This window comes from Tachyglossus aculeatus, chromosome 7 (genome assembly GCF_015852505.1).
Source record: "Tachyglossus aculeatus isolate mTacAcu1 chromosome 7, mTacAcu1.pri, whole genome shotgun sequence".
Lineage (NCBI taxonomy): Eukaryota > Metazoa > Chordata > Mammalia > Monotremata > Tachyglossidae > Tachyglossus > Tachyglossus aculeatus.
Window position 1 is genome coordinate 12,049,449 of NC_052072.1, and position 60,948 is coordinate 12,110,396.

Genomic DNA, 60,948 nt, shown 5'->3' on the forward strand with positions numbered 1-60,948 from the left:
TTTGCTTGTATCCACCCCAGTGCTTAGTACAGTGCCTGGCACATACAAAGAGCTTAACAAATACTATTATCACAGCGTGGCTTAGTGGAAAGAGCACGTGTTTGGGAGTCAGAGGTCATGGGTTTTAATCCCAGCTCCGTTTCTCATCAGCTGTGTGACTTTGGGCAAGTCACTTCACTTCTCTGTGCCTCAGTTACTACATCTGGAAAATAGGGATTAAGACTTTGAGCCCCACGTGGAACAACCTTGTATCTATCCCAGCACTTAGAACAGTGCTTGGCACATAGTAAGCGCTTAACAAATACTGTCATCATCATCATGATGACTGGTATTTGTCAATCACAGAGGAGGCAGCACCATGTTGAGTCGTAGTTCAACCTTTCCTACTAGGAACTGGTGATGGTCATGATGGCATTTGTTAAGCGTTTACTATGTGTCCAACACTGTTCTGAGCACTGGATGACGGCATATGTTAAGTTCTTACTATGTGCCAAGCACTGTTCTAAACGCCGGGGTAGATACAAGTTAATCAGGTTGTCCCACGTGGGGCTCACAGTCTTAATCCCCATTTTACAGATGAGGTAACAGGCACAGAGAAGTCAAGTGACTTGCTCAAAGTCACACCACTGACAAGTAGCAGTGGCAGGATTAGAACCCACGACCTCTGACTCCCAAGCCCGGGCTCTTTCCACTAGATCTGAGAGGATAGTCAGACACATCTAGCGTGGCTCAGTGGAAAGAGCCCGGGCTTTGGAGTCAGAGGTCATGGGTTCAAACCCCGGCTTCGCCAGTTGTCAGCTGTGTGACTTTGGGCAAGTCACTTCACTTCTCTGGGCCTCAGTTCCCTCATCTGTCAAATGGGGATGAAGACTGTGAGCCCCCGTGGGACAACCTGATTACCTTGTAACCTCCACAGCGCTTAGAACAGTGCTTGGCACATAGTAAACGCTTAATAAATGCCACTATTATTATTATTATTATTGTTATTATCTAGAATCCCAACAAACACCTCTTATATAAATTCCACCCCATCATGTGTTTTGTGTGTGTTTTGATCCTTAAATAGAGATAATGAAGTGGCCACATGGTGTCGCTGTGGTCTAGAAATGGCATTTTTCTCCCACAGGGATTTTAGCCATTCATTCATTCATTCATTCATTCATTCAATCGTATTTATTGAGCGCTTACTGTGTGCAGAGCACTGGACTAAGCGCTTGGGAAGTCCAAGTTGGCAACAGAGACGGTCCCTACCCAACAGTGCGCTCACAGCCTAGAAGGAGGAGACAGACAACAAAACAAAACATATTAACAAAATAAAATAAATAGAATAGTAAATATGTACAAGTAAAATAAATAAATAGAGTAATAAATCTGTACAAACATATATAAATGAGACAAAATCTCTTTGGGTATGTGAAGACCACCAAGTTGCTGTAGAGGAGCAACTCTATCTATTACTCCATTTATTTATTATTACTCTATTTATTACTCTTTATTTTACTTGTACATATCTATTCTATTTATTTTATTTTGTTACTATGTTTTGTTTTGTTCCCTGTCTCCCCTTTCTAGACTGTGAGCCCACTGTTGGGTAGAGACGGTCTCTGTATGTTGCCAACTTGTACTTCCCAAGCGCTTAGTACAGTGCTCTGCACACAGTAAGCGCTCAATAAATACGACTGATTGATTGAGGAGTCTCTTGGGCTTTTAATTTTCAATTGCTTCCTCTTCTCTAGCGTACACTAGGGTTCTGGTTATTCTATTTTTTCTGCTGCCCTTCTTTGCCCGACGCAGAGGTAACTGGGTAAAATGAATCCATTTATTCAGAATTGTGGGATGAGGATGATGAGGAGGAGGAATGGCATTTGGTAAGAAGTTTTTGCGTGCCAACCACTGTTCTAAGCACTGGTGTAGATACAGAATTTATAGGTTACCTCATCGGGAAAATAGGGATTCGGACTGTGAGGCCCATGTGGGATAGGGACTGTGTCCAACCTGATTAGCTTGTATCTACCCCGGTGCTTGGAACGGTGCTTGACACATAGTAAGCATTTAACAAATATCATCGTTATTAGCATGCGTCTACTCCAGTGCTTAGAACAGTGGTAGCCCCTTAATAAGCCCGCTGTTGGGTAGGGACTGTCTCTATATGTTGCCAACTTGTACTTCCCAAGCGCTTAGTACAGTGCTGTCTGCACACAGCAAGCGCTCAATAAATACGATTGAATGAATGAAGATAGCAAAAGAAATTTGCAATACCAGGTCATGAATAATAATAATAATGATGGCATTTATAAAGCACTTACTACATGCAAAGCACTGTTCTAAGCGCTGGGGAGCTTACAAGGTGATCAAGTTGTGAGGCCCTTCCTTCCTCTCCCCCTTGTCCCCCTCTCCATCCCCCCATCTTACGTCCTTCCCTTCCCCACAGCACCTGTATATATGTATATATCTTTGTACATATTTATTTCTCTATTTATTTATTTTACTTGCACATATCTATTCTATTTATTTTATTTTGTTTGGTTTTGTTCTCTGTCTCCCCCTTTTAGACTGTGAGCCCACTGTTGGGTAGGGACTGTCTCTGTGTGTTGCCAACTTGTACTTCCCAAGCGCTTAGTACAGTGCTCTGCACACAGTAAGCGCTCAATAAATATGATTGATAGGTGAGGACATGTGGAGGATGAAATTGACTTGAAGAAGGCGCCGCTGGGAGACAGGGTGGCAGGGGTCCGGTGGCATCTTTCCTTCAGAGCGCACCCCAGATGTTGGGACGAGGGGAGCGGCAGAAGGCTCAGGCTGCTGCTGAAGCTGGGGGGCCATGATAATAATAATAATTATGGTACTTGCTAAACGCTTTCTATATGCCAAGCACTGTTTGGAGTAGATACAAGGTAATCAGATTGAAAACAGTCCCTGTCGTACAAGGGACTCACACTACTATCCCCATTTTACAGATGAGGTAACTGAGGCTCAGAGAAGTTAAGTGACATACCCAAGGTCACACAGCAGACAGGTGGCAGAGCTGGGATTAGAACCCAGGTCCTTCTGGCTCCGAGACCCGGGCACTATTCACTACACTAAGCCATTCTGCTTCTCGATGAAAGAACAGGTTGTTGGCTGATTACTCACTAAGGGATAATTCTGTTTTTCCATTCAGGCCGGAAACAGGGCTGCAGTTAAGTGCGCGGAGCAGTCAGCAAAAGTGCTGGGGTAGATACAAGATAATCAGGCTTATTATCCTGAGATAATAAGAGAAGCAGCGTGGCTCAATGGAAAGAGCCCGGGCTTGGGAGTCAGAGGTCATGGGTTCAAATCCCGACTCCGCCACTTGTCAGCTGTGTGACTGTGGGCAAGTCACTTCATTTCTCTGTGCCTCAGTTCCCTCGTCTGTAAAATGGGGATTAAGACTGTGAGCCCCCTGTGGGACAACCTGATCACCTTGTAACCTCCCCAGCGCTTAGAACAGTGCTTTGCACATAGTAAGCGCTTAATAAATGCCATTATTATTATTATTATCAGGCTGTACAAATGACCTTGATCCACTGGAGGCTAAGTCTAAATCAGTCTGTCAGTCCATCAGATTAATTGAGTGCTTACTGTGTGCAGAGCACAGTACTAAGCACTTGGGAGAGTACACTATAACAATATAGCAGACACATTCCCTGCCCACAATAAGCTTGCAGTCAATCAATCATTCATTCATTCATTCAATCGTATTTATTGAGCGCTTACTGTGTGCAGAGCACTGTACTAAGTACTTGGGAAGTACAAGTTGGCAACATATAGAGACGGTCCCTACCCAACAGTGGGCTCACACTCTGGAAGGGGGAGACAGACAACAACACATATTAACCAAATAGAATAAGTATGTACAAGTAAAATAGAATAATAAATACGTACAAACATATATACAGGTGCTGTGGGGAGAGGAAGGAAGTAAGGCTGGGGCTCAGTCATTCATTCATTCAATCGTATTTATTGAGCGCTTACTGTGTGCAGAGCACTGGACTAAGCACTTGGGAAGTACAAGTTGGCAACATATAGAGACGGTCCCTACCCAACAGTGGGCTCACAGTCTAAAAGGGGGAGATAGAGAACAAAACCAAACATACTAACAAAATAAAATAAATAGAATAGATATGTACAAGTAAAATAAATAGAGTAATAAATATGTACAAACATATACAGTCTAGAGGGGGAGACAGACATTACTATAAATAAATTACTTATCTGTACATAAGTCCTGGGGAGCTGGGCCGGGGGCTAGGATGAATAAAGAGAGAACAGTCTAAGAGAGAAAGAGAACAGTTACAGTGTCCCATTTCACAGATGAGGTAACGGAGGCCCAGAGAGGCGAAGTGACTTGTCCAAAGCCCACAGCTGGGTGGTGACAGAACCGGGCCTAGAATCTGGGTTATCTGACTCCCTGTCTCTCTAGTAGGCTTCAATGCTTAATAAATACCATCGTATTTACCAATTTCTTCCCTTCCTCTTTTAGGGTATTTATTAAGCACTCATTATGTGTCAAACACTGTTCTAAGCACTGAGGTAGATACAAGGGAATTAGGGTGGACACAGTCCCTGTCCAGCATGGGTCTCATGGTCTAAGTAGGAGGGAGAACAAGGGAACTGAGGCATAGAGAGTTAAGTGATTTGCCCAAGGTCACACAGGAAGCATTTGGCAGAGTCAGGATTAGAACCCAGGGCCTCTAACTCAGGTCCATGCTCCTTCCATTGGGCTATGCTATTTCTCCAAGCTGTTCCTTCTGCTGAGGTTGAGCCTCCAGGCTCAGAGCTAAAACAATCTCTGTGTCTTTCTTGGGCTCAAATGTGCACAGTCAGGCTTGGAGAGAGACCCAGGACAGCTTCTGACTCCACTACAAGTCTAGGTTGAGCTCTGGGAGAGCAGTGGATTTAAGGGCTTTAGGTTAAAGGAGAGACTTCTTCTGCAATAGCACTTAATGAGTCAATCCTCTAAACAATCTGTTAACTCAGTGAAATCAGCTGTGACCTGAACCCAGCACTCCATCACAAGGTGAGACCACTGATGGGCTTGCAGTAAAGAGCCTCTGGGAAATGAACACGTATTCAATTTGTCACCAATTCCTGTCGATCTCACCTTCGCTAAAATCTGCCCTTTCCTCTCCATCCAAACTGCTACCATGTTAATGCAATCACTCATCCTTTCCTACCTAGGTTACTGTATCAGCCTTCTTACTGACCTCTCAACCTCCTGTCCTCTCCCCTTTCCAGTCCATACTTCACTCCACTGCCCGGATCATCTTTCTACAGAAACGTTCAGGACATGTCACCCCCCTCCTCAAAAATCTCCAGTGGTAGCCTATCCGTCTTCATTTTTTTTAAAAAAAACCCTCACCGTTGGCTTTAAAGCACTCCATCACCTTGCCCCTTCCTACCTCACCTCCCTTCTCTCCTTCTGCGCCACCCTGACTTATTCCCTTTTCTCAGTCCCCCCCTCCCCACCCCACAGCACTTATGTATGTATCTGTAATTTTTATTTATTTATATTGATGTCTGTTTCCCCACCTGTAGACGGTGAGCTCGTTGTAGGCAGGGATTGTCACTCTTTACTGCAGCATTGTCCCTTCCAAGCACTTAGTACAGTGCTCTGCACACAGTAAGCCCTTAATAAATACAACTGAATGAATGAATGAATTTGTGAAGCACTTACTATGTGTCAAGCACAATCCTAAGCATTGGGGTAGATGCAAGCTAATCGGGTTGGACACAGTTCCTGTCCCACATGGGGTTTCACAGTCTTAGAGAAGCAGCATAGCTCAGTGGAAAGAGCCCGGGCTTTGGAGTCAGAGGTCACGGGTTCAAATCCCAGCTCTGCCATTTGTCAACTGTGTGACTTCGGGCAAGTCACTTCTCTGTTCCTCAGTTACCTCATCTGTAAAATGGGGATTGAGACTGTGAGGCCCCCATGGGGCAACCTGATCACCTTGTAACCTCCCCAGCGCTTAGAACAGTGCTTTACACATAGTAAGTGCATAAAAATGCCATCATTATTGTTATTAATCCCCATTTTACAAATGAGGGAACTGAGGCCCAGAGAAGTAAAGTGACAGCCGAGATCACACAGCAGACAAGTAAGGGAGGGAAGGATAGAACCCAGATCCTTCTGACTCCCAGACTTGTGCTTTAACCATTAAGTCACACTGCTTGAGCCCACTGTTGGGTAGGGACTGTCTCTATATGTTGCCAATTTGTACTTCCCAAGCGCTTAGTACAGTGCTCTGCACATAGTAAGCGCTCAATAAATGCGATTGATGATGATGATGACAAGGCCATCGGGAAAGCACTTCAGTTAGAGCTTCCTGCCTCACAGGATACAAGCAACAGAATGGCCCTCCAAACGCCGGGTGAGTAACCCCAAGAATGAGAAAACTGAACCCTAAGGGACAAAGCCCAATCTGCTGGTGTTACTGTCCTTGTTTCTGCCCACTCTGGCAGAGAAGTTGAGGGGATTTCATCTTTAATTCTGGAGGCGTTGATCCCGTGACTCCTCCCTATTACTTAGAACAATTTTATTCTTCCCCTCCTGGATGATTAATGTGGCCACGGGCACCTCGCGAACCCCGGTGCGACAGGGAGAAAGCTGCTCGCTCTAGCATTACGGTAGGGCGGCCGGCTGATTGTCTAGGAGAATAAACCTGCCCTATGGTTCAGTTTGTCGGAGAGCAACCGAAGCGCGCATTTTCTGGTCTGCAGTCTGGGCTTAAGAAAGGCAGCAGACTGGTCTTGGAAGTCTCTCCGTATTCACGCTGGGCCTTGAAATTTTGCCAAGGAGAAGCACGTGTTTGGAATATTCGATAGCGGATCCACCTCATGGAGATACTGCTTGGGTTGAAAGAGGTACTTTTAGAGTAGAAGCACCATGGCCTAGTGGCTAGAGCCCGGGCCTGGGAGTCACAAGGACCTGGGTTCTAATCATGGCTCCACCGCACTACTGTGTGACCTGGGGCAAGTCAATTCACTTTTCTGGTCCTCAGTTACCTCAGCTGTAAAATGGGGATTAAGAGTGTCAACCCCATGTGGGGCATAGACTGTGTCTCCAACTTGATTAGACTGTGAGCCCACTGTTGGGTAGGGACTGTCTCTATATGTTGCCAACTTGTACTTCCCAAGCGCTTAGTACAGTGCTCTGCACACAGTAAGCACTCAATAAATACGATTGATTGATTGATTGATTAGCTTGCATCTATCCCAGCACTCAGAGCACTGCCTGGGGTGCAGTCAAGCACTTAACAGATATGATCAAAAATAAAGAACAAGGGAGTTCAATCTGGTGGAGATATCTCATGTCTGAAAGCCAGAGGACCTGTGTTCTAGTCCCAGATCTGCCAATGGGCTATGCTGTGGCCTAGGACAACCTCTCTAGCCCTCATTTTTCTTACCTGTAAAATGGGGATAATATTACCTGCCTCTTCCTACCTCATAGGGATGTGGTGAGGATAAAATGAGTTAGAAAATGCAAAGAGCACTTTGAGAAAACAAATGCATTATACAAACAAAGCAACTTTCAGCTTTGCCATAATCTAGGCCGGTTTGGAAGAATTTAGGAAGTGGTAAAATCTGGTGGGAATACTCCCAGATTGGCTATCTTGGATCCAGCTCTTTCTTACATGAATAGGCCCACTGTGATGGTGAGCAAAAAAGCCACTGCATTCCCGATACGGCTACAGGAGTAGAAAAGCACTAAAAAGTCTTGAATTTTAGCTGCTCCAAGTTCAAACACCCAGAATCCCGCAACCAACGATGCAAACCCTTAATGAATGTTTGACCTGATCTGCAACCTGCAATGGGGGAAATTCTTATAAATACCCAACTAGCATGGCCTAATAAAGTATGGACCTGAGAGTAAAAGGATATGGGTTCTAGTGTTGGCTCTGCCATTTTCCTGCAGTGTGACCTTGGGCAAGTCCCTGCATTTCTCTGTGCCTTCATTTCCTCATTGGTAAAGTAGGGATTCAGTACCTACCCATTTTCCCTCCCTCTTAGATTGTGAGTTCCATGAGGAACAGGGACTGTGTCCAACCTGATCATCTTGTATCTACCACAGTGTGTAGTACAGTACTCGGCACATAGTAAGTGCTTAACAAATACCAAGTACAAATAACAAATACCTCCTCTAGACTGTAAGCTTGCTGTGGACAGGGAATATATCTTTATTGTTAGGTTGTACTTTCCCAAGCGCTTAATACAGTGCTCTGCACATGATAAGTGCTCAATAAATACAATTGAATGAATAAATGACTGTAAACTTCTTGTGGGCAGGGAGCATACCTACCAACTGTTACATTGTACTCTCCCAAGTGCTTAGTACCATACTGTGCACACAGTAAGTGCTTAATAAATATGATTGTTACAACTATTCTTATCATTCCTATCATTAATAATAGTAATAGTCTTTTAGTCTATGTTTAGTTTAGTCACAGTCTTTTAGACTGTGAGCCCACTATTGGGTAGGGACTGTCTCTATATGTTGCCAAATTGTACTTCCCAAGCGCTTAGTACAGTGCTCTGCACACAGTAAGCACTCAATAAATACGATTATGATAATAGGAACCATTTCAGTGGCCACTCATGTAGTGGGGAGAAGGCCACAGGAGACAAGAACATACAAGCTGTGACCAGAACAGGAATTTTTCTTATAATAACAATAATTCTGTTAAGTGCTTACTATGTGCCAAGCAATGTTCTAAGCACTGGGGTAGATAGAAGGTAATCAGGTCGGACACAGTCCCTGTCCCAGCGAGGGCTCACTGTCTGAGGGGGAGAAATAATCCTCTCCAACTACAGAACTCCCCTTTTTAGAAAGAGTGCAACAGTCTCAAACCCATTTTCAAATAGTCTCCTTGCCTCGGATCATAACTTTCTCCCTTGTCTCCCTCCCTTGCTCCATTTATGTCAGTTCTGCTGCCGGAGTTTATCATGTGAAAAGCAGGAGGCAATTCTGTCTCTTAAATTAGGTTGTCTGGGGGGGCCGTATGGTGATCCGTCTGCAATTTAAATCAGTCAGCAAATTATTCAACCATATCCGCCGTGAACTCCCAGGGCTATTTGCATTCCACTTACCCCTTGGAAACAGCTGCGTGTAGCAGTTTCCACATGACACAGAGCTTGACTTTCACCTACAACAGTTGGGATCCGCAGGAGATTGGAAGGGGGAAGAGAGACAGCTGTTAGAAAATGGAAATACAAGAGAATGGCTGGAACCGCCTTGCTCTAGTGAGACGGTGCTCAGGAGTGCGGGAATGGGAACTGAGATGGATTCGTTTCCCGGGTGGGGATAAAGCCTACTATTTCAACCCAAGAAAGTGAAAGTCGGGGTGACTCCTTGCAGGGGGACAGGGAAGAGCGAGGTGGGACTTTCCTCTGGAGCTGACCCCACTGGCGGCTTGGCCTAGAGGAAAGATCATGGGCCTGGTGGGTTCTAATCCCGGCTCTGTCACTTGCTTGTTGCGTGATCTGGGATGGGTCACTTATCTCCTCGTGCCTCAGTTCCCTCACAGGATTCAGTCTCTGTTCTCCCTCCAACTTAGACTGTGAGTTCCATGGGAGATGTGATTATCTTGTATTTTCCCTGGCACATAGTACACTGCTTGATACACATTAAGGGCTTAATAAAGACCATAGTGCTTATTATCATTATTATTATTGGGGCGAGGGGAATAGTGTTTGTGCAGGGATAAGTGTGAATTGTAGAGGTGGGGAATGGACCTGGGGACAATGTGTAAACCCATGTGGCTCTTTCTGTCCAACGCTTCTCTTTCATTCATTCATTCAATTGTATTTATTGAGCGCTTACTGTGTGCAGAGAACGGTACTAAGCACTTGGGAAGTGCAAGTCGGCAACGTATAGAGACGGTCCCTACCCAACAGTGGGCTCACAGTCTAGAAGGGGAGACAGACAACAAAACAATACATATTAACAAAATAAAATAAATAGCATAAATACGTACAAGTAAAAGAAATAAATAGAGTAATAATAATAATAATAATAATGGCATTTATTAAGTGCTTGCTATGTGCAAAGCAGTGTTCTAAACGCTGGGGAGGTTGAGCCCACTGTTGGGTAGGGACTGTCTCTACATGTTGCCAACTTGTACTTCCCAAGCGCTTAGTACAGTGCTCTGCACACAGTAAGCGCTCAACAAACACGATTGATTGATTGATTGATTGATCAGGTTGTCCCACCGGGGGCTCTCTTCTTCTGCAACCCAGCCTACACACTTCACTCTGCTAGTGCTCTCCTTCCAACTGTGCCTCTTCCTCGCCTGTCTTGCCGCTGACCCCTAGCCCACGTCCTGCCTCTGGCCTGGAATGCCCTCCCTCCTCTAATCCGACAGACAACTACTCTCCCCCGCTTCAGAGCCTTATTGAAGGCACATCTCCTCCAAGAGGCCTTCTCAGACTAAGCCCCACTTTTCCTCAGCTCCCCCTCCCTTCTGCATCCCCCTGACTTGCTCCCTGTGCTCTGGCCCCTCTCAATCCCACAGCACTTAAATTCATATCTGTAATTTTATTTATCCTTTTGCTCTTCCCCCTTCCCAAACTCAAAGTATTTATGTACATATCTTTAACTTTACTTATATTGATGTCTGTCTCCCCCACTCGAGACTGCAAGCTCGTTGTGGGGAGGGAATGTCACTGTTTAGCATTGTATTGTACTCCTCCAAGTGCTTAGTACAGTGCTCTGCACACAATAAGTATTCAGTAAATACAAATGAAGGAATGAATGAGTGAACAAACGTCCCAGCTCCTCTGGAGGGAACTGAACCCAAGTGGGGCATTTCCAGCATGGCCCAGTGGAAAGAGCACAGCGTGGCTCAGTAGGAAAGAGCACGGGCTTTGGAGTCAGAGGTCATGGGTTCAAATCCCAGCCCCACCAATTGTCAGCTGTGTGACTTTGGGCAAGTCACTTAACTTCTCCGGGCCTCAGTTCCCTCATCTGTAAAATGGGGATTAAATCTGTGAGCCCCACGAGGGACAACCTGACCACCTTGTAACCTCCCCAGCGCTTAGAACAGTGCTTGCGCATAGTAAGCGCTTAATAAATGCCATTATTATTATTATTATTTGGGCAAGTCTCAACTTCTCTGGGCCTCAGTTCCCTCATCTGTAAAATGGGGATTAAGATTGTGAGCACCCCATGGGACAACCAGATCACCTTGTAACCTCCCCAGCGCTTAGAACAGTGCTTTGCATATAGTAAGCGCTTAATAAATGCCATCACTATTATTATTATTATTATTTCCTGCCAAATCTCCCAGCCCCAAGCCTGCCACCCCTCCAGACAGGGAGGGGGTACTGGTGTATCTGGGGAGAGGACTCTGCTGGGACATGTGCCAGATTCCATCTCATGACTGACAGACGTCCATCTTACGGGAGGTGGCATCACGTTGGGTCATACTGCAACACTTCCTACTAGGGATCGATAGATCTGATAGGACACCCAGATGCATTTGTAATCAATCGATCAGTGGCATTTATTGAGAGCAAACTATGGTCAGAGCACTGTACTAAACACTTGGGAGTTGAAATGAACTAATTAATGTGAGAGCGCTTTGGTAATAAAAGGGTTAGAGCAAACCAAGTGCTTGGTACAGTGCTTTGCACACAGTAAACGCTCAATAAATATGATTTAATGGATGAATGAATCCAACCAATCCAACCAAAAGCCTCTTATTTGCAAATCATATACCTTTTGCAGATCCGGTGTCTTTTCATTGCACGGTTCGGATAGAAAGTTGTTGGGAATTAAGGAACTCTCCTCCGACAATTGGGGTCTGTCTGGATAATAAGAGAAAATAATTGTGGGATTTGTTAAGCACTTGCAACGTGCCAAGCACTGCACTAAGCACTGGGGTAGATACAATGCAATCAGATCAGACGTAGTTCCTGTCCCACACAGGGCTGATCACAGTCTAAAGAGATGGGAGATATTGGTGGAAGAAACCACCATATTCATATGAGCGGTAGCCCACCTAGACCTGAGAAATACAACAGTTTCCCTTAACGGAGGATCCCTCAGAAAGATAACACGTGAATTATCGGAAAACTCTCGGAAGGTGACAAACACAGGGAGATGGTGAAAAGAATAAATCACCTTATTGCAAGAGAGTCCAGGTTTCACTCAATCAATTAATCAGTTATTTTTATTGAGCATCTACTATGTGCAGGGCACTTATACTAAGCACTAGGAAGGACACAACAGAACAAATAGACATGATCCATGCCCTTAAAAAACCTACGGTCTAGTTAGGGAGATAGACTTTAAAGTAAATTACAGGTAGGAGGAAACTCTAGAGTATAAAGGTAAGTATACAAGAGCTATGAGAGGGAAGGTTGGGGTGAGCCCCTAAGTCTTTACATGATGTAAAAATGCTGAGGGGGGACAGGGAAATAAATCCCACGTTTACTCGTTATCATTATCCACTACCCGTTACTATAAATCTTCCCAGAGGCCTTCATTCTCCTAGAGTCTGTAATTATAATACAGTGTTCACAGCATCACGTACTCAATGAAGGCACTTAATAGAAGATTATTCACTAGAGACTTTCTTAGAGAAGCTGCATGGCTCAAGTGGAAAGAGCCCGGGCTTGGGAGTCAGAGGTCATGGGTTCTAATCTCAGCTCTGCCACTTGTCAGCTGTGTGACTTTGGGCAAATTACTTAACTTCTCTGGGCCTCAGTTTCCTCATCTGTAAAATGGGGATGAAGACTGTGAGCCCCACGTGGGACAACCTTGATTACCTTGTATCCCCCCAGTGCTTAGAACGGTGCTTGCCACATAGTAAATACCAATATTATTATTATTATTATTATTATTATTATTATTGTCTTGTACACCGAACCTAAAATTCCACATCTAGCTTTGCCCTCCTGAAGCCCCACCTCCTCTATCAAGCCTTCCACGATTAATTCCCAGCCATCATACGAACCCATCAGCCAGCCCTAGTGCTTTTGAGCTCATTTACCCCCATCCCCAGCACTTTCGACTATATTTATTCAGTTATCTGACTACTTGTAGGTATTTTAATGTTAGAGTATAAGTTCCTGAAGGCAGAGAATGTGTCACCTTGTCCTGCACTTCCCAAGCATCTGGTACAGTGCATTACACCAACTATGCACTCAACAAATACCACTGCTGGAAAATACAAATGACAGTTTCAGATGGAGTTCCTCTCCTGCCAGGGACTCATAATTGCCTCAAATGTCTGCTACTGTATGTCCTCTTTTATTCTATATCTTAAGCATTTCATCATAGAGAGGCAGCGGAATGAACATGGGCTTGGGAGTCAGAGGTCATGGGTTCGAATCCCAGCTCCGCCACATGTGTGCTGTGTGACCTTGGGCAAGTCACTTAACTTCTCTGAGCCTCAGTTACCTCGTCTGTAAAATGGGGATTAAGACTGTGAGCCCCACGTGGGACAACCAGATCACCTGTATCCCCCCTCCAGTGCTTAGAACATTGCTTTGCACATTGTAAGTGCTTAACAATGCTGTTATTATTATTATTATCATATTGTTCAGCCAAGGTTGCTTCCTCAGGGAAAGGACATCAGAATGGAGCAGATTAATCATTCCACAATGGTCCTGGGGATTTACATTTTGCGATAAGTCTGCTCTCACCTGTCTCACCAGAGTGTTACGCTCTACCTGGCTAGCTGGTTCCACACCCCACCCCTCCCAACCACCCGGCCTCATCCCGGCTCTCAGAGATGGCTCCTTTATGATCTCAGAGAGGATCTCTCTCTGTCTCTCTTTGTCTCTCTCTTTCTCTCTCTTTCTCTCTTTCTCTCCCTCTCTCCTGCTGAAGCACTTGGGGTGACAATCAGCTGCACCAGCTGGATACAGATAAAGGCATTCGGTTCCACCTTTGATGGGAGAAAGGCCTTAAATTAAAATAACTATCAGATAATCTCCAATTAAGGACAAACCTTTGAAAAGCATCATTGTTTTGAAGGAACGAGGGAACAAAAACCATATTTGGACAGATGGAACTAGCTGGCCGTTCACCTTGGAACCCTGAACTGCTTCCCCCTTCACCTCGGGTCCAGTATTTCCGATCATTTCCCACCCCACAGTGACTTGGAATGGAAAAAGTGGGGAGGGATGATGATATGGTAGGATGGGATGGAATGGAAAATGGTTACCACATAAAATACCTCTTACTTTCAGTTGGTGATAAGAAGGAAAAATGGCTCCATATTTCCTTTGAAGTGGACAGCATTTATTTGTTCATCAATCATGGACTAGACAACTATTCCTACATTTGCACAAGGGAGAGCCATCAACTTCCAAGGGAGTAGCAGGTGGTAAGGACACGGGGAGTTCTGTTTGGAAGAGGGGCTGAGGAAGAGAAGTGGGAGCGGGTCAGGGCGACTGCCTCAGGGTCAGCACAGCCTGAGGAGACGGAGTCCAGCCCTTGGGACATATGGGCTCATTGGCTCTGAAGCAGGATAACATGGAGCCTCTTCTCAAGGAGGTAACATGGAGGTAACTGTGCCTCAGTTACCTCATCTGCAAAATGGGAATTGAGACTGTGAGCCCCACATGGGACAACCTGATCACCTTGTAACCTCCCCAGTGCTTAGAACAGTGCTTTGCACATAGTAAGCGCTTAATAAATGCCATTATTATTATTATTAGAGGGGGGAGACAGACATCAATGTAAATAAATACCACTGATGGATTGATTGGCCCTCATCGGAGCAGAGTCAGAAAGTGTAGGTGCGGCACAACTTTGGGGTCGGCTCTGGTGGTCCTGGGGTTGGTCTTGGGGTTGTTGTTGGGGCACCATTCATTCATTCATTCAACCATATTTATTGAGCACTTACTGTGTGCAGAGCACTGTACTAAGAGCTTGGGAAGTACAAGTCGGCAACATCTAGAGACGGTCCCTAAATAGAAGAGTAAAGCTCACGCCTGACACGACACAGAGATGCAAGACGGCGGGGTCGATCTGGCCTAAGGATAAAGCCGAGGCTCTGTACTGGACAGCGCGAGGGAAGCCTGACATGGAGACAAAAGTTCCCCCAGAGCAGTGTGGTGAGCAGAAAGAGCCATTGTGCCCACACCACGCCCTGGTCTACTTAAGGCTCAGCAGTGTGCCTAATGCATAGAGCCCAGGCCTGGGGAGTCAGAAGGACTTGGGTTGTAATCCCACTCTGTCTCCTGTATGCTCTGTGACCTTGGGCAAGTCACTTTACTTCTCTGTAGAGAAGTGGCGTGGCTTAGAGTACCAGGCTGGGAGTCAGGAGGATATGGGTTCTAATCAGCTCTGCTACGTCTCTGCTGTGTGACCTTGGGCAAGTTATTTCATGTCTCTGCACCTCAGTTCCCTCATCTGTAAAATGGGGATGAAGACAGCGAGCCCTATGTGGGCCCTCCTACCTCACCTCACCTCACTTCTCTCCTTTTTTTTTTTTTTAAATGGTATTTATTAAGCGCTTACTGTGTGCAAAGCACTGTTCTAAGCGCTCCTTCTACAACCCAGCCTGCACACTTTGCTCCTCTAATGCTGACCTTCTCACTGGGCCTCAATCTTGTCTGTCTCACCACCAACCCCTAGCCCAATTGTGCCTCTGGCCAGGAACCCCCTACCTTCTCAAATCCGACAGTTACTCTCCCCCTCTTCAAAGCCTTATTGAAGGCACGTCTCCTCCAAGAGGCCTTCCCAATCTAAGCCCCCCTTTCCCTCTTCTCCCACTCCCTTTTGCATTGCCCTGACCTGCTTCCTTTTCTCTTTCCCCCTCCCAGTCCATCAGTGGTATTTACTGATTGCTTAAAGTGTGCAGAACATTGTAAGAAGAACTTGTTGGTTTGTTTATTTTATGGTATTTGTTAAGCTGTTACTATGTGTCAAACACTATTCTAGCATATTTATTGATTTGTACATATTTATTCTATTTATTTTATTTTGTTAATATGTTTTGTTTTGTTGTCTGTCTCCCCCTTCTAGACTGTGAGCCCACTGTTGGGTAGGGAACATCTCTATATGTTGCCAACTTGTACTTCCCAAGCTCTTAGTACAGTGCTGTGCACACAGTTATCGCTCAATAAATACAATTGATTGATTGATTGACCGTCTCTATATGTTGCCAACTTGTACTTCCCAAGCGCTTAGTACAGTGCTCTGCACACAGTAAGCGCTCAATAAATATGATCGAATGAATGAATGAATGAACTGGGGTAGGTACAAGTTAATTAGGTCAAACACAGTCTCTGTCCTGCATGGGGCTAAGTGGGAGGGAGAACAGGTATTAAATCCCCATTTTACATTTGAGGAAACTGAGGCACAGACAAGTGAAATGACTTGCCCAAGGTGAGACAACTAACAAGCGGTGGAGTCAGGATTAGAACCCAGAGACTTCTGACGCCCAGGCCTATGTTTTCTCTCCACTAGGCCAATAGAGTTGGAAAACAGGATCCCTTCCCTCAAGAAACTTATAATCTAGCAGGGGGAGACAGCCACTGAAATCAATTACAGGTAGGGAAAGAAACCAGATTTAAAGTTCGGTCCAGGGCCACATTGGAACTTCATATTGACTGCCTGCCTGGGGCCTCATATCAGTTTGGAGTCCACTTTGGCCGCGAGTAAATGGCTCAATTGCAGGTGATCTAGAAGAAAGGGTTTGGGCTGGGAGACAGGGGACCCTGAATTCTGCCACGTACTTGCTGTGTGACCTTGGGTAAGTCATTTAACATCTCTGTGCTCCAGTTTCCTCATCTTTAAAATGGGGAGAAGATCGCCATCCGTCTCCCCCTTTTAGACTGTGAGCCCACTGTTGGGTAGGGACTGTCTCTATATGTTGCCAACTTGTACTTCCCAAGCGCTTAGTACGGTGCTCTGCACACAGTAAGCGCTCAATAAATACGACTGATGATGATGATGATGATGGACTGCGTGCCCCAGCTGGGACAGGGACTGTGTCTGATCTGATTGTATTGTACCTCTCCCAGCCCTTGGCACAGAGGAAGTGTTTAACAAGTATCACAGTTCTACTAGTTCCTTCAGATCTTCCTACTTCTTAAAAGTATCAGTTTTCTGTTTTGTATTTATTAAGTTCTTGCCGTGCTAACAATAAGTTTTTTTTATGGTATTTATTCAGTGCTTACTACATGCCAGACATTGTTCAAAGTGCTCTGGTAGTTACAAGATCCAGGATTGCACCTGGAGAGGTTCCAGTATTCTACCAGTCTCGACTATGGGAGAGAGAGTAGGGCAGAGGCAGCGTGGCTCAGTGGAAAGAGCCTGGGCTTTGGAGTCAGGGGTTATGGGTTCAAATTCCAACTCTGCCACTTAGCTGTGTGACTTTGGGCAAGTTACTTAACTTCTCTGTGCCTCAGTTACATCATCTGTAAAATGTGGATGAAGACTGTGAGCCCCCCGCACTTAATAGATGCCATCATTATATTATTATATTATTATTATTATTACCATCCCATTCCTAGGTTGGGCAGTGGCTAGTGACTGGAAGGCAATCTGCTACAAGTCAAAACTCACCCATCCTGGGCAGCAGTGGCAGGGGAGAGAGTCGAGGGCAAAGACTCAAGTTTACTGCAAGGAAAGAGCCAATGGTAAACCACTTCTGTATTTTTACCAAGAAAACTCTATGGATGCACTATCTGAATGATTGCAGATGGAGGCAGGGTGTTCCGGGCGAAATGTGCCTATGGAGTCACTATGGGTTGGAGATGACTCGGCAGCATAAGTTCAGATAGGTACAAGTTCATCGGGATGGGCACAGTCTGTGTTTCACAAGGGATTCTCAGTAATAATAATAATAATGATAGCATTTATTAAGCACTTACTATGTGCAAAGCACTGTTCTAAGCGCTGGGGAAGTTACAAGGTGATCACCACCTCCTCCAGGAGGCCTTCCCAGACTGAGCCCCCTCCTTCCTCTCCCCCTCCTCCCCCTCCCCATCCTCTTTGCCTTACCTCCTTCCCCTCCCCACAGCACCTACATATATATGTGTGTATATGTTTGTACATATTTATTACTCTATTTTACTTGTACGTGTTTATTCTATTCATTTTATTTTGTTAATATGTTTTGTTTTGTTGTCTGTCTCCCCCTTCTAGACTGTGAGCCCGCTGTTAGGTAGGGACCGTCTCTATATGTTGCCAACTTGTAGTTCCCAAGCGCTTAGTACAGTTCTCTGCACACAGTAAGCGCTCAATAAATACGATTGAATGAATGAATGAATTAGGTTGTCCCATGTGGGGCTCACAGTCTTCATCCCCATTTTCCAGATGAGGGAACTGAGGCACAGAAAAGTTAAGTGACTTGCCCAAAGTCACACAGCTGACATTTGGCGGAGCTGGGATTTGAACCCATGACCTCTGACTCCAAAGCCCAGGCTCTTTTCCACTGAACTATGCTGCTTCTCAGTATTAATTCCCATTTTCAGATGAGATTACTGAGGCACAGGGAAGTGAAGGGACTTATCCAAGGTCACGCAGGAGACAAGCGGCAGAGCCGGGATTAGATTCTTGTGCAGCAGGGATCACATCAACCAACTCTATTGTATTGTTCAGCGCTCTGCACACAGTAAATGCTCAATAAATACCCTTGGTAGACTGACGCAAGATGATCAGATTCATTCATTCATTCAATCGTATTTATTGAGTGTTTACTGTGTGCAGAGCACTCTACTAAGCACTTGGGAAGTACAAGTTGGCAACATGTGGAGATGGTCCCTACCCAACAACGGGCTCACAGTCTTCAGATCCAATCAGTGCCCCACGTGGACTCACAATCCAAGAAGCAGGGAGAGCATCTTCTAGATCAGGAAACTGAGGCTGTGAGGTGAAATGACTTGACCAAGGTCACACAGCAGATAAGGGGCCAATCGGGGATTAGAACCCGGGTCTCCTGGCTCCCTGTCCCAGACTCTTTCCATTAAAGCTGCACTGATTCCACAAATCCTCAGTGCCAACAGCTGCAGTCTCACTCCCATCCACACCACTGGCTCATTCTGACACTTTGTACAATCACCCAGCCAGGTGAAAAGAAAATTCAGAGCTACAGGTCGTTCATTTCATGGTTCATTTGCCCATATTGCCTACATATTTCCCCTGGAAGCTTTACAGACGAGTGGAATGGAAAGATTAATGAAATAGAACTCTGTGGTTTCTGAAAAGCCCCTGCCTTCTGGCTAGATGAACAGATATTCCTTTACCATTTCTGGGAATTCTCTGAGAGAGAAGCTGAGTCGGTGAAGGTTCAGTGGACCCTGGAGGTCAACAACTTCAAAGGCTGCTGATACTTAAAAACGCCAGGCTGTGAAGTGATGAGCCAGCTGGTTCTCCTCACCAAATAAATCAAGCTCATGGATAAAAGCTCAGAATTTGGCCCCACATCCTTGTTTGGAAGGAGAGGGTGTTTAAGGAATGGAAGAGAGGGCTCATCTATCTCACTGAGGATCTCTTGCCCAGATCCCGCCTTCGGTCTGGAACACTCTCCCTTTTCATATCCGACAGACGATCACTTTCCCCACCTACAGAACCTTATTGAAAGCACATCTCCTGTAAGAGGCCTTCCCTAAGTCCTCATTTCCTCTTCTCCCACTCCTTTCTCCGTTGCCCTCACACTAACTATACACCCTTTATTTCCCCCTCAGCCTCACAACACTTATGTACATATCCATAATTTATATTAAAGTCTGTCTCCTTCCTCTAGACTGTACGCTATCATTGTTGGTGACTGAAATATTTCCCATTTTGCATTTATCCTCAAAGTGAAGATCAAACTCCAAACCTTAATTCTTCCCACTTCCCAAGTCTTTTGGAAAGCTCTTGTTAGAGTGCTCATCAGTTCTGACACTTTGTCTATGGATTCAACCGAATGCTCATGGTGTAAGATGCATCAATCTGTGGTCTTTATCGAGAGCTTACTATGTGTGGAGCACTGTACTAAGTGTTCTGGAGAGAATACAGTTCAATAGGGTCTATAGATATGATCAGTCAACGCAGAGCTTTATCAGTCAATTGATGGTATTTACTTAAAGGTCCAGATTCTAAGGTCAAATCGTACATTCACCGATGGAAAGCAATTGTAGTGGCAAGGCTCTTTTGGACAGATTCTCAATGATAAATCCATCAGTGGTACTTTGTGCAGAGCACTATACAATACAGTGGCAGAGACAAGCTCCCTGCCCACAACAAGCTTGCAGTTTAGAGAGAATATGAATGAATGAGTCCGTGGAAAAACCAGGCACAGGATGACGAACCACTGAATTTATCCAGTTCAGTTGACAGTTAGTTCCTTTCTCTGCTATTTGCTTGGGCCAGGTTAGTAAACAACTTGTAAGTTAATAAAGTCACCCAGCAGGGATCAACCAACCAGTCAGTGGTATTTATTGAGTACTTTGGGCAGAACTTGCGAGAAGTTGCGTGGCCTAGTGGAAAGAGTCCAGGACCGGGAGTCAGAGGATCTGGGTTCTAATCCCAGTTCTTCTACTTGCTTGCTCTGTGACCTTTGAAAAGTCGGCTGACTGAAGAAGCAGCATGGTTTAGTGGAAAAAGCACGGGCTTGGGATACAGAGGTCATGGGTTCTAATCCCCGCTCTGCTACTTATCAGCTGTGTGACTTTGGGCAAGTGACTTAATTGCTCTGTGCCTCAGTTACCTCTTCTGGAAAATGGGGATTAAGACTGTGAGCCCCACGTGGTGCAACTTCATTACCTTTTCAGTGCTTAGAAAAGTGCTTGGGCACATAGTAAGCGCTTAACAAATACCATCATTATCATCATTGTTATCATTCCCTTTGCGTCCTTTTCCACATCTGTAAAATAGGGACCAGTTCTCCCTTCCTCTTAGACTATGAGTCCTATATGAGCTTCACGTGTGACAGCGACTGTGTCTGACCTGATTATGTTGTATCCACACCAGCGCTTGGTATATAATAAGTGTTTTACCTTGTAAATACTCACATATATCACGATACTGTTCATGGACAGGATTCCAGCTCACAAAGGAGCTTACAATTTAGCTATCTTTGTTCTTCAGCACTGGAAAGAAAATTAAACCTTGCCACTCGGGTCAGATGAAAAGAAAACAACACTGAGGCAGAACGTATTCATCCGCGGCTTCATGATCCAGACATGGTGCTCCTTTGACCTCCAAACGTTGAGCTGGGAATTTTTTTTTCTGGCAAGATGCTGTACCTCAGTAACCAGAAAGGTATGACATCCCTGTCTCTTGAAATTTTGTAGAAAAAGGGAACAGCTATCTTTCCCGGGTGGCTTAATTCAGCTCTTCCCAAGATAGTACGTTGGTCTAGGTGAACCAGACTGAAGCTTTAGAAAGAGAAGTCAGAGGGGCTTGCTTCTCCACCTAAGGAGGAACAGCCAGTTAAAGGATGTAGTTTGATTGTGAATTTACAGAGACTGTCAAGGCTGGGAGAAACCGAGGGACTTCCTGGTGGCTATTCCTCTGCCTCCATGCCTATGCCTTTAAAGCCATCAGGAAGACAGAAGGGCAGATTGGCATACCAATTCTGTAATGTTAGCATTTACTCATCCACGTAGCCATCTCTCCTTTCTTTCCCTCCTATCTAAAATGCATTTTGTGCCTGCCTCCCTGATGAAATGGTAAGCTCCTTGAAGGCAGGGATTTTGTCTTCTAGCTCCATTATATCATCCCAGACACTTAGTTCAGTGGTCTGCACACAGTAGGCTCTCAATGAACAGTCATGATTTATTGAATGAGACAGGACTGAACTCAATGCAGTTTTTAAGGAAACACAAAGGATTCTCTTCTTAAAATTCTTCTAGGAAAACTAAGCAGCTTTTCTTGTTGACACCCTCTCATTAGCATTGTAAACCTCCAATGTTCATTACTACTGGGTCATAATAGAGCTTATGCTTAAAGCCAGTTTTTTTAATGGCATTTGTTAAGTGCTTACTCCGTGCCAGGCACTATACTAAGCGCTGGGCATAGATACAAGCTAATTAAGTTGGACATTGTCCCTGTCCCACATGGGGCTCACAGTCTTCATCCCCATTTTACAGTGAGGTAATTGGGGTACAGAGAAGTGACCTGCTCAAGGTCACACAGCAGACAAGTGACAGGAGGTGAGATTAGAACCCAGGTCCTTCTGATTCCCAGGCCCATGCTTTATGCACTAGGCTATGCTGCTTCTCAGTTGGAATTTTCCCTTGTTTTCTGGCTCATTAGTAAAGAGAGAAGAAAAATGCACACTAATTGCTTAATTTTTGCTAGGTGTCAAGTGAAAGCAAGAGAAGAATCTTTCCCTGGGCTTGCTTGAATTTCAAGGGGAAAGGACTGCAACTTCCTCAGGGAGGTTAGCTTCACTGCTGATGGATAAACAGTCTGTCATGTTGTTGGTGGAGATTGACTGATAATAAGTGTGGTATTTGTTCAGCATTTAATATGTGTCAAGCAGTGGGCTAAGCACAGTGGACGATGGACGGTAATCATTGTACTTCCCAAGCGCTTAGTACAGTGCTCTGCACACAGTAAGCATTCAATAAATATGATTGAATGAATGAATGAATCTCAGTCACAGTCCCTGTCCCGCGCCCTCACAGTCTAAGTAGGAGAGAGACCAGGTATTAAATCCTCATTTTACAGATGAGGAAATTAAGGCATAGAGAAGTTAAGTGACTTTCTCAAGGACACTCAGCAGGCATGTGGTGGAGTTGAGATTAGAACTCAAGTCCTCTGACCATCAGATCTGTGCTCCTTCCACAAGGCCATGCTGCTTCTCTACTGCTGAAGCAGTGTGAGACAGGGGGAGAATCCCTGAAAGGGCGACTTACCTCAAACTACTGAGAGAGAACTGCCAGAGGGTGGTCATTATGATTTAGCATTTCCTCCAGATCTTTCCCTCAAGAGCCAAGAAGCCGAGGAGGAATGGGGACAATGCCCAGCCCTCGTCTCAAGTAGTTCATGATGGTAAGGAGAGCTCTCGGGACAGGCAGCGAACGACTTAGCGGGCTTTCCTCACTGCCATCTGCTGTGTATTGATTGGAAGATTTCCGCGTCAGGGAATTTTTCTGGGGATAGGAGGAGAAAGGAGCCGTTGGATTGGTGCTGATTCAAAAGAGAATGAAACCGTGAACATTACTGTAATTGTATATTTTATTATTTACGTTGAGCCCAATTCTCCCACATACATAGGTGGCATTCAATGCTTAGAACAGTGCTTTGCACATAGTAAGCACTTAACAAATACCATCATTATTATTATTATTATAAGGAGTGGGCTGAGGTGGCCTGAGAGATGATAATCCACCTGTAGGGCCTTTCATCCTTCTCCCCTCCCTCTCTCACTGTGCCCACGAGAACCTGTGCTGGATATTCTTAGAAGGGGCAGAGCTCCATAGCTCCATAGCTCTATCCAGAGCTCCATCAAGCGCTTAGTACAGTGCTCTGCATATAGTAAGCGCTCAATAAATACGATTGATGATGATGATGACATGCCTGGGGGTGGTATAGAGGGCAACCCCAGCTGGAGGGTCTGCAGCATGGATCCTGCTGCTCTACTTTTCTCCAGGATCTTTTTTTTTTTTAATGGCATTGGTTAAACAATTACTATGTGCCAGGCACTGTACTAACTGCTGGGGTAGATGAGAAGCAGCATGGCCTAGTGGATACAGCAAGGGCTTGGGAGTCAGAAGGACCTGGGTTCTAATCCCTGCTTCGCCACTCGCCTGCTGTGTGACCTTGTAAAAGTCACTTCACTTCCCCGTGGCTCAGTGGAAAGAGCACGGACTTTGGAGTCAGAGGTCATGGGTTCAAACCCCGGCTCTGCCAATTGTCAGCTGTGTGACTTTGGGCAAGTCACTTACCTTCTCTGGGCCTCAGTTCCCTCATCTGTAAAATGGGGATTAAGACTGTGAGCCCCCCGTGGGACAACCTGATCACCTTGTAACCTCCCCAGCTCTTAGAACAGTGCTTTGCACACAGTAAGCACTTAACAAATGCCATTATTATTATTATTATTCCCTGTGCCTCAATTACCTCATCTGTAAAATGGGGATTAAAACTGGGAGCCCCAAGCCCCCGATTTTTCCCTCAAAAGCCAAGAAGGCCTAGGAGGACTGTGTCCCACCTGACAAGATAGTTTCCACCTCAGTGCTTAGTACAGTGCCTGGCACATAGCAAGAGCTTAACAAATACCAAATCAGTTTGGACATAGTCCATGTCTCACATGGGGGTTTACAGTCTTAATCCCCAGTTTACAGATGAGGAAGAACTGAGGCCCAGAGAAGTTAAGTGACTTGCCCAAGGTCACACAGTAGGCAAGTGGTGGAGCCGGGATTTGAACCCATGACCTCTGACTTCCGGGCCTGAGCTTCCGGGCCAGTAGACCACACTGCTTCTAGTTTCTTCTCAGTGCTCCAGAGAGGCTCTGGTTGGGTTCTGCTTAAGCGCCACTATCTTCCCTGGAAGCACCTTCTATTTATGTTACACCATTTCCCTTCTCTGTAATTTCTTTGAATGTCTGTCTTCCCAACTAGATTGCAAGCTCCTTGAGGGCCGGAGATCGTGTCTATTAACTCTAGGATATTGTACTCTCCCAAGCACTTAGTACAGTGCTGCCCACACAGTAAGCACTTAGTAAATAACCTTGATGATTGATTGAATACAGGAAAAGGTAGGGAGAGCTTTGTTTCTCTTTTGCGGGCATGAGGTTGCATTGCTGTGCTTTCAGGGAAAGTAAGGTCACCTCCTAACTCAATAGGAGGCAGAGTGGCCTAATGGAAAGAACATGGATCTGAGGGTCAGGAGTTGTAGGTTCTAATCCCGGCTCTGCCGCTGGTCCCCTGATTCCCCTTTGGCAAGTCCCCTTCTTGCCATTAGTAATAAAATAATAATAATAAATGGCATTTATGCACTGAACAAAGCACTGGGGTGGATACAAGCAAATAGGGTTGGACCCAATCCCTGTCCCAAGTGGGGCTCACAGTCTCAATCCTCATTTTCCAGATGAGGTAACTGTGAAGTGACTTGTGACAAGTGATTTGCCCAAGGTCACCCGGCAGATGAGTGGTGGAGCTGGGATTAGAACGCATGACCTGACTCCCAGGCTGTGTTCTCTCCACTGAGCTATGCTGCTTCTCCATAATAATAATAATGATGGCATTTATTAAGCGCTTACTATGTGCAAAGCACCGTTCTAAGCGCTGCAGAGGTTACAAGGTGATCAGGTTGTCCCACGGGGGGCTCACAGTCTTCATCTCCATTTTACAGATGAGGTAACTGAGGCCCAGAGAAATTAGGTGACTTTGGGCAGAGCCGGAATTTGAAACCACGACCTCTGACTCCAAAGCCCAGGTTCTTTCCACCGAACCACGCTGCTTCTCATCAACCAGTAGTATTTCTTGAGTGCTTACTATGTGCAAAGCAGACAAAATTGGTAGACACACTCTCTGCCCTCAAGGAGCTTACAGTCTAGAGGGGATTTCCATGATTCTATGACTCCGGGGATGTTGCAGCTACTCTCCCTGGAGGGGGGTTAGGAATGGGGCGGGGGGCAACATTTTGGAACATGAGGAAGGGGTCTACTGTATACCCATCTCCCCATAAATCAATCAATCATATTTACTGAGCACTTACTGTGTGCAGAGCACTGTACTAAGCATTTGGGGTCATCATCATCCAAGATATTTGAGCATTTACTAAGTGCATATATCAGCCCTCCCAGCACATCGTCACCTGGGACCATTCTGTGAGCCAATAAGAGGTTAGAGTGGACACCCAGAGTGTCTCTGTTTATTTATATTAATGTCTGTCTCCCCCTCTAGACTGTGAGCTTGTTGTGGGCAGCAATTTGTCTGTCTTTATATTGTACTCTCCTAAGCACTTAGTGCAATGCTTTGCACACATTAAGCGTTCAATAAATATGACTGAGTGAATGAATGTCAACCCCTTTTATGTACATGTAGTTGAGCTCTTATTGGATCCCTCTTTCCTAAGGAGCTTCTCCTCCCTAGAATACAGATCAGGAAAAACTACACATTGAAGGTGAAGTGTGTGTGTGTGTGGGGAAGCGAGGTGAATATAAATTGAAATGGAATTACAGCTATGTACAATTAGTCCACCAGAAACACCATTCCTCACATTTTTACTGGGGATCGAGGCCATGTTTTATGCACTGGTTCCTCCCAGATGCGCCAAACTAATGTGGAGAGTCAGCAAACTCTCTGCTCTTTGCCAGGTGCTGCTTGTGCTACAGGAGTGAACCTTTATCTGCTTGCCCATCTGTCCTCTTCACTCTCGTCAAATGGTGTTCTGGGGTGTCATTCGATGAAGTTATGCAGCAGAACGTGGCAAGCTGTGATATAACGTGACAAGGTAGAGAAGAGTCAAACCCTCCCGGGAGAAGAGTCACCAGCCTGAGTTCCCCACGCAAACCCTTATTTGTCTTGCTCTTAAAAGGTTATTCAGACAGACAGGCTTCTTTAGTCTCAACTTGGTCCACAGCTTTAAACCAAGTCATCTATGGGACAGAACATGGAAGATATGCAGGTTCTCAAATTTCTCAAATTGACGCAATGGCTTGTGGAAATAAATCGTTCTGTGTACATCTCCCCACTCGTCACAAACCTTCATTCACCTCGGCATCTAACAGAAACTCCTTATCTATGGCTTTAAGGCACTCAATCAGCCCTCCTCCTAATAATAATAATAATAGTTGTGGGGTTTTTTAAGTGCTTATTATGTGCCAGGCACTGTACTAAGCGCTGAGGTGGATACAAATAAATCGGGTTGGACACAGTCTCTGCCCTGCAAGGGGCTCACAGTCTATTCCCCATTTTACAGATGAGGTAACTGAGGCACAGAGAAGCAGTGTGGCTCAGTGGAAAGAGCATGGGCTTGGGAGTCAGAGGTCATGGGTTATAATCCCAGCTCTGCCACTTGTCAGTTGTGTGACTTTGGGCAAGTCACTTAACTTCTCTGGGCCTCAGCTCCTTCATCTGTAAAATGGGGATTAAGACTGTGAGCCCCATGTGGGACAACCTGATTACTTTGTGCCCCCCCAGCACTTAGGATAGTGCTTGGGATACTAGTGCTGGTGTTAGCTGGTGCTAGCACTAGTACTAGTGCTGAGAATACTAAGTGCTTGGGACCAACTTGTACTTCCCAAGCGCTTAGTACAGTGCTCTGCACACAGTAAGTGCTCAATAAATACGATTGAATGAATGAATGAATGGGAAGGACAATCCCCATTGTTACTATTATTATTATCATTACTATATCTACCCCAGAGCATAGCTCAATGCTCAACAGATTCATTCATTCATTCATTCAATCGTATTTATTGAGTGCTTACTGTGTGCAGAGCACTGTACTAAGCGCTTGGGAAGTACAAGTTGGCAACATATAGAGATGGTCCCTACCCAACAGATGGTAACTGAGTGCTTACTGGGGGCCGAACACTATTATTACTGCCATTTTTCATGCCAAGTAAGTTGGGTTAAAATTAATGGTGCAAGGATACTTCTTCTGTTAGGTTCTTTCAAGTGGCACATGAGGGAGTCCAAACAACAGAACTTTAGTCAGCTGGTTATATGCTGACAGGTTACACATTCTTTCTCTTTCAGTATCCATCCACGTCTGACCTTAATGATGATCTTAGTTAGCCCTCTAAGGTTCAGTTCAGCCAACCAGAGGTATGTATTGAACACTTACCGTGTGCAGAGCACTGTGCTAAGGGCTTGGGAGAGTACAAGGCAACAGAGTTGGTAGTCACGATCCCCGCCCACAGGAGCTTACAGTCTCGAGTTCATTCCCTAGCCTTTACTCCTGCCTCCATCTCTTCTCTTCCAGTCACTCAGCAGGATTCCCATGGGCAGGGTTGCACACCTGTTCCATCCTATGGTAGGAAGTTTCCTTCCATCCTAATGAAATAATCTGGCTTGATGAACTGTGTCAGGTTAGGCTAAAAGTAATCCCTGGGTCACTTTGTTCTGAGATGGCCATGCACTTCGGAGAAGCAGCGTGGCTCAGTGGAAAAAGCAGGGGCTTGGGCGTCAGAGGCAGAAGGATCTGGGTTCTAATCCCAGCTCATCCCCTTGTCTTCTATAGTAAAGAAGCAGTGTGGCTCAGTGGAAAGAGCCCGGGCTTTGGAGTCAGAGGTCATGGGTTCAAATCCCAGCTCTGCCAATTGTCAGCTGTGTGACTTTAGGCAAGTCACTTAACTTCTCTGGGCCTCAGTTCCCTCATCTGTAAAATGGGGATGAAGACTGTGAGCCCCTCCCCCCCCCCCCGTGGGACAACCTGATCACCTTGTAACCTCCCCAGCGCTTAGAACAGTGCTTTGCACATGGTAAGTGCTTAATAAATGCCATCATTATTATGTGGGAGGGGGACTGTGTCCAACCTGATTTGCTCGTACCTACCCCAGAGCTTAGTATATTGCCTGGTACATAGTAAGTGCTTAACACAGTTATTATTCAAATTATTCTGAGTCTGCCTAGATGAGCTGTGGGTATTTCCAGGGAGAATATCCAATTTTTCCCCAATTTTACACAGGGTATAACAGCTCCCTGAAGCCAAACAAATGCCTTGGGATTTGGTCCATGGAGACCGGGGGAAGATTTGTTGAGGAACACACCACTAATTTGTCTTCAGAACCTGATTTCACCCTGCCTATTTGAGTGACAGATTGCATGCCATGCTTCCCCCTCAGGCTCAAAAGGAGAAGCAGCATTGGCCTATTGGATAGACCTTGGACCTGGGAGTCAAAAGGACCTGGGTTCTAATCCTGCCTCTGCTCCTTGTCTGCTGTGTGTTCTTGGGCAAGTCACTTCACTTCTCTGTGCCTCAGTTCCTTCACCTGTAAAATGGGAATTAAGATTGTGAGTCCCATGTGGGACCTGGAGTTTGTCTAACCAGATTAGCTGGTACCTACCCCAGTGCTAAGTGCGTGCCTGGCACAAAGTAAGTGCTTAACAGATACCAAAAAAAAGGGGAATTGTTTTATACCTCATAGGGATTAAGACTGTGAGCTCCAAGGGGGACAGGAACTATGTCCAACCTGATTAGCTCGAATCTATTCTAGCACTTTGAACAATGCTTGACACGTAGTAAGTGCGTAAGAAATGCCATCATTAATATGGACAGTGCTCAGCTCACAGTGAGCACTCAATAAATGCCATCAATTGACTGACTGATGTGTGGTTAATTGGAATTCTATAGTATGTTTAGCATCAACTTCCTTATATTTTGGGGATCCTGGTTTATCTTCTGAAACTGAAAATTCAAATGTTTTATTTCAATATTTTATTTCAGTCATTCCATAAAACGAATTTTATTCTTGTTTTAAGATAGGCATGTTTTGTCCGAAAACACAAATTTCATGGAATTACCCTGAAACAAACCTTGAGAACCATACTCAGGTGGATTCGCCGGGAAAAGAATCACTGCCCGTTGACAAATCCTTTCTGCCAACATCGGTTCCCCCGTAACTAACACTCTTCAAAGCCCAGTTAATTAAAAACTCCATCATGTTAGCAAAATTCATTCCAAAATAGGTCTTTCATTCAGTCAACAGATCCAAGGGTTCAGATTCAGTATCTGTGAAAGAAAGAATAGGAAGGTTTAGAGACAAAAGTCCCACATTTAGGTTTACGTTTGAGCTCTTGCTTTGTTCTTCCTTCTCTTCATTGAGCTCTGGTGGCTTTCTCCTACAAAAGCATCTGGCACATGCTGTTCGAGTGAATGTTCACGACATAATTTATTGAGTGCTTACTATGAGCGCTGAACACTGTACTAAGCACTTGGGAGAGTACAGTATAAAACAACAACAATAATAATAATAATAATAAAACAATAGGATCATCCCCAAAGTCCCTAGGCCCAGCTTCCCAGCCTAATCAATCAATCAATCAAATTTTTGAGTACTTACTCTGTGCAGGGCACTGTACTAAGCACTTGGGAGAGTGCAGCAGAATTAGCAGACACATTCCCTGTCCACAGTGAGCTTACAGTTTAAAGGCTGAGGGGCTGAGGGAGAGATGGATAAAGGGGGCAAATGGAAGTGCAAGGGCAACACGAAGGGAGTGGGAGGAGAGGAAATGAGGACAAACTTGGGAAGAGCCTCTTGGAGGAGATGTGCTTAAGCGCTTAGTACAGTGCTCTGCACACAGTAAGCGCTCAATAAATACGATTGATGATGATGATGCTTTTAATAAGCAGCGAGAAGCAGCGTGACTCACTGGAAAGAGCATGGGCTTGGGACTCAGAGGACATAGGTTCTAATCCTGGCCCTGCCACTTGTCTGCTGTGTGACCTTGGGCAAGCCGCTTAACTTCTCTGTACCTCAGTTACCTCATGTGTAAAATGGGGATTAAGACTGTGAGCCCCGTGTGGGCCAAACCGATTACCTTGTATCTACCCCAGTGCTTAGAACAGTGCTTGATATACAGTAAGTATTCATTCATTCATTCATTCATTCAATCGTATTTATTGAGCTCTTACTGTGTGCAGAGCACTGTACTAAGCGCTTGGGAAGTACAAGTTGGCAACATATAGAGACAGTCCCTACCCAACAGTGGGCTCACAGTCTAGAAGGGGGAGAACTTAACAAATGCCATCATTATTATTAATAAGGCTTTGAAGGTGAGGAGAGGGATCCTCTATGGGATACAAACATATTTACTATTTTACTATACTATACTATTACTATACTATTTTACTATATTTACAGTACATATTTACTATTCTATTTATTTTGTTATGATGTGCATCTAGCTATATTTCTATTTATTGTGATGACACCTGTCCACATGTTTTGTTTTGTTGTCTGTCTCCCCCTTCTAGACTGTGAGCCCATTGTTGGGTAGGGACCGTCTCTATATGTTGCCAACTTGTACTTCCCAAGGGCTTAGTACAGTGCTGTGCACACAGTAAGCGCTCAATAAATATGATTGAATGAATAAATGAATGAATGAATATGGAGAGGGAGGGAATATCAGAACAGAGGCAGGTCATGGGTGAGGGGTCAGTGGAATAATTAAATAATTACATTCTTCCCAAAAGGGAAGTTCAATTTGCCGTGTGGAATAAATTTTACATAAACGTCCTCTGAATCCCAAGCCCGTGTTCTTTCCAGTAAGCCATGGAAGGGAAGAAATCTTGGACAACTGGTTGGTGATGGTTGGGGTAGATTGATTGATCTTTTCCAGGCCTACATGATTGCTCTAGATTGTCCACTAGATTGTAAACTCTTTGAGGGCAGGGATTGTGTCTTCTTATATGGTATTCTCCTAAATGCTAGTACAGTGTCTGCACAGAGTAAGCAGGCATTAAATACCCTGGTTTGCGCATCTACATCCCTCCATTTTTTGTGGGCTGATCAGTGAGCATCTAACTTAGGCACACATTCCCCACATTCAAAGGGATTTTGGTGCACTGCTTCTAGGCATTCTTTAGACAAAAATCCCTAACTATGAGATCTACACGAGGCATATTTTATTATGAATGTGTTGTCCTACTCTCTGAATACAGTGAACTTCTTTCTCCTTCGAGGATCTCCGACTGATGTTCGCTAGGAGAGAACTGGTCCTTATAGTCGGCCTCTAAAATATAATCAAAAAACAAAGATACTTTAGGATGATAGCTCATTAATTAATTACTACAAAATAATCTACATATTGGTCGACAAATGTGCATAATAAAGGCAATAAAAATAAGAAGAATGACATTTATTAAGCGCTTACAATGTGCAAAGCACTGTTCTAAGCGCTGGGGAGGTTACAAGTTGATCAGGTTGTCCCACGGGGGGCTCACAGTCTTAATCCCCATTTTACAGATGAGGTAACTGAGGCACAGAGAAGTTAAGTGACTTGCCCAAAGTCACACAGCTGACAATTGGCAGAGCTGGGATTTGAACCCATGACCTCTGACTCCAAAGCCCGTGTGCTCTTTCCACTGAGCCATGCTGCTTCTCTAATAGTAATATTACTAATATTAGTAATATTAATAGTTTTCCCAGTGTATTTCTGAGGAGCTCAAAGCACATTATGTATATTTTCTCATTCTGGGAGTTGCAAGGATTAGGAAGAAAGGAGGTGTGAACTCCCATTTACAAGTGGGAATCAGACCTGTGTATTCCTTTTAACAAAAATAAACATACTACTTTGAATGAGAAGAGTGATTTTTTTCAACAAACATACCATCAGGTGGGAACTGTTCTTCTTCCTGGGATTCTTGAGTTTGGGGTGAAGCTGGAGGAGCTACGACTAAAGTAAAAATATGCATGAACCGAAAGGCTTAAGTAGACATCTGAACTAATCGTCTGTTTCTTCACAAGTTACAGCGCACACTTCTAAGTTTAAACCCGTTTCTCTTCCCCCATTAATGCCTGCTATGCCAATAAGATGGCACATTGTGGAAAAAGGAACGGCTAAATTTAATTTGTTGGGAGTGCAATAGAGTCAAAAAATCCAATCAACCCACCTAAATAAGTGATGGGTTTTGACAGGCTGAGAGCAACGGGGTCTTCCTTCTCCCCGTTTTTCACCCTTGCTGCTTCTTCCCATCCTGCTACTGTCACTTTCTCTCTCCTCTCCCACCTCTCACGCTCCATTCTCCTGGTCTTTGCAGATTTCTACGCTGTTCCACTTGGCCAGTGGCTTTAGGTCACCCTGAACTGGGTTGTAACCCAGCTGATATGGGAATTGGGGAGGACAGGGACATCTGTTGGGTGGGGGGGCTCCACTGGAAACCTGGTGTTCACAACTGGACATAGCGCTTAGAACAGTGCTTGGCACATAGTAAGGGCTTAATAAATATGATTATTATTATTACCTGTTCTCCCTCTCCCTTAAACTGTGAAGCCCCATGTGGGATAGGGACTGTGTCCAAACGTTATTCTTTTGCACCGACCCCAGTGCTTGGTATGGTGCTTGTACTTGCCAAGCGCTTAGTACAGTGCTCTGAACACAGTAAGCACTCAATAAATATGACTGAATGAATGAATGAATGGTTGGCACATAGTTAAGCGCTTAACAAATGCCATCATCATCATTATCAACGATGTTAGCCCTCTCTCAGCCCACTTGAGGGCTAAGAAATACCACCACTGCAGCATGGCGCAGTGGATAGACCATGGGCCTGGGAGACAGAAGGTCTTGGGTTCTAATCCCAGTTCCGCCACCGGTCTGCTGTGCGACCTTGGGCAAGTCACTTCACTTCTCTGGGCCTCATTTTCCTCATCTGTAAAATGGGGTTTGAGACCGTGAGCGGCACGTGGGAAAGGGACTTTGTCCAACTCGATTTGCTTGTATCCACCCCAGTGTCTGGCACAAAGTAAGTGCTTAACAAATACCATCATTATGATTAGGGTCAGAATAGAAGGGGCAGCAACTCCCGAGACTCTCAAAGCATGATGAGGGAAAGGAGCAAACTCAAGAGGAAGAGGCAGGAAGTGAAGGAAAGGACCCAAGGCCACCAGGAAAGACGTTTAGAAGGAGGGGAGGCTGGGGAGGTCTGCATATATCCAATGGAGTCACCAGAAGAAACAATCTTCGCAGGTGAATTTTGATTCTGTCGGCCATGAGGAGCCAAGTTCTTTCCACTGGGACTGGCTCTCAGCAGGGCTGGCTCTCTTAAGACTGTAAGCTCGTTGTGGGCAGGGACTGTGTCTGTTGCTGGGTCATGCTCTCCCAAGCGCTTAGCACAGTGCTCTGCACACAGTAAACACTCAATAAATACGATTGCATGGATGCATTCGTTCTGAGATACTGAGATGCTTTTATTTCCTGAGTAAGCTTTTGAAAAGCAGATACTGATTTTAAGGACTTTTACTGTTCATAATCTAGGAGCAATTACATTTCAAATGTTGTAAACCTTGCTGGAAGAAGAACCTGGTATTTTAAATTTTCACAGCCCGAGTGGAAGCAGCACTGCGTAGTGGAAAGAGCATGGGCCCGGGACTCAGAGGACCTGGGTTCTAATCTTGGCTTTGCTAGGTATCTGCTGTGTGACCTTGGACAAGTCATTTAACTTCTCTGGGCCTCAGTTCCCTCATCTGCAAAATGGGGTTTCAATACTGGTTCTGCCTCCTATGTGTTGGATCATTTTGGACCTGATTTGCTTGGATTTACCCCAGACTTAGTACAGTGCTTGGCACATAGTAAGTGCTTAACAAATACTACAATTACAAATGCTACATAGTTAGAGAACATCACAATATTTCAATTAAGATCTTACCTGGAGTATATGGTTGATATGTTGATGCTTCTCCAAATGCTACTAGTTTCTCCTAAAAAAATCCAAAAGGGCCGGAGTTGGTGGGAGGGGAGAGGGCTTAAATGTACCACAAGTGACGCTTTACTATTACTATTATCAACAAAACTGTACCAGAATATATTCCAAATGGAATTTCCCAGATTTTTTTTTTAATCATAGTTCAGGATAGTGACTACATGATGGGTGTTTTCTCAGATCCATTTTCAATTTTGTGTAGAGGAATACACATATGTTTTGGGGAATACAAAATATTAGAAGTGGTTGGCACTTGAGATCCAGTGCTATGAGAATTTGTCAGGAAGAAAAGTTCCCTAGTTTTGCACTTTCCATGGTCAGGATGTGGTCAAACTTCCTGAATCAACTAGTGAGAGCCTAAGACTGAGAGGTAGAGGGCCCAGGTTTTACTCTCACCATTGTCACTGGCTTGATGGGTAACCCTTGCGTGAGGCCACTTAACCTCCTTGAGCTTCAATTTCCTCATTTCTAAAATGGGGATAAGATACAGGCTCACCCTATTCTTAGATTGTGAGCCAGTGTGGGACAGGAAATTGGTCTTGTCTGATTATCGTCTATTAATCCCAATGCTTAACATGGTGCCTGGCAGGGAGTAAGCGCTTAAAAAATTCCATCACACTGGGAAATCCCAGATGTCGGGGCATTTTGCGCTTAAAATTGTTGGAGTTGACTGGTCAAAGATAAAGTATGCTTGAGTTAACATCAGGAAAGCTTAATTCTGAGTTTGCTACACTCATCAGCCCTCAAAATAGATATTACCTAACCATGGCTAGGAAGGTCGGAGCTTCACTGTATAAAGAAAGGGTGGTGATAAATGGCTTAAATTTAAAGCTTCTATAGAATGACAAACAAAATGCAATGTTGATCTCAAAGATGGAAGCTTTCAAAATGGGGCTTATCGTCTGAAACTGTAAGCTCCTTGTGGGCAGGGAATATGTCTACCAAATTCATTATAGTGTTCTGTCCCAAGCGCTTAGTGCAGTGCTCGGCACACAGTAAGCATTCCACAAAGACGTTTTATTGATTGATTGAAATGAATTCATACTCTGCCTCAGTCAGAAAATCAAAATGGACACAGCTCACCAAATCACCAAGCCAGCGACAACTTTTTCCTCTGTTGCCTGACATTGCTATATCGAACAGAGAGGAATGTCTTTCTGGATATTGAACTTTAGACAAGTGCGTCACCACATCATCTACATGTAATGCGGTTTAGGGTTCCAAGATGCCAAGCGGGAATGTCTTGCTTGGAAGACAAAGACCTACCTGGGTCTTGGTCATCAGGACCAGCTCTGAAACCCAATAGATATAGGAACTCAGAATTAAACTCTACTAAGGATAATTGGAGACTACATTTGTCCTTGCCTATACATATCCAACATCCTTGATAGTGTCACACCTGGACGTTACAAACAATATGCAGGCAATCAATTAATCTCATTTATGAAGCACTTACTCTATGCAGAGCACTGTACTAAATGCTTGGGAGAGTACAATAGAGTTAAGGAGACACAATCCTTGTGCTCAAGAACCTTACAATCAAGTGAAGGAGATGGGCACTAATAATAATAATAATAATAATAATAATGGTATTTATTAAGAGCTTGCTAGATGTCAAGCACTGTTGTAAGAGCTGGGGTAGATACATGATAACCTTACTTAGGGAAGCAGTGGGGCCTGAGAGTCAGAAGGACCTGGGTTCTAATCCCGGCTCCGCTGCTTGTCATCTGTGTGACTTTGGGCAAGTCACTTAACTTCTCTGTGCCTCAGTGATCTCATCTGTAAAATGGGGATTAAGATTGTGAGCCCCACATGGGACAACCTGATCACCTTGTATTCTCCCCAGTGCTTAGAACAGTGCTTTGCACATAGTAAGCGCTTAACAAATACCAAAATTATTATGATTATGATTATGATTATTATTAAACCTGGCTCTATCACTTGTCTGCTGTGTGACCTTGGGCATATTACTTAACTTCTCTGTGTGCCTCCATTACCTCATCTATGAAACAGGGATTAAGACTGTAAACCCCATGTGGGACAGGAACTGTGTTCAACCTAATTTACTTGCATCCACCCCAGCACTTAGTACAGTGCTGACACATAGTAAGTGTTTAACAAATACTATTATTATTATTATTATTATTAATATTATGTTGTTAAGAGTCCCTGTCCCTTATGGGGCTCACAGTCTAAGTGGGAGAGGGAACAGGCATCGAATCCCTGTTTTACAGTTGAGGAAATCAGGGCTCAGATAAGTTAACTTATTTGCCCAAGGTCACACAGCAAGTAAGTGGCAGAGCCAGGATTAGAACCCAGGTCCTCTGACTCTCAAGGCTCATGCTCTTTCCATCAGGCCAGGTTGTGGGGAAGCAACCAAGTTTAAACATACGTATATAAGAGCTGGGTGTGTAACAAGGAAGTGCAGACTCAAATGCATAGGTGATACAGTAGGGAGAGAAATAGGCTGGAGAGATTAGTCAGGGAAGGCTTCCTGGAGGAGATGTGATTTTTCATAGGACTTGATGGATGGGGAGGGTGATGCATTTGAATATCTCATTGGCTAGCTAGCTCCATTACTATGACCTCATCCTGACGTCGGAAAATACCTGGGACAGTGTTTACCTTCTTTAACAATAGGAATCCACAAGAATTTCCCCATCTTAATAATAATAATGGCACTTGTTAAGCACTTACTATGTGCCAAGCACTGTTCTAAGCTCTAGGGTGGATACAAGTTAATCAGGTTAGACACAGTACCTGTCCTAAATGGGGCTGACACTCATAATCCCTCATTTTACAGATGGTAGGCGAAGTGAGTGACTTCCCCAAGGTCACACAGCAGACATGTGATGGAGCCGGAATTAGAACCCAGGTCCATCTGATTTCCAGGCCCCTGCCCTATCCACTAAGCCATGCTGCTTCCATTTCCTCAGTGCGAAGTCTGGTCCTGAACAATAGTACTCAATAATCTCACCCCCTCCAATCTTACCTCACTGATTTCCTCCTGCAACCCAGCCCGCAAGCTTCATTCCTCCAACACCAACCTACTCCCTGTATCTTAATCTCGTCTATCTCACCGCCAACTCCTTGCCCATGTCTTCTTTCAATAATCTCACCCCCTCCAATCTTACCTCACTGATTTCCTCCTGCAACCCAGCCCACAAGCTTCATTCCTCCAACACCAACCTACTCACTGTATTTTAATCTCGTCTATCTCACCGCCAACTCCTTGCCCATGTCTTCTATCTGGCCTGGAATCCCCTCCCTTTCACATCCCACAGCCCACACTCTACCCACTTTCGAAGCCCTACTAAAAAACACATCTCCTCCACGAGGCTTTCCCCGACTAAACCCTCATTTCACCTACTCTCTTCCCCTTCTGCATTGCCTATGCACTTGGTTCAGTAACCTTTAATCACTTATATTCACCCCACCCTCTGCCCAACAGCATTTATGTATATATTTGTAATTTATTGTAATGTCTGTCTTCTCCTCTCAACTGTAAGCTTGTAGGCAGGAAAATGTCTATCAACTCTGTTGTACTGTACTATCGCTTAGTACAGTACTCGGCACACAGTAATAGCTCAAGAAATATCACTGATTGATAGCAAATGTAGAATATAAGCTTCCTGGGGGCAGGAATTGTATCTACCAACACTGCTCTATTATATTTTCCAGGGTCTTAGTACAATGCTCTGCACTCAGTAAGCACTCAATAAATATCATTGATTGACTGAAATGTAACAGTCCAGCTAGGATCCACCTTCTGTGTTTATTAAATATGTGTTTACAGTATATTTTCCACTTATAACTGCCAAGTAGATCATTCAAACTTTCCTTAAATAGCAGAAGTTTAATGAACTTATTTTTTTAGATTTGCCTTCACACTTAAACATATAATTTATCCTTATTAACCCACAGGCTATAAAAGTCATAATCGGAGTCACCTTTCCACTATATTATTTTGTGGTGTTCTTTCGCCTCTTGAAAGAACCTTAATAACTCCTATTGCCTAAAGTTGATCACTACAAATCTCTACTTTTGTTGGGCCTGCAAAAGACTTTCTGTTGACCAAATTTTTTTTTTATATTTGGTTTACTACTTATCCGCTTGTGCATTATTTCAATGTATAGAAATATTCCTTTTTAAGTCTCTTTGAATACCCCACGTAGAATACTAAGAATATTACCTTTTAATATAAAATGAGACCAATACAAGAGGTCTTTGAGGAAATCATATGAGATACTGGAGAAATATTGGGATTCCTGTATGATTGACGTTAGGGTCGTGCATTCTCTCTATTTCTGTTTTTCTTCTATCTAATGGTTTAATTTGGCAATGAACTCATCAAAACATACCTTAGAACCTGCACCTACCTGAATTAGGTCACTGACGAGAACCTTCATTGTTTCTTCTTTTATTTCAACATTTTCTAAGTCTGTGAGGACAATCCACTTCCCATTCTGGAATTTCACAGGCATAGAAAAGACGATCCCCTCAGGAATACCAAATTGGCCTGAGTGCAGGAAAAGTCCCCCCACCCCACCCACCCCCAACACAAAGAGTAATTACACACATAGTAATTCCCGGTTATCGCCTTCCTCTACTTTTTGTATGGATTTGCCATAGAAATGGACATATAGTAATAATAACTGTGATATTTGTTAAGTGTTTACTCTGTGTCAAGCGCGGTTCTAAATTCTGGGGAAGGTACAAGACAATTAGGTCAGACATGATCCCTTTCCCGCACAGGACTCACAGTTTAAGTAGGAGGGGAACAGGTGTGGAATCCCTATTTTACCGATGAGGTAACTAAGGCACAAGGAAGTTAAGTGGCTTGCCCAAGGTCACAAATCAGGCATGTAGCAGAGCTGGGATTAGAACCCAGATCCTCTCACTTCCAGACTCATTCTCTTTCCACTGGGCCATGCTGGGAAGTCGCTCCCCTCCCATGATTTAAATTCAACATTGAAACACTGTCAAAATAATGAAAACTCCATGATGACACCTCTAGAGTCATAGAGGAATTGTTGGTAATGGAATGAAGTCTCTCTCTACTTCATCATCATTAAAGCCTAGGTAATGGCATATTTGACAGCTATAAAAATGCACTTGTAGAGCATAATGCAATCTATTGTAAATTAAACTATTGACTTAAAAATATTTGGTCTCACACTTTGTAAATATGCCATCCCTAAAAACGTTACCTCGGGGAACCTAGACTTCATTATTCTGTATGCCGACGGGATTTGGAAGGCCCAGAATTATGCTTCCCTGCAAAGCACTTCTGCTTCTTTCCCTCCATTTTCTACCATCCAGATGTCCTAAAAACCCATGTTTCACAGAGAGCTTGAGTATAAAAAGGCCAAAATTATCACCTCAGCGGCACTTTCCCTTTTACTTGCTACAGCTCTAAAATATTCCTATTTAGCACTGCGCTGCTTATTCTAAAGTCAAGACACTTTATTCATTCATTCAATCGTATTTATTGAGCACCAAGGGAGGCAATTGACTCAAGGTGCACCATCAGGAAGGCGATGGTAATTGGAAATTGGTAAGCAGTTGGTCTTTGGAAGCATACAGAGACCGAGGAGGGGGACAAATCAGAGGTTCAACAGACATCTGCATGACATCATTGCATTAGAGAAGCAGCGTGGCATACTGGATAGAGCGCGGGCTTGGGAGTCAGAAGGTCATGGGTTCTAATCCCGGCTCCGTCACTTGTCTGCTGGGTAACCTTGGGCAAGTCGCTTCAGTTCCCTCATCAGGAAAATGGGGATGCAGATTGTGAGCCCCACATGGGACGGGGACTGTGTCCAACCTGATTTGCTTGTATCCACCCCGGCGCTTCGTATGTACTTAATACCACAGTTATTATTATTATTATTATTACATTGCAAACTCCTGTGGCTTAATGTAATAGTGTCATACAGAATGGGAGGAGTGGCAGTTGGAGTAGAGAAATAGTATTTGTTAAGTGCTTACTGTGTGCAGAGCACTGTATTAAGTCCTGGGAAAGAATATAGAGGAGGGATAGACACAGACTCTGTCCCTTGTAGGGCTCACGTTTATTTCCCGGGCTTGGCACAGCTAAATGTTGAAATTGGCCCCAGCTTTATCTGTGGTACTTTAACTGAGGGTACGCAGGCCTGGGACCGTGCAGATTTCAATAGCTTTGCATGTCTAGTTTGTGACGATCCTTCAGATTCTGCCAGGAAATTAGTTACACTCTAGGAGTTAGATTCAGAATTTGAAAAGTGTGCTTCAGGATACTCCTAAATGAAAGTTTAATGGCAGGAAAAAAATTAATGAGTCTCCAAGTGTGTAACGCTTCCCCAGGAATTATTAGAAGGAAAGGGCTTGTTTAATGCAACGTTTTCATGGTTGCCTTGAAATTGCTTTATTCTGCAATGACATACTGGTGGATATAGTTCAAAATGATATTAAAATGCCCTAAAGAACTGAGGAATTTAATGAGTCAGAATACACAATCTAGTCCTCCCTTTTGGACTGTGATCCCTAAGTGGGAGAAGGACTGCATTCAGTCTAGCTACCTTTCATCTACACAAGTGTTTAGCAGAGTGCTTGGCAAATAGTGAGCGCTTAATAAATGGCATAATTACTAGTATTATGATCATCTAATGAGCAGGGAGGAATGGCTTTGTGCATGCCATTTTTCAAAGATCTCACTCAATTACAGAGCCCAAAGAAAAATGTGAGGTTTTTTTTTAAACGTATTTCCCTGGGCAGATAATAATTATCTACAATCTCGAGACACTTCATGGTGAAAACACATACAAGAGGCATCTACAAAGTTCCTAGATTTTTAAAAAAACAAAGTTTTACCGTTACTTATTACCCCTAAAGACACAATCTCCCCTGGAGGTGAATCCTGGTACCAATACTTCAAAGTAGTGGCTATACTGTGAGCAGGTGAAATAGCTTTAGACTGATTTTGACTGGAATTCAGCAAATTTAGCTCAGCTTTAAATTCCTTATTTATCCATTCACTGCAAGAAGAAAAAGAAGATTTAGGACATTGTGTAGTAGTATTACTTTAAAGCAGGGAATGGGAAAAATGGCAGGAGATCACATACCATCTTTGAATTCTAGCCCTTCACAATGGATTGACTGGAATCACAAACAAATTAAATCATCCTCTGGCTCTACTTTAATGGATCTGTGGGTTAGCAATAATAATAATAGTAATGGCATTTATTAAGCGCTTACTATGTGCAAAGCACTGTTCTAAGCGCCGGGGAGGTTACAAGGTGATCAGGTTGTCCCACGGGGGGCTCACAGTCTTAATCCCCATTTTACAGATGAGGTAACTGAGGCCCAGAGAAGTTAAGTGACTTGTCCAAAGTCACACAGCTGACAATTGCTGGAGCCGGGATTTGAACCCATGACCTCTGACTCCAAAGCTCCTGCTCTTTCCACTGAGCCACGCTGTTTCTCGAGAGCAACGAGATTCCCATTCCATTTTTTGCAATTGGCAAGATTACCACACTAGCTTTCTGTACTATGGCTGATTTTGATCTAAATTTACTCCATACAGTTAGTGTAATTCCTCTACCAACTAAAAAACAAAATATGTTTTACCTGTCATAGATCATGCCTAAGAGAGGACGAGAATAGTTCGGAGGGCCCCATATAGCACTGTCATATCTGTAGAGCTTTGCTTTCCTCAAGTCAATATAGTTGCTACCGGTGATATTTCCCCAAACTATAACATCTTTGATCCCTGCCAAGGAGCAGAAGAAAACAATTAGCGAGCATAATACTTTACACTGAAATAGGGAATACACTGAAAGCTACCTGAAAACCGGTTTACAACTGCGCTGAAAACCGCTACCTAGAGATCCAAAACAAATTTCAATCAGTCATTTATAATTCTCCTACAGTGATCTCAAAACGCCCATCCAAGATGGTAAAAGCCAGCACTTAGTACGGTGCTCTGCACACAATAAGCACTCAATAAATACGATTGAATACGACTATAGAGCACAAACACCCGGAATTCAATTATCTTAGTGTGTAAATGGACACTTGCTAATTTGATATGTAATACACCTTTATGCACCAGTAAGTCTAGCTAACTTGAAAATTCTCTTCTCTTGGCCTCAGTTACCTCATCTGTAAAACGAGGATTAAGAGTGTGAGCTCCACAAGGGACGGAGGCCGTGTCCGACCTGATTAACTAGTAACTACTCCAGTCCTTAGAACAATGCTTGGCACACAGTAAGCGCCATGACAAGTACTATTCTTATTTTTAAGTAATCTCACTAAGGGCAAGGGACATGTCTGCTAATTCTGTGGTACTGTACTCTCCCCAGTGCTTAGAACAGTGCTCTGCACATAGCAAGCACTCAACCAGTACCATTGATTGATTAAGTGCCTTTTCCAAGGTCATATAGTAATAATAATAATAATGGCATTTATTAAGCACTTACTATGTGCAAAGCACTGTTCTAAGCGCTGGGGAGATTACACGGGGGGCTCACAGTCTTAATCCCCATTTTACAGATGAGGTAACTCAGGCCCAGAGAAGTTAGGTGACTTGCCCAAAGTCACACAGCTGACAATTGGCAGAGCTGGGATTTGAACCCATGACCTCTGACTCCAAAGCCCGGGCTCTTTCCACTGAGCCAGGCTGCTTCTCTACTATAGTAGACAAGGAGTTGAGCTGGGATTAGAACCCAGATCCTTCTGCCCCCTAGGCCCGTGGTCTATCCACTCACTGAGCCATGTTGTGTCAGAGGTCATGGGTTCAAATCCCAGCTCCGCCACTTGTCAGGTGTATGACTTTGGGCAAGTCACTTAACTTCTCTGTGCCTCAGTTACCTCATCTGTAAAATGGGGATTAAGACTGTGAGCCCCACGTGGGACAACCTGATCACCTTGTATCCTCCCCAGGGCTTGGAACAGTGCTTAGAGAAGCAGCTTGGCTCAGTGGAAAGAGTGTCGGCTTTGGAGTCAGAGGTCATGGGTTCAAATCCCGGCACCATCAGCTGTATGGCTTTGGGCAAGTCACTTCACCTCTCTGTGCCTCAGTTCCCTCATCTGTAAAATGGGGATTAAGACTGTGAGGCCCTCCGTGGGACAACCTGATCACCTTGTAACCTCCCCAGTGCTTAGAACAGTGCTTTGCCATAGTAAGCGCTTAATAAATGCTATCAGCGCTTAGACCAGTGCTTAGCACATAGTACGTGCTTAATAAATGCCATTATTATTATTATTATTATTATTATTATTATTATTTGAGAATGGGTCACTTTACCGCAACCCTCCTGGTGCTTAAATCATTTATCAAGAGGAAGAGGAGTACAGGGGGAAATGACAGGGATAAGAAACGGTGGTGGCAGAGGATAAGCTGTGGTCAAAGGCTACTGTGTGCCCGTTTGGATGACTTAGAATAACATTATTATTACTATCATTAGCACTGGCATTACCTCAGCGCTTTGCTATGTGATAGACCGTGGGGTAGACCTAAGGTTATGAGCTTAGACACAGTCTCTGCCCTACACGGGGCTCACAGTTGCTTGATTCCCATTTTACAGATGAGGAAACTGGGGTCCAGCAAGTCTAAGTGATTTGCCCAAGGTCACACAGGAGGCCAGTGGTGAAGCTGAGACTCGAACCTGGGTCTCCAGATTCTTAGTTCTGTGCTCTATCCATTAGGCCACCCTGTCTCCCTAAGGCCACATGAGCCAGAGTTGAGTGAGGCCTACTCATCTCCTATTTTGAGAAGCAGCCTGGCTCAGTGGAAAGAGCCCGGGCTTGGGAGTCAGAGGTCATGGGTTCTAATCCTGACTCCGCCAAGTGTCAGCTGTGTGACTTTGGACAAGTCACTTAACTTCTCTGTGCCTCAGTTACCTCATCTGTAAAATGGGGATTAAGACTGTGAGCCCCACACGGGACAACCTGATCACCTTGTATCTCCCCCAGAGCCTAGAACAGTGCTTTGTTTTGTTGCCTGTCTCCCCTTTCTAGACTGTGAGCCCATTGTTGGGTAGGAACCACCTCTATATGTTATCGAATTGTACTTCCCAAGTGCTTAGTACAGTGCTCTGCACACAGTAAGTGCTCAATAAATACAATTGAATGAATGAATAGTAAGCGCTTAACAAATACTATCATTATTATTACTATTATTCCTGTTTGTAAATTCCAAAGAGAACATTTAAGGGTGAAGGAAATTCATCATATTTATCTTTTTGACTTATTCTTCTCTAGATGATCTTCAGGGGTCTGTAAATTCACTGTGGGCAGGGATTGGACCTACCTACTCTATTGTACTGTACCCTCCCAAGTGCTTAGTACAGCGCTCTGCACAGAGTAAGTGCTCAATAAATACCATTGATTAATGGATGCCAATGCTGCCCATATAGCAAAGAAAAATAGGATAGAAACATGTCTCCCATTGTTTTTTAAGGAGAATATATGATTGTCTTTCATATTTTTGAATGATCAATCAATTGTATTTATTGAACGACTTGTTTCTACGACTAAACTTTACAAAAATTCTTCTGGATTGATTTTCCTCTCCATGACCTTAAAATGTGGGTTTTTTGTTTTTTGTTTCCTTCACTCTAGTTGGGTTTGAAATCCTAAATAGAAAGATAAAGGGTGTCAAAAAACTGCCAATTTTGGCCATCTTCACTGAGAGAAAATGAATGTCTACAGCAGGGGTGGCCAAACTTTGGTTCTTCTCCCCTTGCAGTCTCTTGCTGTGTAGCTTGCACACGTGTGTGCATATAGCTTTAATTCTATTTGTTCTGATGATTTTGACACCTGTCTATATGTTTTGTTTTGTTGTCTGTCTCCCCCTTCTAGACTGTGAGCCCGTTGTTGAGTAGGGACTGTCTCTATATGTTGCCGACTTGTACTTCCCAAGCGCTTAGTACAGTGCTCTGCACACAGTAAGCGCTCAATAAATACGATTGAATGAATGAAAACTGTCAGTAAGCTGGGAAGCATTTACCTTTTTTGACTGTAAATATTGTTCCCTTTGCTGTCTCCTACCTCTCAATTTTTACCATGAAAATGGAAATGTAAAACAAAATATTAAAATAGCATTGTTCCAGAGAAGTACAGCAAACTGGAGTTGATATGTGAATCATAAGAGCTACCAAAAATAAAAATTGTCCTATAAAATATGCATAGGAGTTTATCATACTGAACCCCTAGATATGCATTATAATGATGGCATTTACTAATGTGGAAGCCAACTCTTAATCAGCTTTACTCCATCTTGTTTTCAGTCTCCGTTTCGCATTCGTAGAAAGCAGAAGCAGCAGGAGCAAGAACAAGGGCTTGGGAGTGAGAGGTCCTGGGTTCTAATCCCGGCTCCGCAACTTGTCTGCTGTGTGACCTTGGAAAAGTCACTTAACTTCCCTGTGCCTCATTTATCTCATCTGGAAAATGGGGATTAAGACTGTGAGCCCCATGTGGGACAACCTGGTGACCTTGTATCTGCTCTAGTGCTTAGAACAGTGCTTGGCACATAGTAAGAGCTTAACAAATACCATCATCATCACCATCATTATTATTATTATTCATCTATCTTGTTTTCCTAAATCACGCTTCAGCCGCACCCTTCCCCTGTCATCCATTTCAGCCTCCCCATGTCTTCAGTTATGAAAACTGGAGCCGTACTTAACTGGATTCTGTTGTTGGTGTGAAAGAAGACCAGGCCAACCACGGATTATAAATACCTAACTCTCCCAACTTTAAGGGATGAGGTTGAGCCTGCTTTCAGGGTAACGGACTTGTCTGTCCTCATCAATACCTGACTGTGAGCTTGTTGTGGGCAAGAATGTGTCTCTTTGGTGTTATATTTTACTCTCCCAAGCACTTAGTACAGTGCTTTGCACACAGTAAGCGCTCAATAAATACGATCGAATGAATAACCTCACTCTCATAACCCACACATGCACATACGCACACAAACGCACACCTATTTCTAGACTGTGAGCCCATTGTTGGATAGGGATTGTCTCTGTTGCCGAATTGTACTTTCTAAGTGCTTAGTTCGGTGTTCTGCACACAGGAAGCACTCGATAAATACGACTGAATGACCGAATAGGCACAAACTAGTTGGATGTTTTCAAAGTTCAGTCATCATCATCAATCGTACTGTACTAAGCGCTTGGGAAGTACAAATTGGCAACATATAGAGACAGTCCCTACCCAACAGTGGGCTCACAGTCTAAAAGGGGAGACAGAGAACAAAACTAAACATACTAACAAAATAAAATAAATAGGATAGATAAGTACAAGTAAAATAAATAAATAAATAAATAGAGTAATAAATATGTACAACCATATATACATATATACAGGTGCTGTGGGGAAGGGAAGGAGGTAAGATGGGGGGGATGGAGAGGGGGACGAGGGGGAGAGGAAGGAAGGGGCTCAGTCTGGGAAGGCCTCCTGGAGGAGGTGAGCTCTCAGCAGGGCCTTGAAGGGAGGAAGAGAGCTAGCTTGGCGGATGGGCAGAGGGAGGGCGTTCCAGGCCCGGTGGATGACGTGGGTTGGGGGTCGATGGCGGGACAGGCGAGAACGAGGTACGGTGAGGAGATTAGCGGCGGAGGAGCAGAGGGTGCAGGCTGGGCAGTAGAAGGAGAGAAGGGAGGTGAGGTAGGAGGGGGCGAGGTGATGGACAGCCTTGAAGCCCAGGGTGAGGAGTTTCTGCCTGATGTGCAGATTGATTGGTAGCCAATGGAGATTTTTGAGGAGGGGTTCAGTGTACCTCAGGTCCCATCCTAAGAAGCGGATCTTTTCACTTGCTCTGAACACCTACTAAAAATACGCCCTGGTAAACTTCTGCTCCCTCCAAGCTGCCTGGAATCCTGGTCGCACTTGGGCAAAGGCGACAGACTCACCTGAGGATGTTATTCTCAGCTTTCTGGCCAGGAGCGCTTTCGCTTTGTTTTCCAGTAGCATTGCCACAGCGATAATGTTCTCCTGCCTGATGGATGGGGCGTACTTCATGAGGGATAACGTCTTTAGGTTCACAAAGGTCCTTCCCGCCACAATGACTTTCGCTTCCCGCTTGGCGTTCTTCTCGATCAGGGACCCGTATCGTCTGCACTTGGTCATCTCCCCTCTGAGGCAAAGTTCCAACGACAGGACCTCCTTTTCCAAGGTGTCATCGAGCAGGATGATCACATCGGCTTCGAAGAAGGCTGTCCCGAAGTCGGTGTGCTTCGAGATGTTTCGGAGAAGGGGGGCCGCCAGGTCCTGAGCGTCGATGACGAGCCCCTCGAGAATTCTTTGGTACCGGTGGCTGTCTAGGAGGTGTATGCTTATCTCTGTCTCCATCCCAAACACTTCTCCGCTCGCCAGGATTGGAATCAAGGTGTAGCATGCGGGAGCAGATCCCCTAATTTATATTAGAGAGGATACAAATCAATCGATTATATTTATTGAGCGCTTTCTGGTTGTGCTGTACTAAGCACTAGAGAAGGGTACAGTAGAAGCGGAGAATCAGCGTGGCTCAGTGGAAAGAGCATGGGCTTTGGAGTCAGAAGTCATGGGTTCAAATCCCTCTCTGCCAATTGTCAGCTGTGTGACTTTGGGCAAGTCACTTAACTTCTCTGTGCTTCAGTTACCACATCTGTAAAATGGGGATTAAGACTGTGAACCCCCTGTGTGGGACAACCTGATCGCTCTGTAACCTCCCTAGTGCTTAGAACAGTGCTTTGCACATAGTAAGTGCTTAATAAATGCCATTATTATTATTATTATAAAACAGAGTGGGTAGACCAGTTCCCTAACCACAAGGAGTGTACTTGTCCTTTTACCCTGAGGAGGAGATGACATGGTTCAGAAACATTTATTCTCTCTTCACCATGTTTAAGTTGTGGGACTGTTTCACCCATTTTACAGATAGGGAAACACAGCCACAGAGAAATCAGATATTTTGTGCTTGTTGTCGATAAAAAAATGAAAACTGCCATTTGGACTCCTGGTTCTCATACTAGCAATTTCAAAACAATATGTTTAACCACTTTTATATAAATGACAGAAAGAGTACTCGCTCACCGAAATGGAATTACTCAAATGAGCATAACGCTATCATAGGCTCTCAGGCCAATTCCATAAAAGTTAATACTGGATTAAATGACTAAAGGGACAGATTTACATTGGATACTCTCAGAAACAAAATGATGAAATAGTCTGGGGAAAAAAAATGAGCTCAATTTTCACATTTTTTTGCCATAGTATGCCAAGAGGAACTGGAAATATAAAAAGTCACTGAAATAGTCTAGTTTATGGACTCTTTGCTTCCTGAAATAGAAGGACGAATAGAAATTCAGCAAGAATCTGGATTCCTTTGTTGGCCTAGCACAAATAGTCATAAAATTGAAAAAAAAAATGCTTCCCTTTTTCCTAAACAAAAAGCAGGCTGATTTAAGGACACGATTTCAATGAAAATGAATTCAATAAACTGGCAGTCATTACTCAAGGATCAGTGTCTCTGTGTCCAGAAAACTTAGAAAGGTTAAATGTTCATAAAGGAGGCTATTGTTTCACGTTTTAATTTCAGCAACTTTTAATTTATATGCTCTTAAGTGAAATCTCGGAAACCATTAAAAATCCACACCCAAAAGAGTAGAACTTCCTGACCTTGCTTGGGTTTAGGGAGAAGAAGGTAGGCAGGCAATTTTTTTTTATGGTATTTGTTAAGTGCTTACTATGAGCCAGGCACTGTACTAAGTGCTGGGATAGATACAAGCAAACCGGGTTGGACACAGTCCATGTCCCACATGGGGCTTACAATTTTAATACCCATTTGTCAGATGAGGTAACTGAGGCACAGAGAAGTGAAATAACTTGCCCAAGGTCACTCAGAAGACAAGTGGAGGAGCAAGGATTAGAACCCAGATCCTTCTGACTCCCATTAAGTGGTCAGTAAATACCATTGATCGATTGATTGTTGGAGGAAAGACAAAAACGGTGGAAATGAGTACAAGGGATGGATTGTGGGGAGTTTAGAAGAATGAAGTGGGGAAGAAATTAGGATTCTCAAGGGAAGGGAAAATGCTTAATTCACTGCATTTCTCTGAGTGGGATCTCAGAAAATACTCTTACTCATCTATCAGTCAGATAGAGAAGCAGTGTGGCTCAGTGGAAAGAGCCCGGGCTTTGGAGTCAGTGGTCATGGATTCAAATCCCGGCTCTGCCAATTGTCAGCTGTGTGACTTTGGGCAAGTCACTTAACTTCTCTGTGCCTCAGTTACCTCATCTGTAAAATGGGGATTAAGGCTGTGAGCCCCACGTGGGACAACCTGATCACCTTGTATCTTCCCCAGAGCTGAGAACAGTGCTTTGCACATAGTAAGCGCTTAATAAATGCCATTATATCAGTTAGTGGTATTTATTGAGCACTTACTGTGTGCACAGCACTGAACTAAGCATTTGGGAGAATATTATATAACAGAGCTGTAAACACTTCTCTGCCCACAGTGAGCTTACAGTCCTACTTCCACTACTATTCCTGCTACTACTGCTATTAGAGGAACACTGAGTTGAGTTGGAAAAGATCCATAAGAAGTCAAAAAAAGGAGCCGGTATAACCCAAAAGGAATCAATCAATCAATCAATCGTACTTATTGAGTGCTTACTGTGTGCAGAACACTGTACTAAGCACTTGGGAAGTACAAGTTGGCAACATATAGAGACAGTCCCTACCCAACAGTGGGCTCACAGTCTAGAAGAGGAAAGGCACAGATAAACCACTGAAAGAGTACAGACAGGGGTGAAGAGAAACAGCATGGCGTAATGGATAGAGCACAGGACTGGGAGTCTGCTGTGTGACCTTGGGCAAGTCACCTCACTTCTCTGTGCCTCAGCTACTTCATCTGGAAAATGGGGATTGAGACGGTGAGCCCCACATGGGACAGGGTTGGTGTCCAGTCCAACCCAGCACTTAGTACCATGCTGTGCGCATATTAAGCAACTAACAAATACCATAATGATTATTGTTATTATTTAAGAGAAATAGAGAAGGAAAGGCAGGAAGACAAGCAGTGTAGTCGAGTGGAAAGAACATGGGCCTGGGACTCAGAAGAACCTGGGTTCTAATCCTGATTCTGCCACTTGTCTGCTGTGTGACCTCGGGCAAGTCACTTCACTTCTCTGTGCCTCAATTACATCATCTATAAAATGGGGATTAAGACTGATTAGCATGATTAGTGTAAATCTAGCTAGTAGTTACTGTGCCCAACTCAATTATCTTGCATCTACCCCAGCACTTAGTACAGTGCCTGGCAAATAGTAAGCACCTAACAAATACCACTGAGTGTTTGGCACATAGTAAGTGCTTAACAAATACCATCATTAAAAAAAAAGAAGGAAAGGGAAATCATTAATTCATTCAATCGTATTTATTCAGTGCTTACTGTGGGCAGAGCACTGTGCTGAGCACTTGGGAAGTACAAGTTGGCAACATATAGAGACGGTCCCTACCCAACAGCGGGTTCACAGTCTAGAAGGGGGAGACAGACAACAAAACAAAGCATATTAACAAAATAAAATAAATAGAATAAATATGTACAAGTAAAATAAATAGAGTAATAAATATGTACAAACATATATACATATATATAGGTGCTGTGGGGAGGGGAAGGAGGAAAGGCGGGGGTCATGGGGAGGTGGAGGAGGGGGGAGGAAAGAGGGGGCTCAGTGTGGGAAGGCCTCCTGGAGGAGGTGAGCTTTCAGTAGGGCTTTGAAGGGAGGAAGAGAGCTACCTAAGCGGATGTGTGGAGGGAAGGCATTCCAGGCCAGGGAGAGGATGTGGGCCAGGGGTCGATGGCGGGACAGGCAAGAACGAGGCACAGTGAGGAGATTAGCGGCAGAGGAGTGAAGGGTGCGGGCTGGGCTGGAGAAGGAGAGAAGGGAGGTGAGGTAGGAGGGGGAGAGGTGATGGACAGCCTTGAAGCTGAGAGTGAGGAGTTTTTGCCTGATGTGTAGTTTGATTGGTAGCCACTGGAGATTTTTGAGGAAATCACCTCCGTATTTTTACCAAGAAAACTCTGGGGATACACTATCAGAATGATTGTAGATGGAGGTGGGATGTTGTGGGAGAGATGTACCCATGGTGTTGCTACGGGTGGGAGGTGAATCGACAACATAAGACAAGATGAGTAGAAAGAACATGGGACTGCAAGTTAGGTGATGACTCCAGGTTGTACTCCCAGTTCCATCTCTGGCCTACTGTGTGACCTCGGGCAAGTCACTTCAGCTCTCTGGGCCTCAGTTCCTTCATCATTCTGCCACTGTGGTCTGATGTTGAGTGTGAGGAAGAAAAGTTAAAGACAGGAGCTAGGATGCTATTGCGTCACAGTAGCAGCTCAGCATCTCTTCCTCCTCCTCTACCCATCACTGTGGGGTTTTCCAACTGAGAGCTTTTCTCCTGATAGTAGCAACAGGAAGAAACCCTTTTGTTTGTCCACTCAATAGAAAAGAGCAGTAGCAGTTGATGTCCAAAAATTCACTTTCCTCCCAGTTCCCTCATCTGTAAAATGGGGATGAAGACTATGAGCCCCACGTGGGACAACCTTGATTACCATGTATCCCCCCAGTGCTTAGAACAGTGCTTGGCACATAGTAAGCGCTTAACAAATACCAACATTATTATTATTATTATTAGAGGGATGGTCCACCAGGAGAACAAAGATTGTCAGCAGCTTGTCCATGGCAACAACAGCCATATCAGAGAATAATACACACTTAGTCCAAAGTGGAATAAAAGGACTAAAAACTTAACCCATACTGAAAAGACAGAGGCCACTGTGTAGCACCATACTGAAATCTCTTTTAACTAACCCAGAAAATGAGGTTATTTTTGCTAGAGTGTAAACCAAACATCTGGACTTGTTATAGTGTCACTGTGGAATTAATATTGCATCATCAGCACTGTAATAATATCCCACCTGCAAATCCAGACCTGTAAAGGGTTAATGAGACTTTCGAGCTCTTCTTTCTCCAGCTCTTCTTCAATGTGAGACTGAAGATTCTCCTCAGCGATTAGCCACATCTCCTCACTCGTCATGTTTGAGGAGATGCCATAGTAAAGCTACATAGTGAGAAGAGTTAAATCAGAATTTTAAAAATCTCAGCTAAAGGCCCAACATGGGCAGTTTTACATTTACCCTGAAAACGGAGAAATGCAGGTGAAAAAATAAGGAAAAGAGATTTCGAAGAGGGAGAATTGAACCATATGAGTGCTTGTATATAGAGAAGCAGCTTGGCTCAGAGGAAAAGAGTGCAGGCTTTGGAGTCAGAGGTCATGGGTTCAAATCCCGGCTCCGCCAACTGTCAGCTGTGTGACTTTGGGCAAGTCACTTAGCTTCTCTGGGCCTCAGTTCCCTCATCTGTAAAATGGGGATGAAGACTGTGAGCCCCCCGTGGGACAACCTCATCACCTTGTAACCTCCCCAGCGCTTAGAACAGCGCTTGGCACATAGTAAGCACTTAATAAAGGCCATTATTATTATATTAAGGACAAATGCATTTATTACCTGGGAATATTCTAGGAACTCATTCAATCCTCCCAGAAGCAGGCCCTTCCCTCCTCGATCCAACAATTCTCTCCAAATTATTGGCGAGACTTGGTGGCTCCACTGATTCTTCTTACATAAGTCTTTCAGCCACTGCTAGAAACAAAGAGATCAAGGAAAGTTCCAAGTTTAGGGAAGCAGCATGGGACCTAGTGGAGAGAGTACAGACGTGGGCATCAGAGGACCTGGCTCTAATTTGGGCTCTACCACATGCCTACTGCATAACTTGGGCAATTCTGCAATTCTTCAGTGCCCTCATCTGCAAAATGGGGATTCAATACCTGTCCTTTCTCCTCCTTAGACACTGAACCCCATGGAGGATCTGAATATCTTGTATTTACCCTGGTGCTTAGTTCACTGCTTGGAATATAATAGCATTTAACAAAGAACACAATTCTTCTTATTATTATTATCATTCTAGACTGTGAGCCCACTGTTGGGTAGGGACTGTCTCTATATGTTGCCAACTTGTACTTCCCAAGCGCTTAGTACAGTGCTCTGTACACAGTAAGTGCCCAATAAATACGATTGATTGATTATCATTCATTCATTTAATCGTATTTATTGAATGCTTACTGTGTGCAGAGCACTGTACTAAGCGCTTGGGAGAGAACAATACTATAATAAACCGACACATTCCCTACCCGCAATAATAATAATAATAATGATGGTATTCGTTAAGTGCTTACTATGTGCAAAGCACTGTTCTAAGCACTGGGGGAATACAAGGTGATCAGGTTGTCCCACAAGGGGCTCACAGTCTTCCTCCCCATTTTACAGCTGAGGTTACTGAGGCCCAGAGAAGTGAAGTGACTTGCCCAAAGTCCCACAGCTGACAAGTGGCAGAGCCGGGATTAGAACCCATGACCCCTGACTTCTAAGTCCGGGCTCTTTCTACTGAGCCACGCAGCTTCTCAACCAGCTTACAGTCTGGCCGGGGGGACGGGGGAGAGACAGACATTATTATTAATATAAATGAAAATAAATAAATTACAGATATGGCATGCTCTGGTAGTAGAAACAGTAATCACAATGATGATAATAATAATAGTATTTGGTAAGTGCTCATTATGGGACAGAAGCTATGGCATACGCAGTACAATCAGATCAGATACAGTCCCTGTTCCATATGGCGCTAGGTCTAAGGGGGTGAACAAATAATTCCTTTCCATATGAGGAATTTGTGAAGCACAGAGAAGTTAAGTGATCTGCCCAAGGTCACATGACAGGTAAGTGGGACTGTCGGGATGAGGATCGAGGTCTCCTGATTCCTAGTCCCGGAGAGGCAGATTGGTGTAATGGATAGAGCACAGCCTTGGGAGTCAGGAGGTCGTGGGTTCTAATCCTGGCTCCACCACTTATCTGCTGTGCGACCTTGGGCAAGCCACTTCACTTCTCTGGGCCTCCGTTACCTCATCTGTAAAATGGGGATTGAGATTGTGAGCCCCACATGGGACAAGGACTGTGTCCAACCCGATTTGCTTCAAGAAGCAGCATGGTTCAGTGGAAAGAGCCCGGGCTTTGGAGTCAGAGGTCATGGGTTCAAATCCCAGCTCCGACAATTGTCAGCTGTGTGGCTTTGGGCAAGTCACTTCACTTCTCTGGGCCTCAGTTCCCTCATCTGTAAAAATGGGGATTAAGACTGTGAGCCCCCCGTGGGACAACTTTAACCTCCCCAGCGCTTAGAACAGTGCTTTGCACATAGTAAGCACTTAATAAATGCCATTATTATTATTATTTGCTTATATCTACCCTAACAGTTCAGTGCCTGGCATATAGTAAATGCTTAACAAATACCACAATTATTATTTCCACTAGGCCATGCTGCTTTTCAATCAGTCAGTAGAATTTATTGAGCATTTATTCTTATTGTGTTGAACTTCCATACAATCTAGGTATCAGTGCTGATTTTTAAACGGAAAGGCTAGTCCCTTATGCGAGAATAATAATAAATAATGGTATTTGTTAAGCTTTTACTTCATACTAAACACTATGCTAACTGCTGGATAGATGCAAAATAATCAGGTCAGCCACAGCCCCTGTCCCACAGGCTTAGTCTAAAGGCAGGGATTTTTAGCTCAGTGGTTACTTCTCAACTTTTCAATCTCTTTCAGCTCTTAGAAGAGTGCTTGGCACATAGTAAGCGCTTAGCATATACCATCATTATTATAATTATTACCAAAGAGGACACTGAGGCACAGAGAAATGAAGCAACTTGCCCAGGGTCACACAGCAGGTGACTGGCACAACCCAGGTCTCCTGATTCCACGTCCTTTCCTCTTGCCTCTATACCAGAGTGCCTTCCATTAGAATAGTATATTTCACTGCTTTAAAACTGAACCTCTACATATCAATTTGTAATCGGCTTGACTAGCGGGAATATTTTGACACAAACCTTCAGCTTCTTTAAAAGGAGCCATTTATGGCTGCGATGGAGAGTTTCCTTTTATAGGTTCTACAAATACCTACCCAGGTACTGGAAAAAAGTCTCCCTGAAGAAGGAGGCTTCGCTGCTGCCTAGATAATCAACTCTGAGCCTGATGGGCTGAGAGATTATTATAATATTTATTTTATAAATGAGGCGTATAGATCTATAATTCTATTTATTTATATTGACGGTATTGATGCCTGTTTCCTTGTTATGATGTCTGCCTTCCCCCTTCTAGACTGTGAGCCCGTTGTTGGGTAGGGATTGCCTCTGTTGCTGAGTTGCACTTTCCAAGCGCTTAGTACAGTGCTCTGCACACAGTGAGTGCTCAATAAATACGATTGAATGAATGAATGAGAGAGGGCTCCTGTGTAGTCAGTGGCTGAGAGATTAATAATAATAATAATAATAATGGCATTTATTAAGCGCTTACTATGTGCAAAGTACTGTTCTAAGCACTGGGGAGGTTACAAGGTTGTCCCACGTGGGGCTCACAGTCTTAATCCCCATTTTACAGATGAGGTAACTGAGGCCCAGAGAAGTGAAGTGACTTGCCCAAAGTCACACAGCTGACAATTGGCAGAGCCGGGATTTGAACCCATGACCTCTGACTCCAAAGCCCGGGCTCTTTCCACTGAGCCACGCTGCTTCTCAGCGAGATGAGAGATGATGTCCAAATAGTGATTGGCTGATCAGGAGCAGCATGGCCTAGTGGAAAGAAGAGGGGTTTGGGAGTCAGAGGACCTGGGTTCTAATTCCGGCTCTGTCAATCGCTAGCTGTAGAACCTCGGGCAAATCACTTAATTTCTCTTTGTCTCAGTAGCCTCAACTGTAAAATGGGGACTAAATAACTGTTCTCCATCCTACTTAGACTGTAAGCCCCAAGTGGGACAAGAACCGTGTCCAACCTGATTAACTTGTATCCACCTCAGCGCTTACAATGGTGCTTGACACAAGCACTTGGGTATTTAACACATACCATGATGATGATGAGAATGATAATAAAAAATAATAATATGATGGGACCTAGGAAAGTGGGGCCTTTCCATGGCCAAAGATGCTTGTTCACCTTTGCATCAAACAGAAACTCTTTACCTTGGCTTTAATAATGATGGCATTTATTAAGCGCTTACTATGTTCAAAGCACTGTTCTAAGCACACTGTTCTAAGTGCTGATAATAATGATGGTATTTATTAAGTGCTTACTATGTGCAAAGCACTGTTCTAAGCGCTGGGCAGGTTACAAGGTGATCAGGTTGTCCCATGGGGGGCTCACAGTCTTAATCCCCATTTTACAGATGAGGTAATGAGACCCAGAAAAGTTAAGTGACTTGCCCAAAGTCATATAGCTGACAATTGGCAGAGCTGGGATTTGAACCCATGACCTCTGACTCCAAAGCCCGTGCTCTTTCCACTGAGCCATGCTGCTTCCCACACTGGCCTTAAAGCAGTCAATCCTCTCGTCCCCTCCTACCTCTGACCATAGTTGAAAGCTGATTAACTTCCCCTTATCCAGGTCACATCCCTCTAACAATCATCCATAGTATTTATGCATATTCAGTTTTACATATTAATAGTTTTATGTATTTTACTTTATGCTTATATGTTTATCCTTCCATACTTGTGCTTTCATTAACCGTAGCATTTGATTTCTGTCAGTCTTGAGTCTAGTTTCTGTCCGTCTCCCCTGTTTAGATTTTAAGCTCCCTGAAGGCAGGAACAGTTTCTCTTTTTTAGTTCTACTCTTCCAAGTGCTTACTATTTCGCTTTGAACACAGTAGGTGCCCAATAAATACTTGAATGAGAGCTGAAATTAGAACTCATTTTGAATGTCTATAAAGTAGTTCTTTCATAAAGCTTCTAAACTGTTCAGTACTTAAAAGGTTTCTAAGGCTGCCCGGATCATCTCTGTGCAGAAACGCTCTGGGCATGTTACTCCCCTCCTCAAAAATCTCCAGTGGCTGCCTGTCAACCTATGCATCAAGCAAAAACTCCTCACTCTCGGCTTCAAGGCTCTTCATCACCATGCCCCCTCCTACCTCACATCCCTTCTCTCCTTCTCCAGCCCAGCCCGCACCCTCCGCTCCTCTGCTGCTAATCTCCTCACCGTGCCTCGTTCTCGCCTGTCCTGCCATCGACCCCCGACTCACGTCATCCCCTGGCCTGGAATGCCCTCCCTCCGCACATCCGCCAAGCTAGCTCTCTTCCTCCCTTCAAAGCCCTACTGAGAGCTCACCTCCTCCAAGACGCCTTCCCAGACTGAACCCCCATTTTTCCTCTCCTCCTCCCCATCCCTCCCTGCCCTACCTCCTTCCCCTCCCCACAGCACCTGTATATATGTTTGTACAGATTTATTACTCTATTTTACTTGCACATATTTACTATTCTATTTATTTTGTTAATGATGTGCATTTAGCTTTAATTCTATTTGTTCTGACATCTTGACACCTGTCCACTTGTTTTGTTTTGTTGTCTGTCTCCCCCTTCTAGACTGTGAGCCCATTGTTGGGTAGGGACCGTCTCTATATGTTGCCAGCTTGTACTTCCCAAACTCTTAATATAGTGCTCTGCACACAGTAAGTGCTCAATAAATACGATTGAATGAATGAATGAATGAATCTCCTCCAAGCGGCCTTCCCCGATTAAATCCTCTTTTCCCCCTGCTCCCTCTCCAGTCTGCATCTCTATGCACTCAGGTCTGTGACCTTTGGGCATTTAATATTTGCCCTACCCTCAACCCCATGGCATTTCAGTCCATATCTGTAAATTATATATTATAAATGATATATTTACATTAATGTCGGCCTTCCCCTCTGGACTGTAAGCTCGTAGTGGGCAGGGAACGTGTCTGCCAACTCTGTTGTATTGTAGTCTCCCAAGGGCTTAGTACAGTGCTCTGCACCTAGTAAGTGCTCAATAAATACAATCGATTGATGGAATAACAGGAACTAGAACTTAGGCCTGAGAGTCAGAGGGCCTGGGTTCTAATGGCTTGCTCTGTGACCTTGGGCAAGTCACTTACTTCTCTGTGCCTTAGTTACCTCATCTGAAAATGAGGATTAAATCCTCCTCCCTCCAACTGAGACTGTGAGTCCCATGGGGGAAAGAGGCTACGTCCAGCCTGATGTATCTACCCCAGCACCTAGAACAGTGCTTTACAAACAGTAAGTACTTAACAAATACCATTTTAAAAAAGCCAAAAAACTTCATTCTCCATGTGGACCCTGAGTGTTTATCTTAGTTTTAAATGATTGTATAGCATCGCTATTAAAAATACTGCTGTAAACATCTGTAAAGAAATTTGAGCGCAACAATTTTCAGCAAACCAAAACTTCTTACCTCCCAGAAATCAGGGTGCTGTTTAATTTTGTGGATCCTGAAGTTAGGTAGATTTTTCTGCAAGTAGTCTGCCAGAATTTCTGCCTTAGCAAAGAAGGGACAATCCGCTCTCCCTGAAAATGATCAAATTAGCACCAGGTCACTTTTATCCTGCTCTGGTTTCCTGCAAGAACTGGCTTATACCCAGTTCTTATTATTAATAATGATGATAATAATATTAATAATAATTTATGGTGTTTATTAACTACTTACTACATGACAGGCACTGTACCAAGAGCTAGGGTAGATCCAAAGTAATTGGATTGGACACAGTCCCTTTACCACATACGGCTCACAGTCTTAATCCCCACTTTACAGATGAGGTAACTGAGATACAAGAAGTGAAATGACTTGTCCATGGTCACACAGCAGGGGAGCAGGGGAGATTTTAGGAGGATAATAAAAATAGCAATAATGATGGTTTGGGCACGTCACTTCACTTCTCTGGGCCTCAGTGACCTCATCTGTAAAATGGGGATGAAGACTGTGAGCCCCCTGTGGGACAATCTGATCACCTTGTATACCCCCAGCGCTTAGAACAGTGCCTTGCACATAGTAAGCGCTTAATAAATGCCAGTATTATTATTATTATTATTGTTAAGCGCTTACTATGTGCCAAGGAATGTTCTAAGCACTATGGTAGATACAAGGTCATCAGGTTGTCCCACGTGAGGCTCACAGTCTTAATCCCCATTTTCCAGATGAGGGAACTGAGGCCCAGAAAAGTGAAGTGACTTGCCCAAAGTCACACAGCTGACAAGTGGAGGAGCTGGGATTAGAACCCATAACCTCTGACTCCCAAGCCCGGGCTCTTTCCATTAAGCCACGCTGCTGCTCAATAATAATAATATAATAATAATGATAATGATGGTACGTGTAGAGAAGCAGCGTGGCTCAGTGGAAAGAGCACGGGCTTGGGAGTCAGAGGTCATGGGTTCAAATCCCGACTCCGCCACTTTCATTCAATTCAATCATATTTATTGAGCGCTTACTGTATGCAGAGCACTGTACTAAGCGCTTGGGAAGTACAAGTTGGCAACATAGAGAGCCGGTCCCTACCCAACAGTGGGCTCACAGTCTAGAAGGGGGAGACAGATAACAAAACATATTAACAAAATCAAATAAATAGAATAAATATGTACAAGTAAAATAGAGTAACAAATATGTACAAACATATATACATATATACACTTGTCAGCTGTGCAACTTTGGGCAAGTCACTTCACTCCTCTGGGCCTCAGTTCCCTCATCTAGAAAATGGGGATTAAGACTGTGAGCCCTACGTGGGACAACCTGATAACCTTGTATCTACCCCAGCGCTTAGGATAGTGCATGGCACATAGTAAGCGCTTAATAAATGCCATCATTATTATTATGTGTTAGGCGCTTACTATGTGCCACACACTATTCGAAGCGCTGGAGTAGATACAAGTTAATCAGGTTGGATACAGTCCCTGTCCCACGTTGGGCTCACACCCAATCCCCATTTTGTACAGAAGAGGAAAGTGAGGCCCAGAGAAGCGAAGGGACTTGCCCAAAGTCACAGAGCAGACCAGTGGGGGAACCACAATCAGTACGTTGTGAAGCAGCGTGGCTCAGCGGAAAGACCCCGGCCTTTGGAGTCAGAGGCCGTGGGTTCAAATCCCGGCTCCGCCACTTGTCAGCTGTGTGACTTTGAGCAAGTCACTTCACTTCTCTGGGCCTCAGTTCCCTCATCTGGAAAATGGGGATGAAGACTGTGAGCCCCTCGTGGGACAACCTGATTACCTTGTATCTACCCCACCGCTTAGAACAGTGCTTTGCACATAGTAAGCGCTTAACAAATACCAACATTATTATTATTATCATTATTACGTTGAGTGAATGAGTGTGTTTGTGAGTGTGTGGGTGTGAGGGGAGGGTAGTAGAAGAAGTCACTGACCTGCCAGTACGAATTTGGCCATGGCCGGACTGCGGTTATCACACGAAGAGAGCGGGAGGGCCGGCGGGGCCTGAGCGGCGGCCGCGGTTGCTTAGCGACCGAGGCGCGCGGTTGCTTAGCGACCGAGGCGCGCGGTTGCTTAGCGACCGAGGCGCGCGCGGCGCCAGGCCTCAATCAATCAATCAATCGTATTTATTGAGCGCTTACTGTGTGCAGAGCACTGGACTAAGCGCTTGGGAAGTACAAGTTGGCACCATATGGAGACGGTCCCTACCCAACAGTGGGCTCACAGTCTAAGAGGGGGAGACAGAGAACAAAACCAAACATACTAACAAAATAAAATAAATAGAATAGATATGTACAA

At 44.3% G+C, this 60,948-nt stretch overlaps 1 protein-coding gene across 3 annotated transcripts; it reads right to left on the reverse strand.

Moving 5' to 3' along the window:
* Nucleotides 1–29,284: 29,284 nt before the first annotated feature.
* On the reverse strand, nucleotides 29,285–60,653 carry MDH1B (malate dehydrogenase 1B). 3 transcript variants are annotated; one of them, XM_038749422.1, is made up of 12 exons: nucleotides 60,585–60,653; nucleotides 58,625–58,737; nucleotides 52,819–52,950; nucleotides 52,231–52,373; nucleotides 47,176–47,675; nucleotides 41,891–42,032; nucleotides 41,135–41,298; nucleotides 38,665–38,804; nucleotides 34,232–34,283; nucleotides 32,194–32,259; nucleotides 31,513–31,596; nucleotides 29,285–29,593 (listed from the first exon to the last, which is right to left on the reverse strand). In XM_038749422.1, the coding sequence occupies exons 1-12, from the start codon at nucleotides 60,604–60,606 to the stop codon at nucleotides 29,556–29,558; spliced, it is 1,596 nt and encodes a 531-aa protein (XP_038605350.1). In that variant the 5' UTR covers nucleotides 60,607–60,653; the 3' UTR covers nucleotides 29,285–29,555. The 3 variants fall into 3 exon arrangements, with proteins under 3 accessions (XP_038605350.1, XP_038605349.1, XP_038605351.1); XM_038749421.1 differs by having other exon boundaries at nucleotides 52,819–52,953; XM_038749423.1 differs by lacking the exon at nucleotides 52,819–52,950.
* Nucleotides 60,654–60,948: the final 295 nt, after the last annotated feature.

Coding starts and splice junctions, on each gene's coding strand:
- MDH1B (XM_038749421.1), bottom strand. CDS start 60,606: ATGGCCAAATTCGTACTGGCAG. Junction 38,805..41,134: donor TTTAGGGGTAATAAGTAACG/GTAAAACTTTGT, acceptor TCCTGCACTCAG/GCCAATTTGGTATTCCTGAG. Junction 31,597..32,193: donor AGAACAGTTCCCACCTGATG/GTATGTTTGTTG, acceptor ATTATATTTTAG/AGGCCGACTATAAGGACCAG.